The sequence below is a fragment of the Pristiophorus japonicus genome, chromosome 9, assembly GCF_044704955.1.
Source record: "Pristiophorus japonicus isolate sPriJap1 chromosome 9, sPriJap1.hap1, whole genome shotgun sequence".
Lineage (NCBI taxonomy): Eukaryota > Metazoa > Chordata > Chondrichthyes > Pristiophoridae > Pristiophorus > Pristiophorus japonicus.
The window spans coordinates 193,498,935-193,568,946 of NC_091985.1; the positions used below are offsets into that span (position 1 = coordinate 193,498,935).

At 52.8% G+C, this 70,012-nt stretch overlaps 2 protein-coding genes across 7 annotated transcripts in view; one reads left to right on the plus strand and one right to left on the minus strand.

Moving 5' to 3' along the window:
• Window positions 1-8,009: 8,009 nt before the first annotated feature.
• LOC139273390 (ribonuclease inhibitor-like) lies at window positions 8,010-55,878 on the plus strand. 6 transcript variants are annotated; one of them, XM_070890240.1, is made up of 11 exons: window positions 8,010-8,193; window positions 14,757-14,980; window positions 25,524-25,690; window positions 29,956-30,127; window positions 38,343-38,715; window positions 40,340-40,426; window positions 41,822-41,992; window positions 45,082-45,270; window positions 47,753-47,923; window positions 53,078-53,245; window positions 54,543-55,878. In XM_070890240.1, the coding sequence occupies exons 2-11, from the start codon at window positions 14,794-14,796 to the stop codon at window positions 54,628-54,630; spliced, it is 1,773 nt and encodes a 590-aa protein (XP_070746341.1). In that variant the 5' UTR covers window positions 8,010-8,193; window positions 14,757-14,793; the 3' UTR covers window positions 54,631-55,878. The 6 variants fall into 6 exon arrangements, with proteins under 6 accessions (XP_070746341.1, XP_070746340.1, XP_070746343.1 ...); XM_070890239.1 differs by having other exon boundaries at window positions 14,781-14,980; XM_070890242.1 differs by having other exon boundaries at window positions 14,781-14,980; window positions 45,100-45,270.
• Window positions 55,879-66,854: 10,976 nt separating this feature from the next.
• Window positions 66,855-70,012, minus strand: part of LOC139274030 (transmembrane protein 132B-like) — a 61,305-nt gene continuing 58,147 nt past the window's right edge. The window contains exons 8-9 of the mRNA XM_070891082.1: window positions 69,229-69,868; window positions 66,855-68,715 (exon numbers count right to left, since the gene is read on the minus strand). Coding sequence (XP_070747183.1) covers window positions 67,574-68,715; window positions 69,229-69,868 — 1,782 coding nt within the window. The 3' untranslated portion in view covers window positions 66,855-67,573. The remainder of the gene's footprint in view (window positions 68,716-69,228; window positions 69,869-70,012) is intronic.

Genomic DNA, 70,012 nt, shown 5'->3' on the forward strand with positions numbered 1-70,012 from the left:
GAACTTTTTGCCGTGGATGCAAGTCATCCTCGAATCGAGGGACTGTCTATGATGATCCTTCCTTAAATATGGAGACCAAAACTGTACGCAGTACTCCAGATGTTTACCGCCTCTAACCAGGATATTAATATTTAATGCCCCAAGGTGGGAGTGGAGAGCTAAGGGAAGTGTTTCACACTCGTCTTGGGGTGCTAACCCAAATTCCTGGGGTGCTATCGCGGGAGAGCTGTGAAGTTCTGGTGCTAGGAAACCGGCGTCCGAGCGCCTAAAATTTCAAGAAAAGCCAAGGCAGCTAAGTAACGTTGCACAGGATCTGGGAGAGATGCATTCATGAGAAACAAATTCATATTTACTGCCCGCCTGCTCCCCCTCGGACATATCCTCCCTGCAGCTTCTCCGTGACGCCTGATTTCCCTGTCGGCAGCGGCGCCAGGCGCGACGGCAGGCAGAAGCCGTCAAGTTTGTGATGGCGGTTCCAACAGAGAGCGTTGCACATTCATTGACGTCACCGAGTGGGTGGCGCGCGAGTGCACCGCGCTGAATGTCAGTGGTGTCGCTAAACCGCCACTGAGCTTTGCGACAGGCACCAACCGCGGGCGGGCAGTGAGCGCTTAGCGGCCCGCTGGTGCCCCTGTCTGGCGCTAACAGTGGGCACAAGGCAAAATGAATTTCTAACCCCATAAACTTTTATTGTGTGCGAGATGGGGAACAGGACAAGCAAGACAACACGAGTTGTGGTTCAATAAATAACTCGAGTATTGTCCTTTGGTTGGGGACAAGTTGGCAATAGATGATGCAGCGAGGAGGTTGACTACAACATGCATTCATACAGCGCCTTTAGCTTGTAAAATCCGCTTCACAGGAGCGTAAAGCAAATAAGATATGACACCGAGCCACATAATGAGCTATTAGGACAGGCGACCAACAACTTCAAGGAGGAGAGAGAGGTGGAGAAGTTTAGGGAGGGAGTTCCAGAGCTTGGGGCCCAAGCAGCTGAAGGCATGGCCACCGATGGTGGAGTGATCATAATCAGGGATGGTCAGGAGGGCAGAATTAGAGGAGCGCAGACATCTCGGGGGGTTGAGGGGCTGGAGGAGGTTACAGAGATAGGGAGGGTTGTAGGGGCTGAAGGAAGTTACAGAGATAGGGCGGGTTGTAAGAGCTGGAGGAGGTTACAGAGATAGGGAGGATTGTAGGACTGGAGGGGGTTAAAGAAATAGGGACAGTTGTAGGGATTGGAGGAGGTTACATAGATAGGGAGGGTTGTAGGGCTGGAGGAGGTTACAGAGATAGGGAGGGTTGTAGGGATGGAGGGGGTTACAGATATAGGGAGGGTTGTAGGGCTGGAGGAGGTTACAGAGATAGGGAGGGTTGTAGGGTCTGGAGGAGGTTACAGAGATAGGGAGGGTTGTAGGGTCTGGAGGTGGTTACAAAGATAGGGAGGGTTGTAGGGCTGGAGGAGGTTACAGAGATAGGAAAGGTTATAGGGTTGTGGAGGAGGTTACAGAGATAGGGAGGGGTGTAGGGCTGGAGGAGGTTAGAGAGATAGGGAGGGTTGTAGGGTTGGAGGAGGTTACAGAGATAGGGAGTGTTGAAGGGGCTGGAGGAGGTTACAGAGCTAGGGAGGGTTGTAGGGGCTGGAGGGGGTTACAGAGATAGGGAGGGTTGTAGGGGCTGGAGGAGGTTACAGAGATAGGGAGGGTTGTAGGGGCTGGAGGGGGGTTACAGAGATAGGGAGGGGTGTAGGGGCTGGAGGAGATTACAGAGATAGGGAGGGGTGAAGGGGCTGGAGGGGGTTACAGAGATAGGGAGGGGTGTAGGGGCTGGGGGAGGTTACAGAGATAGGGAGGGGTGAGGGGCTGGAGGAGGATACAGAGATAGGGAGGGTGTAGGGCTGGAGGAGGTTACAGAGATAGGGAGGGTGTAGGGCTGGAGGAGGTTACAGAGATAGGGAGGGGTGTAGGGGCTGGAGGAGGTTACAGAGATAGGGAGGGGTGAAGGGGCTGTAGGAGGTTACAGAGATAGGGAGGGGTGTAGGGGCTGGAGGAGGTTACAGAGATAGGGAGGGGTGAAGGGGCTGTTGGAGGTTACAGAGATAGGGAGGGATGAGATGAATGAGGGATTTGAAAACAAGTGGTTTTCGAGGTGTTGCCGGACCAGGACCCAATGTAGGTCAGCGAGCAGAGGGGTGATGGGTGAGCGGGACTTCGGTACGAGTTAGGACCTGCAGGAGTTATGCATGGAGATAGTGGGCATGGCTGAGACACTAATTGGGTGCTTTGCCTCTGTCTTTACCCAGGATGAAGATGCTGCAAAGTCCCAGTGAAAGGGGAGGTCGTTGAGATACTGAGTGGGATAAAAATTGATAAGGAGGAGGTACTGAAACGCTGGCTGTACTTAAAGTAGATACGTCACCAGAACTGGACGGGATGTTTCCGAGGATGCTGAGGGAAGTAATGGCGGAAATTGCAGAGGTACTGTCCATAAATAATCATCCAATGCTTCTTGGATACGGGGATGGTACCAGAGGACTGGAGAACTGTAAATGTGACACCCCTGTTCAAAAATGGTATAAGGGGAAGCTCAACAGCGACAGGCCAGTCAGTTTAATCTTCGGAATTCTCATCCTTGTTTACAAATCCCTCCATGGCCTCGTCCCTCCCTATCTTTGCAATCTTTGTAATCTCCTCCAAGGTCCTCAGATTTGGCTGCTCTCAAAGGTTTGTCAATTATCCTCCTCCTGCTCCACGACGACATGCAGGCCGTCATCCTGGCCAACGGATCCACCACAGACCCACTCATCGTCCGGACCGGGGTCAAGCAGGGCTGCGTCATCGTCCCAACCCTCTTCGCGATCGTCCTCGCTGCAATGCTCCACCTCACACTCAACAAGTTCCCCCCACCGCTAGAGTGGAGTTAATCTACAGAGAAAATGGGCAATTGTTCAACCTCCATCGCCTCCAGGCCAGATCCATGGCCATTCCATCGTCTGTCATCGAACTACAGTACGTGGACGACGCCTGCGTCTGCGCACACTCAGAGGCCGTGCTCCAAACCATCGTCAGCACCTTCACCGAGGTGTACGAAAGCATGGGCCTTACACTAAACATCCGTAAGACAAAGATCTCCCACTAGCCTGCCCCCGCCACACAGTACTGCCCCCCCCCCCCGATTATCAAAATCCACAATGAGGCCTTGGACAACGTGGACCATTTTCCATACCTCGGACGTTGACCACAAAGTCCCACACCGGCCTTCAGTGTGGCAGTGCTGCCTTCGGTCGCCTGAGGAAGAGAGTGTTTGAAGACCAGGACCTCCAACCCAGCACCAAGCTCATGGCTGACAGAGCAATGGCGATACTCACCCTCCTGTATGGCTCAGAGACAAGGACTATGTGCAGCAGGCACCTCAAAGCACTGAAGAAGTATCACCAACGCTACCTCCCCAAGATGCTGCAAATCCATGAGCCCGATAGTGTTCTCGCTCAGGCCAACATCCCCAGCATCGAAGCACTGTCCACGCTTGACCAGCTCCACTGGGCGGGCCACATCGCCCGCATGCCCGACACGAGACTCCCAAGACAAGCGCTCTACTCTGAACTCCGACACGGCAAGCGAGCCCCAGGTGGGCAGAGGAAACGTTACAAGGACACCCTCAGGGCCTCTCTGATAAAGTGCGGCATCCCCGCTGACACCTGGGGGTCCCTGGCCCAAGACCGCCCTAAGTGGAGGAAGTGCATCCGGGAGGGCGCCGAGCACCTCGAGTCTCCTCGCCGAGAGCACGCGGAAGCCAAGCGCAAACAGCGGCAGGAGCACACGGCAAACCAACCGCTCCACCCCACCCATCATTCCGACCACCGTCTGCCCCGCCTGTGACAGACTGTAGGTCCCGCATTGGACTCATCAGTCCCCTGAGAACTCGCGTTAGTGTGGAAGCAAGTCATCCTCGGACTCCGAGGGACTGGCTCAGAAGAATCTCCTCTAGTCCCACAACTCCCCGAGATGTCTGCGCCCCTCTAATTCTGCCCTACCTTCAGCTGCTCTGGAACTCCCTCCCTAAACCTCTCCGCCTCTCCACCTCTCTTTCCTCCTTCAAGACGCTCCTGAACACCTCATCTTTGGCCAAGCTTTTGGTCATTTCGACTTATGCGGCTGCTTGTCATATTTTTGAAATCTCATCATACGCCTGTGAAGCCCCCTGGGCTGTTTCACTATGTTAACGGGGCCATAAAAATACGTTATTGCTGCTGTTGAAATTGGCTTAATGACAGGATACAGAGAGCAGCGGAGACTGGTTGTTTTTTGGGCTGGAGGAAGGTATGCAGTGGTGTTTCCCAGGGGTCCGGTTCTCGGACCACGGCTTCTCCTGTATATATATTAACGACTTGGACTTGGGTGCGCAGGGCACAATTGCAAAATTTGCAGATGACACAAAATTTGGAAAATATAGTAAACAGTGAGGAGGATAGTGAACGACTCCAGGGAAGGCAGAGGCAGGCTCTTGAAATGGGCGGGCACGTGACAGACAAAGTTTAACGCAGACAAGTGCAAAGTGATACATTTTGGTGGGAAGAATGAGGAGAGGCAATATGCACTACAGGGTACAATTCTGAAGGGGTTACATGAACAGAGAGAGACCCTGGGGGTACATGTGCACAAACCGTTCCCATTGGCGGAAGGGTCGAGAACCAGAGGACACAGATTGAAGCCGATTGGCAGAAGGACCGAAGGCGAGATGAGGGAAAACTATTTTACGCAGCGAGTGGTTGGGATCTGGAATTCACGGCCTGAGAGGGCGGTGAAGGTAGTCTCAATCGTTTCTTTCAAAAGGGGAACTGGATCAGTACCGGAAGGAAAAAAAAATGTGCAGGGCTCCGGGGGAAAGGGCGGGGGAGTGGGACTGGCTGAAGTGCTCTTGCAGAGAGCCGGCAATGGGCTCGACAGGCCCGATGGCCTCCCTCTGTGCTGTGACCATTCTATGATTCCATGATTGTATGAAGACTGAGGGGTAATCTGATAGAGGTCCTCAAGGTTATGAAAAGATATAGAGACGATATTTCCACTTGCAGGCAAGACCAGAACTAGGGGCCATCAATATACGATAGTCACGAATAAATCCAGTTGGGAATTCAGGAGAAACTTCTTTATCCTGACCGTGGTGAGAATGGGGAACTTGCGACAGGGAGTAGTTTAGGTCAATAGTATAGATGAATGTACGGGGAAGTTAAGGAAAGGAAGACTTGCATTTAGATAGCTCCTTTCACGACCACCGGACATCTCAAAGTGCTTTACAGACAATGAATACTTTTGGAGTGTAGTCACTGGTGTAATGTGGGAAACGTAGGATCCAATTTGAGCACAGCAAGCTCCCACACAGTGCAATGTGATAATGACCGGATCATCTGTTTTTGTTATGTTGATTGAGGGATAAATATTGGCCCCAGCACCCAGGATAACTCCCCTGCTCTTCTTCGAAATAGTGCCGTGGGATCTTTTAAATCCACCTGTGAACAGACGGGGCCTCATCTGAAAGACGGCACCTCTGACAGTGCAGCGCTCCCTCAGTACTGCCCCTCCGACAGTGCAGCACTCCCTCAGTACTGCCCTTCCGACAGTGCGGCGCTCCCTCAATACTGACCCTCCGACAGTGCAGCACTCCCTCAGTACTGCCTCGCCGATAGTGCGGCGCTCCCTCAATACTGCCCCTCCGACAGTGCAGCACTCCCTCAGTACTGCCCCTTCGACAGTGCAGCACTCCCTCAGTACTGCCCCTCCGACAGTGCAGCTCTCCCTCAGTACTACCCCTCCGACAGTGCAGCTCTCCCTCAATACTGCCCCTCCGACAGTGCGGCACTCCCTCAGTACTGCCCCTCCGACAGTGCTGCGCTCCCTCAGCACCGTCCCTTCGACAGTGCGGCGCTCCCTCAATACTGCTCCTCTGACAGTGCGGCACTCCCTCAGTACTGCCCTTCCGACAGTGCGGCACTTCCTCAGTACTGCCCCTCCGACAGTGCAGCACTCCCTCAGTACTGCCCCTCCGACAGTACGGCACTCCCTCAGTACTGCCCTTCCGACAGTGCAGCACTCCCTCAGTACTGCCCCTCCGACAGTGCGGCGCTCCCTCAATACTGCCCCTCCGACAGTGCAGCACTCCCTCAGTACTGCCCCTCCGACAGTGCTGCGCTCCCTCAGTACTGCCCCTCCGACAGTGCTGCGCTCCCTCAGTGCTGCCCCTCCGACAGTGCGGGGCTCCCTCAGTACTGCCCCTCCGACAGTGCGTCACTCCCTCAGTACTGCCCTTCCGACAGTGCAGCACTCCCTCAGTACTGCCCCTCCGACAGTGTTGCGCTCCCTCAGTACTGCCCCTCCGACAGCGTGGCTCTCCCTCAGTACCGCTCCTCCGAGAGTGCGGCACTCCCTCAGTACTGCCCCTCCGACAGTGCTGCGCTCCCTCAGCACCGTCCCTCCGACAGTGCGGCGCTCCCTCAATACTGCTCCTCTGACAGTGCGGCATTCCCTCAGTACTGCCCTTCCGACAGTGCGGCACTCCCTCAGTACTGCCCCTCCGACAGTGCAGCACTCCCTCAGTACTGCCCCTCCGACAGTACGGCACTCCCTCAGTACTGCCCTTCCGACAGTGCAGCACTCCCTCAGTACTGCCCCTCCGACAGTGCGGCGCTCCCTCAATACTGCCCCTCCAACAGTGCAGCACTCCCTCAGTACTGCCCCTCCGACAGTGCTGCGCTCCCTCAGTACTGCCCCTCCGACAGTGCTGCGCTCCCTCAGTGCTGCCCCTCCGACAGTGCGGGGCTCCCTCAGTACTGCCCCTCCGACAGTGCGTCACTCCCTCAGTACTGCCCTTCCGACAGTGCAGCACTCCCTCAGTACTGCCCCTCCGACAGTGTTGCGCTCCCTCAGTACTGCCCCTCCGACAGCGTGGCTCTCCCTCAGTACCGCTCCTCCGAGAGTGCGGCACTCCCTCAGTACTGCCCCTCCGACAGTGCGGCACTCCCTCAGTACTGCCCCTCCAACAGTGCGGCACTGCCTCAGTACTGCACCTCCGACAGTGCAGCGCTCCCTCAGTACTGCCCTCCGACAGTGCGGCGCTCCCTCAGTACCGCTCCTCCGAGAGTGCGGCACTCCCTCAGTACTGCCCCTCCGACAGTGCGGCACTGCCTCAGTACTGCACCTCCGACAGTGCAGCGCTCCCTCAGTACTGCCCCTCCGACAGTGCGGCGCTCCCTCAGTACTGCCCCTCTGACAGTGCGGCACTGCCTCAGTACTGCCCCTCCGACAGTGCGGCACTGCCTCAGTACTGCCCCTCCGACAGTGCAGCGCTCCCTCAGTACTGCCCCTCCGACAGTGCGGCGCTCCCTCAGTACTGCCCCTCCGACAGTGCGGCACTGCCTCAGTACTGCACCTCCGACAGTGCAGCGCTCCCTCAGTACTACCCCTCCGACAGTGCGGCACTCCCTCAGTACTGCCCCTCCGACAGTGCGGCACTGCGTCAGTACTGCCCCTCCGACAGTGCGGCACTGCCTCAGTACTGCCCCTCCGACAGTGCGGCACTGCCTCAGTACTGCACCTCTGACAGTGCGGCGCTCCCTCAGTACTGCCCCTCCGACAGTGCGGCGCTCCCTCAGTACTGCACTGGAGTGTCAGCCTCGATCTTTTGGTGCTCCATACCCTGAAGTGGGACTTGAACCCACAATCCTTATGACCCAGTGGCGTGTGTGTCATGTGCAGCCCACTGAGCGAGGGAATAGAAGGCTATGTTGATGGGGTGAGATGGAGAGGATGGGACCCTTTGGGCCAAATGGCCTGTTTCTGGGCTGTGAACACTAAGCGACCATGAGATGGTCGGTTTCTCATGTTCTTATCGGAAATATTGGCCAGGGAGAGACTGCGAGTGTTTATCTCAGCTGCGAAGGGCCCAGTTCAGAGGGTTGTGGCTCGTGACGTCGTCAATCCTCCCTCAAGGCTCCACCCTCGAGAGGGGACTGATAGGAATGGCCATCCACACACACTTCCTGTTCCAAGGGCGACCCAACCCAGGCGACACATAAGTCAGGAGACGACAGGAATAATATCAGAATTGGTCTCGCTATATTGGGAGCTGTGCTTCAATTAACCCCCATTAGAGTGACTTAGAACAAGGCAGGGTGGCTAAGAGGTTGACTGCAGCAAGAACCAGGTATGGAGGTATACATTCCCCATGTTCTATCTGAGTGGATCAGGGCTATACTAACGTTGTTGAGGTTCTGTGGTTGTGTGTCAGCCATGACTCAGTGGGCAGCACAGTCGCCATTGAGTCAGACGTTCATGGGTTCGAGTCTCATTCCAGGGACTTGAGCACGTAAATATACGCCGACTTTCCCTGGTGCCAGTACTGTCGGAGGGGCTGTACTGAGGGAGTGCTGCACTGTCGGAGGGGCAGTACTGAGGGAGTGCTGCACTGTCGGAGGGGGGCAGTACTGAGGGAGTGCTGCACTGTCGGAGGGGCAGTACTGAGGGAGTGCTGCACTGTCGGAGGGGCAGTACTGAGGGAGTGCTGCACTGTCGGAGGGGCAGTACTGAGGGAGTGCTGCACTGTCGGAGGGGCAGTACTGAGGGAGTGCTGCACTGTCGGAGGGGCAGTACTGAGGGAATGCCGCACTGTCGGAGGGGCAGTACTGAGGCAGTGCCGCACTGTCGGAGGGGCAGTACTGAGGGAGTGCTGCACTGTCGGAGGGGCAGTACTGAGGGAGTGCTGCACTGTCGGAGGGGCAGTACTGAGGGAATGCTGCACTGTCGGAGGGTCAGTACTGAGGGAGTGCTGCACTGTCGGAGGGTCAGTACTGAGGGAGTGCTGCACTGTCGGAGGGTAAGTACTGAGGGAGCGCTGCACTGTCGGAGGGTCAGTACTGAGGGAGTGCTGCACTGTCGGAGGGGCAGTACTGAGGGAGTGCTGCACTGTCGGAGGGGCAGTACTGAGGGAATGCTGCACTGTCGGAGGGTCAGTACTGAGGGAGTGCTGCACTGTCGGAGGGTCAGTACTGAGGGAGCGCTGCACTGTCGGAGGGTCAGTACTGAGGGAGTGCTGCACTGTCGGAGGGGTAGTACTGTGGGAGCGCTGCACTGTCGGAGGGTCAGTACCGAGGGAGTGCTGCACTGTCGGAGGGTCAGTGCCGAGGGAGTGCTGCACTGTCGGAGGGTCAGTGCTGAGCGAGCGCTGCACGGCTGGAGGGGTAGTATTGAGGGAGCACTGCGCTGACGGAGGTGCAGTACTGAGGGAGCGCTGCACGGCCGGAGGGGTAGTACTGAGGGAACACTGCGCTGTCGGAGGTGCAGTACTGAGGGAGCACTGCACTATCGGGGAGGGCAGTACTGAGGGAGCGCTGCACTGTCGGAGGGGCAGTACTGAGGGAGCGCTCTGTACTGTTGGAGGGGCAGTACTGAGGGAGTGCTGCACTGTCGGAGGGGCAGTACTGAGGGAGTGCTGCACTGTCGGAGGGGCAGTACTGAGGGAGTGCTGCACTGTCGGAGGGGCAGTACTGAGGGAGAGCTGTACTGTTGGAGGGGCAGTACTGAGGGAGTGCTGCACTGTTGGAGGGGCAGTACTGAGGGAGTGCTGCACTGTCGGAGGGGCAGTACTGAGGGAGAGCTGTACTGTTGGAGGGGCAGTACTGAGGGAGTGCTGCACTGTCGGAGGGGCAGTACTGAGGAAGTGCTGCACTATCGGAGGGGCAGTACTGAGGGAGAGCTGTACTGTTGGAGGGGCAGTACTGAGGGAGTGCTGCACTGTTGGAGGGGCAGTACTGAGGGAGTGCTGCACTGTCGGAAGGGCAGTACTGAGGGAGAGCTGTACTGTTGGAGGGGCAGTACTGAGGGAGTGCTGCACTGTCGGAGGGGCAGTACTGAGGGAGTGCTGCACTGTCGGAGGGGCAGTACTGAGGGAGTGCTGCACTGTCGGAGGGGCAGTACTGAAGGGACGCTGCAGTGTCCGAGATGCCACCTTTTGTGCGGTGCGTCAAACCTAACGGCCTGTCTGCCCTCTCAGGTGGCCGTAAAAGAACCCACGGCAACTAATTTTTCAGAAGAGCGAGGGGTGTTAGCCCCTGGTTTCCCAGACCCCAGTATATATCCCTCGGCCTACATCAGTAAATAAAAAGCAGGTCATTTAACTGATTTATGTTTGTGGCATCCTGCTGTGCATTAACGGAGCGAGCGGAATGGACTGGTTTTGGGGCTCAGGGATTTACTGAACAAGCCAGCCAAAGTGAAGTGTCTGGGAGGTGTTTTATCGTGTGAGTCAGCAAGGTGGAATGACAAGGCCGAAAGCCTTACTCCGAGGGGTCGAGGAGGCGTCCCAGGAACATATGGAACATGAAGATAAGGCTGAGAGGGCGGAGATTTGTCTCCGATCATATACTGCTCTTGTCTATCGCCCGCCGGATATTTACCCAGGGCAAGAAACCTGACTGTGACCATTAATGATTCAAGTAGTGGTCTAGAATGCTGGATAAATGGAGAAATGTCATGGCCGAGGTGCGACTACACAGTAAAAACAACTCGCTCCCTCAGTACTGCCACTCCGACAGTGCAACACTCCCTCAGTACTGCCCCTCTGACAGTGCGGTGCTCCCTCAGTACTGCCCCTCCGACAGTGCAGCGCTCCCTCAGTACTGCCCCTCTGACAGTGCAGCACTCCCTCAGTACTCCCTCTCCGACAGTGCAGCACTCCCTCAGTACTGCCCCTCCGACAGTGCAACACTCCCTCAGTACTGCCCCTCTGACAGTGCGGTGCTCCCTCAGTACTGCCCCTCCGACAGTGCAGCGCTCCCTCAGTACTGCCCCTCCGACAGTGCAGCACTCCCTCAGTACTGCCCCTCCGACAGTGCAGCGCTCCCTCAGTACTGCCCTTCCGACAGTGCAGCGCTCCCTCAGTACTGCCCCTCCGACAGTGCAGCGCTCCCTCAGTAATGCCTCTCTGACAGTGCAGCTCTCCCTCAGTACTGCCTCTCTGACAGTGCAGCACTCCCTCAGTACTGCCCCTCCGACAGTGCAGCACTCCCTCAGTACTGCCTCTCCGACAGTGCAGCACTCCCTCAGTACTGCCTCTCTGACAGTGCAGCACTCCCTCAGTACTGCCCACTCCGACAGTGCGGCGCTCCCTCAGTACTGCCCCTCTGACAGTGCAGCACTCCCTCAGTACTGCCCCTCCGACAGTGCAACGCTCCCTCGGTACTGCCCCTCCGGCAGTGCGGCGCTCCCTCAGTACTGCCCTTCCGACATGCGGCACTCCCTCAGTAGAGCAGAGAGTGGGGATAAACGGGTCCTTTTCAGAATGGCAGGCAGTGACTAGTGGGGTGCCGCAGGGCTCAGTGCTGTGACCCCAGCTCTTTACAAAGTACATTAATGATTTAGATGAAGGAATAGAATGTAATATCTCCAAGTTTACGGATGACACTAAACTGGGTGGCAGTGTGAGCTGTGAGGAGGATGCTAAGAGACTGCAGGGTGACTTGGACAGGTTAGGTGAGTGGGCAAATGCATGGCAGATGCAGTATAATGTGGATAAATGTGAGGTTATCCACTTTGGTGGCAAAAACAGTAAGGCAGAATATTATCTGAATGGCGGCAGACTAGGAAAAGGGGAGGTGCAATGAGACCTGGGTGTCATGGTTCATCAGTCACTGAAAGTGAGCATGCAGGTACAGCAGGCGGTGAAGAAGGCAAATGGTATGTTGGGCTTCATAGCCAGGGGATTTGAGTACAGGGGCAGGGAAGACTTACTACAGTTGTACAGGGCCTTGGTGAGGCCTCACCTGGAATATTGTGTTCAGTTTTGGTCTCCTAATCTGAGGAAGGACATTCTTGCTATTGAGGGATTGCAGCGAAGGTTCACCGGACTGGTTCCCAGGATGGCGGGACTGACATATGAGGAGAGACTGGATCAACTGGGCCTGTATTCACTGGAGTTTAGAAGTATGAGCGGGGATCTCACAGAAACGTATAAGATTCTGACGGGACTGGACAGGTTCGATGCGGGAAGAATGTTCCCGATGTTGGTGAAGTCCAGAACCAGGGGACACAGTCTTAGGATAAGGGGTCGGCCAGTTAGGACTGAGATGAGAAGAAACTTCTTCACTCAGAGAGTTGTGAACCTGTGGAATTCCCTACCGCAGAGAGTTGTTGATGCCAGTTCACTGGATATATTCAAGAGGGAGTTAGATATGGCCCTTACGGCTAAAGGGATCAAGGGGTATGGACAGAAAGCAGGAAAGGGTTATTGAGGGAATGATCAGACATGATCTTATTGAATAGTGGTGCAGGCTCGAAGGGCCGAATGGCCTACTCCTGCACCTAGTTTCTATGTTCCTATGTACTGCCCCTCCGACAGTGCAGCGCTCCCTCAGTACTGCCCCTCCGACAGTGCGGCGCTCCCTCAGTACTGCCCCTCCGACAGTGCAGCACTCCCTCAGTACTGCCCCTCCGAAAGTGCAGCACTCCCTCAGTACTGCCCCTCCGACAGTCCGGCGCTCCCTCAGTCCTGCCCCTCCGACAGTGCAGCACTCCCTCAGTACTGTCCCTCTGACAGTGCAGCACTCCCTCAGTACTGCCCCTCCGACAGTGCAGCACTCCCTCAGTACTGCCTCTCTGACAGTGTAGCACTCCCTCAGTTCTGCCTCTCTGACAGTGCAGCACTCCCTCTGTACTGCCCCTCCGACAGTGCAGCACTCCCTCAGTACTGTCCCTCTGACAGTGCAGCACTCCCTCAGTACTGCCCCTCCGACAGTGCAGCACTCCCTCAGTACTGCCTCTCTGACAGTGCAGCACTCCCTCAGTTCTGCCTCTCTGACAGTGCAGCACTCCCTCAGTTCTGCCTCTCTGACAGTGCAGCACTCCCTCAGTTCTGCCTCTCTGACAGTGCAGCACTCCCTCAGTACTGTCCCTCTGACAGTGCAGCACTCCCTCAGTACTGCCTCTCTGACAGTGCAGCACTCCCTCAGTTCTGCCTCTCTGACAGTGCAGCACTCCCTCAGTTCTGCCTCTCTGACAGTGCAGCACTCCCTCAGTACTGCCCCTTCGACAGTGCAGCACTCCCTCAGTACTGCCCCTCCGACAGTGCAGCACTCCCTCAGTACTGGCGCCGGGAATGTTGGCCTGGAATATGGGGCTCGAGTGTATGGAGTGGTGTCTCTGAACACATGATCTTCTGGCTCAGAGGCGCGTGTGCTACCCACCGAGCCAAGCTGACACATTGTCGGCAACTCTACACGTGCAAGCAGGATCGGTGTGTGTGCCAAGCCTGAATCTGGGCTTAACCAGGGGGTTCAGCGCTCGGAACGTTCAGTGTTTAACCAGAGTCTCCATCAGGAACTGAATGTCGGGTGGAACACAAAGATTGGGAGGGCAGAATATGATAGAGAATCTCATTAAGTTCTTCACAAATACCGAAGATTTGTACCTCACAGTCTAGCTCAGGCTGTGAGGGCTCGGGGATTAACATCTATTTCCCCAGAACATATCTTACACCATCTGTTACAATAGGCTCGGTAAGACACCATGGTATTCAAATTCTATACCTCCCTCTCTCTCTCTCTCTCTGTCTCTCTCTCTCCCTCTCTGTTTCTCTCACTCTCTCCGTCTCTTTCTCTCACTTTCTCTTTCTCTCACTCTCTTGTTCTCTCTCTATTTCTGACAACAAAAATGATCAACAATGCTCATCTGACCATCCACAATTGGAACTTTGCCTGAGGAGAGGGCGGAATAGGAGATGAAACCTTTCATTGGATATTTTTATTGGAACATTTCTGGCATGAATGACTGTAGGAGGTTGCAAATAGACAGGCTAAGTGAGTGGGCAAACATTTGGCAGATGGAGTACAATGTGGGAAAATGTGAGGTTATCCAGTTTGGCAGAAAAAATAAAAAGGCAAATTATAATTGAAATAGAGAAAAATTGCAAAGTGCTGCAGTACAGAGGGACCTGGGGCTCCTTGTACATGAAACACAAAAAGTTAGTATGCAGGTACAGCAAGTGATCAGGAAGGTAAATGAAATGTTGGCCTTTATTGCAAGGGGGATGGAGCATAAAAGCAGAGAAGTCCTGCTACACCTGTACAGGGTATTGGTGAGGCCACACCTGGAGTACTGCGTACAGTTTTGGTCGCCGTATTTAAGGAGGGATATACTTGCATTGGAGGCTGTTCAGAGAAAGTTCACCAGGTTGATTCCTGAGATGAAGGGGTTGTCTTATGAAGAGAGGTTGAGCAGGTTGGGCCTCTACTCATTGGAGTTTAGAAGAATGAGAGGTGATCTTATTGAAACGTATAAGATTACGAGGGGGCTGGACAGGGTAGATGCAGAGAGGATGTTTCCCCTCGTGGGGGAATCTAGAACTAGGGGCATAGTTTCAGAATAAGGGGTCGCCCATTTAAAACTGAGATGAGGAGGAATTTCTTCTCTCAGAGGGTTGTAAATCTGTGGAATTCTCTGCCCCAGAGAGCTGTGGAGGCTGGGTCATTGAATATATTTAAGGTGTTGATAGACAGATTTTTGAGCGATAAGGGAGTGAAGGGTTATGGGGAGGGGGCGGGGAAGTGGAGCTGAGTCCATGATCAGATCAGCCGTAATCTTATTGAATGGTGGAGCAGGCTCGAGGGGCCAAATGGCCTACTCCTGCTCCTATTTCTTATGTAGTTATAAACACCTGGTTGATGTGTCCAACCCCTTTCTACTGAAAGATGTTATTTAGCTGGCATCCTTGGACAGTTGTTACAGCTGTCAATATTTCAGGTGGTGAGGCGAGATGGAACGTGGACCCAGTACACCCGAGCAAGCGGCCACAAGTCAGAGAGGACCATCGGGTGCTCTCGGGAACGATGGAGCTGGAGGGGTGATTGTCGATGGGGGAAGCCTACTGATACAGCGTGAGGTCGAGGAGGAAGACCCTCTCGTGGAGGACGTTGCCACGGAGACCCGTCCATTGCCGGAAGGTCAGACAACAACAACCTGCACTTATGTAGCGCCTTTAACGTGGTGCAACGTCGCGAGGCGCAACTCAGGAGCGCTTATCAAACACAACCTGACACCGCGCCACATAAGGAGATATTAGCACAGGTGACCAAAAGCTAGGTCAAACAGGTCGGTTTTAAGGAGTGTCTTTAAAGGAGAGAGAGGGGGGAAGCAGTTCAGGCAGCGAGTTCCAGAGGTTGGGGTCTGGGTAGCAGAAGGCACGGCCCACCGATGGCAGAGCGATGGAAATTGGGGGGTGCGCAAGAGGCCAAAATTGGAGGTGTGCAGACATCTCGGGGGGGTTGTAGGGGCTGGAGGAGGTTACAGAGATAGGGAGGGTTGTAGGGGCTGGAGGAGGTTGCAGAGATAGGGAGGGTTGTAGGGGCTGGAGGAGGTTACAGAGATAGGGAGGGTTGTAGGGGCTGGAGGAGGTTGCAGAGATAGGGAGGGTTGTAGGGGCTGGAGGAGGTTGCAGAGATAGGGAGGGTTGTAGGGGCTGGAGGAAGTTACAGAGATAGGGAGGGTTGTAGGGGCTGGAGGAGGTTGCAGAGATAGGGAGGGTTGTAGGGGCTGGAGGAGGTTACAGAGATAGGGAGGGTTGTAGGGGCTGGAGGAGGTTACAGAGATAGGGAGGGTTGTAGGAGTTGGAGGAGGTTACAGAGATAGGGAGGGTTGTAGGGGCTGTAGGAGGTTACAGAGATAGGGAGGATTGCAGGGATGGAGGAAGTTACAGATATAGCGAGGGGAGTAGGGCTGGAGGAGGTTACAGAGATAGGGAGGGTTGTAGGCACTGGAGGTAGTTACAGATATAGGGAGGGTTGTAGGGGCTGAAGGTTGCAGAGATAGGGAGGGTTGTAGGGGCTGGAGAAGGTTATAGAGATAGGGAGGGTTGGAGGGATGGAGGAGGTTACAGAGATAGGGAGGTTTGTAGGGGCTGGAGGAGGTTACAGAGATAGGGAGGGTTGTAGGGGCTAGAGGAGGTTACCGAGATAGTGAATGTTATAGGGCTGGAGGAGGTTACAGAGATAGTGAAGGTTGTAGGCGCTGGAGGTAGTTACAGAGATAGGGAGGGTTGTAGGGGCTGGGGAGGTTACAGAGATAGGGAAGGTTGTAGGGCAGAAGGAGGTTACTGAATAATGGAGGGTTGTAGAGCTAGAGGAGGTTCCAGAGATAGGGAGGGTTTGTAGGGGCTGGAGGAGGTTACAGAGATAGGGAGGGCTTGTAGGGGCTGGAGGAGGTTACAGAGATAGGGAGGGTTGTAGGGGCTGGAGGAGGTTACAGAGATAGGGAGGGTTGTAGGGCTGGCGGAGGTTACAGAGATAGGGAGGGTTGTAGGGGCTGGAGGATTACAGAGATAGGGAGGGTTGTAGGGGCTGGAGAAGGTTATAGAGATAGGGGGGGTTGTAGGGGCTGGAGGAGGTTACAGAGATAGGGAGGGTTGTAGTGGCTGGAGGTTGCAGAGATAGGGAGGGTTGTAGGGGCTGGAGGAGGTTACAGAGATAGGGAGGGTTGTAGGGGCTGGAGGAGGTTACAGAGATAGGGAGGGTTGTAGGGGTTGTAGGAGGTTACAGAGATAGGGAGGGTTGCAGGGATGGAGGAAGTTGCAGATATAGAGAGGGGTGTATGGCTGGAGGAGGACACAGAGATAGGGAAGGTTGTAGGCACTGGAGGTAGTTACAGATATAGGGAGGGTTGTAGGGGCTGAAGGTTGCAGAGATAGGGAGGGTTGTAGGGGTTGGAGGAGGTTATAGAGATAGGGAGGGTTGGAGGGATGGAGGAGGTTACAGAGATAGGGAGGTTTGTAGGGGCTGGAGGAGGTTACAGAGATAGGGAGGGTTGTAGGGGCTAGAGGAGGTTACCGAGATAGTGAATGTTATAGGGCTGGAGGAGGTTACAGAGATAGTGAAGGTTGTAGGCGCTGGAGGTAGTTACAGAGATAGGGAGGGTTGTAGGGGCTGGGGAGGTTACAGAGATAGGGAAGGTTGTAGGGCAGAAGGAGGTTACTGAATAATGGAGGGTTGTAGAGCTAGAGGAGGTTACAGATATAGGGAGGGTTTGTCGGGGCTGGAGGAGGTTACAGAGATAGGGAGGGCTTGTAGGGGCTGGAGGAGGTTACAGAGATAGGGAGGGTTGTAGGGGCTGGAGGAGGTTACAGAGATAGGGAGGGTTGTAGGGCTGGCGGAGGTTACAGAGATAGGGAGGGTTGTAGGGGCTGGAGGATTACAGAGATAGGGAGGGTGGTAGGGGCTGGAGAAGGTTACAGAGATAGGGAGGGTTGTAGGGCTGGAGGAGGTTACAGAGATAGGGAGGGTTGTAGGGGCTGGAGGAGGTTACAGAGATACGGAGGGTTGTAGGGGCTGGAGGAGGTTACAGAGCTAGGGAGGGTGGTAGGGCTGGAGGAGGTTACAGAGATAGGGAGGGTTGTAGGGGCTGGAGGAGGTTACAGAGCTAGGGAGGATTGTTGGGCTGGAGGAGGTTACAGAGATAGGGAGGGTTGTAGGAGCTGGAGGAGGTTACAGAGATTGGGAGGGTTATAGGGGCTGGACATTGCAGAGATAGGGAGGGTTGTAGGGGCTGGAGGAGGTTACAGAGATAGGGAGAGTTGTAGGGATGGAGGAGGTTACAGAGATAGGGAGGGTTGTAGGGACTGGAGGAGGTTACAGAGATAGGGAGGGTTGTAGGGATGGAGGAGGTTACAGAGATAGGGAGGGTTGTAGGGGCTGGAGGAGGTTACAGAGATAGGGAGGGTTGTAGGAGCTGGAGGAGGTTACAGATATAGGGAGGGTTGTAGGGATGGAGGAGGTTACAGAGATAGGGAGGGTTGTAGGGATGGAGGAGGTTACAGAGATAGGGAGGGTTGTAGGAGCTGGAGGAGGTTACAGAGATAGGGAGGGTTGTAGGGATGGAGGAGGTTACAGAGATAGGGAGGGTTGTAGGAGCTGGAGGAGGTTACAGAGATAGGGAGGGTTGTAGGGATGGAGGAGGTTACAGAGATAGGGAGGGTTGTAGGGGCTGGAGGAGGTTACAGAGATAGGGAGGGTTGTAGGGCTGGAGGAGGTTACAGAGATAGGGAGGGTTGTAGGGGCTGGAGGAGGTTACAGAGATAGAGAGGGTTGTAGGGGTGGAGGAGGTTACAGAGATTGGGAGGGTTATAGGGGCTGGACATTGCAGAGATAGGGAGGGTTGTAGGGGCTGGAGGAGGTTACAGAGATAGGGAGAGTTGTAGGGATGGAGGAGGTTACAGAGATAGGGAGGGTTGTAGGGGCTGGAGGAGGTTACAGAGATAGGGAGAGTTGTAGGGGCTGGAGGAGGTTACAGAGATAGGGAGGGTTGTAGGGATGGAGGAGGTTACAGAGATAGGGAGGGTTGTAGGAGCTGGAGGAGGTTACAGAGATAGGGAGGGTTGTAGGGATGGAGGAGGTTACAGAGATAGGGAGGGTTGTAGGGATGGAGGAGGTTACAGAGATAGGGAGGGTTGTAGGAGCTGGAGGAGGTTACAGAGATAGGGAGGGTTGTAGGGATGGAGGAGGTTACAGAGATAGGGAGGGTTGTAGGAGCTGGAGGAGGTTACAGAGATAGGGAGGGTTGTAGGGATGGAGGAGGTTACAGAGATAGGGAGGGTTGTAGGGGCTGGAGGAGGTTACAGAGATAGGGAGGGTTGTAGGGCTGGAGGAGGTTACAGAGATAGGGAGGGTTGTAGGGGCTGGAGGAGGTTACAGAGATAGAGAGGGTTGTAGGGGTGGAGGAGGTTACAGAGATTGGGAGGGTTATAGGGGCTGGACATTGCAGAGATAGGGAGGGTTGTAGGGGCTGGAGGAGGTTACAGAGATAGGGAGGGTTGTAGGGATGGAGGAGGTTACAGAGATAGGGAGGGTTGTAGGGGCTGGAGGAGGTTACAGAGATAGGGAGAATTGTAGGTGTTATACTCATAATAAATGGTCAGACCGAGTACTGTGTGTAATGAGCAAGTGTGACCTTAGCTGCTTTATTGTAGTTACAGAGTGCAGGTATCTCGTGGATGACCTGCTTATATACTGTGCTCCCAAGGGATGCTGGGATCCCTTGGGACTCCAACAGGTAGGCCCTCTGGTGGTCAGGTGTGATGCAGATTAAAAGAGGTTAAATACATAACATCACTCCCCCGTGAAGTCAACAATACACTTATTTACAAGGTGAGACGATCTGGGGCTTTGCGTTCCCTTGTCGATCGTCTCGGTGCAAATGCTGGTGTGGTTGGGTTGGTCAGTTCTTCACTGGGCTGTTGGGCAGCCGGCCTTGCTGGGCTGCTGGGGATGATGAGTTCTGTTTCGTGGTTAACTGTGATGTCAGTTGCCACTCGTGTGTGTGTTGGAAGTTGAAAGTTGGTGGTGTCCTCTTCAGGTTGTACGTAGCTGCTGGTGAACCTCTGTTTAATTTGGTCCAAGTGTTTTCTGTGCATTTGTCCATTGGTCAGTTTGACCTGAAATACACTACTTCCCTCTTTGGCCATGACCATGCCAGCGAGCCATTTGGGACCATGTCCATAATTGAGTAAAAACACAGGATCATTGATCTCAATATTGCGTGACAAGTTTGCGCGGTCATGGTACACACTCTGTTGAGGCCGCTTGTTCTCCATGTGATCATGGAGATCAGGGTGGACCAGAGAGAGCCTTGTTTTAAGCCCTCTTTTCATGAGCAGCTCAGCTGGGGGAACCCCGGTGAGTGAGTGGGATCTGGTACGGTAACTGAGCAGTACTCGGGACAACCGGGTCTGCAGGGAGCCTTCCGACATGCGCTTCAAGACTTGCTTGATGGTCTGAACTGCCCGTTCTGCTTGGCCGTTGGATGCGGGCTTGAACGGCGCAGATGTGACATGTTTGATCCCGTTGCAGGTCATGAATTCTTTGAATTCTGCACTGGTGAAGCACGGCCCATTGTCGCTGACTAGGACATCAGGCAGGCCGTGCGTGGCAAACATGGCTCGTAGACTTTCAATGGTGGCCGTGGACGTATTTACAGACATTATTGCACATTCAATCCACTTTGAGTAAGCATCCACGATAAACAAAAACATTTTACCTAGAAATGGGCCCGCATAGTCTACATGGATCCTCGACCACGGTTTGGGTGGCCAGGGCCATAAACTTAGCGGTGCCTCTCTGGGTGCATTGCCCAACTGAGAGAAAGTGTTGCACTGGCGCACGCATGACTCTAAATCCGAGTCGATGCCAGGCCACCACACGTGGGATCTGGCTATGGCTTTCATCATCACGATGCCTGGGTGCAGTTCGCAAATGAATGTGTCTCTGCCTTTCTTGGGCAAGACCACACAATTGCCCCATAAAAGAAAGTCCGTCTGCAGGGACAGTTCATCTTTGCGTCTGTGGAATGGCTTAATCGCTTCATGCATCTCCACTGGGACACTGGACCAGCTCCCATGGAGGACACAGTTTTTTTTACCAGGGACAGTAAAGGATCCTGGCTGGTCCAGGTCTTAATCTGGAGGGCCATAACGGGAGATTTCTCATTCTTAAATGCATCCATCACCAAGAGCAAGTCCGCTGGCTGTGCCATTTCCACCCCGGTGGTGGGCACTGGTAGCTGACTGAGAGCATCTGCACAGTTCTCTGTGCCCGGTCTGTGGCGGATTACATAGTTGTGTGCCGACAGCGTGAGCACCTATCTTTGGATGCGGGCAGAGGCTTTGGTATTAATCCTTTTGCTCACCGAGAATAGCGATATGAGCAGCTTGTGGTCAGTTTTAAGCTCGAACTTGAGACCAAACAGATACTGGTGCATTTTCTTTCCCCCGTAAACGCACACCAGAGCCTCTTTTTCAACCATGCTGTAGGCCCTTTCGGCCTTGGACAAACTCCTGGATGCATACGCAACTGGTTGCAATATTCCCGATTCATTAGCCTGTTGTAACACACACCCGACCCCGTATGACGACGCATTACATGCTAACACTAATCGTTTACAAGGGTTAGACAGGACAAGCAGTTTGTTAGAACACAGTAAATTGATGGCTTTCTTAAAGGCAGCCTCTTGTGAATTCCCCCATACCCAGTCGACTCCCTTGCGCAGTAGCACATGTAGGGGTTCCAGCAGGGTGCTTAACCCAGATAGGAAATTACTGAAGTAGTTAAGGAGTCCCAGGAACGACCACAGCTCCATCATGTTCCATGGTCGCGGCACGTTCTTGATGGCCTCCGTCGGTGGGTCTGATGCTGTCTACTGCCATTCTCCTTCCTCAGAATTCGACGTCCTGTGTCAGGAAAACACACTTCGAGCGTTTCAACCTGAGCCCCACTCGATCCAACCGACTAAGAACTTCCTCCAGATTCTTCAAGCGCTCCATGGTGTCCTGACCTGTAACCAATATGTCGTCCTGGAAGACCACTGTACAAGGAACTGACTTTAGCAGGCTGTCCATGTTCCGCTGAAGATCGCTGCAGCCGACCGAATCCGAACGGGCAGCGGTTGTAAATAAACAGACCTTTGTGCGTGTTGATGCAGGTGAGGCCTTTCGAAGACTCCTCCAGCTCCTGCGTCATGTAGGCCGAGGTCAGGTCCAGCTTGGTGAACGTCTTCACTTCAGGCAGGGTCACAAATAGGTCGTCTGCCTTGGGTAGCGGGTACTGGTCCTGCAGCGAAAACTGGTTAATCGTTACTTTATATTCCCCGCAAATTCTAACTGTACCGTCTTCCTTGAGTACCGGGACAATCGGACTGGCCCAGTCGTTGAATTCCACCAGCGCGATGATACCTTCACGTTGCAGCCTGTCCAGCTCAATTTCCACTTTTTCACGCATCATGTACGGTACCGCCTGAGCCTTGTGGTGGATGGGTCGCGTACCAGGAACCAAATGGATCTGCACTTTCACCCCTGAGAAACTTCCAATGCCTGACTCAAATAACAAAGGGAATTTGCTTAGAACCTGGGTACATGAGGCATCATCGACGGACGAGAGCACTTGGATGTCGTCCCAGTTCCAGCGGATTTTTCCCAGCCAGCTTCTGCCAAACAGTGTGGGGCCATCCCCTGGCACAATCCACAGCGGGAGTTCGTGTACTGCTGCATTGTAGGAGACTTTGACTTCTGCACTGCCAATTACAGGAATTAGTTCCTTGGTGTAAGTCCTTAGTTTGGTGTGAATGGGGCTGAGCTTGGGCCTGTGTGCCTTCTTCCCCCACAGCCTGTCGAAGGCCTTTTTACTCATTGTGGACTGACTTGGCCCCGTGTCTAGCTCCATAGATACTGGAATACCATTCAGTTCAACTTTCAACATTACTGGTGGACCTTTCGTATGAAGGTGTGTACCCCATACACCTCTGCCTCCTCCGTACGAGTCTCCAATTCAGCCTGATCCACAGTGGACCGATCTTCCTCTGTAACGTGGTGGTTTGCAGGGTTTGTAGCTCACCTGCACATTCGTTGGAGGTGTCCCATTGTTCTAGAGCCATTGCACGCATAGTGCTTAAAGCGGCATTGATGGGGTCAATGATCACCCCCGCAGCGCCAACAGGGTGTTAACTGCCTCACATTAACAGATGATGGCAGACTCTGGGTCAATTGAGGTCGGGCCCCAGCAGCCGGCGTGTATATTCTGCCCTGTATATTTCTGCTTAAAACCGACGTTACTTTATGTACAGTACTGCTCGAAACTTCTTTGTTCTGCGAAATCTGTTTGGTGTTGTTGCTGGTGGACATAAATGCCTGGGCTATCGTTATGGCTTTACTCAGATTCGGAGTTTCTACAGTCAACAGTTTGCGAAGGATTGTCTCATGTCCGATGCCCAGTACAAAAAAGTCTCTGAGCATTTGTTCCAGGAATCCCTCAATCTCACAATGTCCTGCAAAGCGCCTTAGTTCGGCGACGTAGCTCGCTACTTCCTGGCCCTCCGATCGTTGACACGTGTAGAACCGATATCTCGCCATCAAAACACTTTCCTTAGGACTTAGGTGCTCCCGGACCAGCGTACACAGTTCTTCGTAGGATTTCTCTGTTGGTTTAGCCGGGGCCAGGAGATTCTTCATGAGGCCACAGGTTGTTGCCCCACAGACAGTTAGGAGGATCGCCCTTCTTTTGGTCGGTTCTCGTCCCCTTCCAGCTCGTTGGCCACAAAGTATTGGTCGAGTCTCTCCACGAAGGCCTCCCAATTGTCCTCCTCTGAGAACTTCTCCAGGATACCGACTGTACTTTGCATTTTCGCGCAGTTGTTCGTTACCTCGTCGCCAATTGTTATACTCATAATAAATGGTCAGACTGTGTGTAATGAGCAAGTGTGACCTTAGCTCCTTTATTGTAGTTCCAGAGTGCAGGTACCTCGTAGGTGGCCTGCTTATATACTGTGCTCCCAAGGGATGCTGGGATCCCTTGGGACTCCAACAGGTAGGTCCTCTGGTGGACAGGTGTGATGCAGATTACAAGCGGTTAAATACGTAACAGTAGGGCTGGAGGAGGTTACAGGGAGAGGGAGGGTTGTAGGGCTGGAGGAGGTTACAGAAATAGGGAGGGTTGTAGGGCTGGAGGAGGTTACAGAGATAGGGAGGGTTGAAGGGCTGGAGGAGGTTACAGAGATAGGGAGGGCTGTAGGACTGGAGGAGGTTACAGAGATAGGGAGGGTTGTAGGGCTGGAGGAGGTTACAGAGATAGGGAGGGTTCTAGGGCTGGAGGAGGTTACAAAGCTAGGGAGGGTTGTAGGGGCTGGAGATGGATACAGATATAGGGAGAGTTGTAGGGGCTGGAGGAGGTTACAGATATAGGGAGGGTTGTAGGGCTGGAGGAGGTTACAGATATATGGAGGGTTGTAGGGACTGGAGGAGGTTACAGATATAGGGAGGGTTGTAGGGCTGGAGGAGGTTACAGAGATAGGGAGGGTTGTAGGGCTGGAGGAGATTATCGAGATAGGGAGGGTTGTAGGGCTGGAGGAGGTTACAGAGATAGGGAGGGTTGTAGGGCTGGAGGAGGTTACAGAGAAAGGGAGAGCTGTCGGGGCTGGAGGAGGTTACAGAGACAGGGAGGGTTCTACACACAGAGGGCGGTAGGAGTTTGGAAATCTCTTCCGCAAACGGTGATTGATTCTGGGTAGGTTGTTAATTTTAAATCGGAGATTGATAGTTTGTGAACCAAAGGTATTAATAGAGGGCAAAGGCGGGTATGTAGAGTTAGGTCACAGGTCAGCCATTGAATGTCAGGGCAGGCTGAACGGCCTCCTCCTGTTGCCCGAAGCAACTTAACCATCAGGAAAGTCTCCCATCTCCCAGTCGAGCGGCCTCCTGCTTTACACTCCAGTGCTGCAGTCACCCTTTCCCCCGTCACTTTACGCACATACGGACAACGGGGACGGGTAAAGACCACCTGGTCCACCCAGCCTGTCCCACACAATCCCGATAACCCCCCCGTGTATCACAACATGTCCACTGCCCCCCCACCCCAAAACCATGTGATCTCCTGGGAGAGGCAAAATAACAGATAAACAACCCAGACCCACTTGGGGGAAAAAATCTGGGGAATTCCTCTCCGACCCATCGAGGCAATCGAAACTAGTCCAGGGGTCAGTCTGGCCATTAAATTCCCTGCAGTACCTACCCTTCTGTAAGTGTTAATCTCCGCCGCAGACAGAAACAAATCCAGCTTTCGCCTGAAGGAATTCAGTGGGTCTGCATCCACCACATGAAACGGTGGCTTGTTCCAGAGGTTTACTATTCTCTGGGGAAAGACCCAGCTCCTGACATCTAACCTAGATCTGGTCTTATACAACTTACATTTGTGCCCCTGGCCCTGCCTAACCTGTTTAATTGAAATAAACGGTCAACTGGGACACTGTCTATTCCCTTCATTATCTTCTAAACCTTAATCATATCCCCCATAGGTCTACGCCACTGAAGGTGAAGAGTCCAACTCTTTTAGCCTCTCTTGATAATTAAGATGCTGTAGACTTGGAATTAGTCTCGTGACCCTCTTCTGCACCCTTTCCAGAGCCTCAATATCATCCACCGTGTGAGGAGACCAAAACTGGACACTGTATTCCAAGTGCGGCCTGACTAAGGTCTTGTACAAGGACAAAACAGTACGCCTTGTCTTATACTCAAGTGTCCCATGGATACATCCCAACGCTCTATTTGCTCTAGCTATCGTGGCACGGCGCTGCTCATGTATGCATGTATGTTAAGGATGTATGCACTAGAATGTCCAAATCTCTTTCTATCTCCACCATCTTTAATGCCTTTCCCTGCAGGGTGTATGAACGTTGAGCATTTGCCCTGCCCACATACATAACACTGTACTTATCTAAGTTATGCATCATTTCCCAGTCTTGAGCCTAGTCTCCCAACAAATTAAGATCTGCCTGAATCGGATGAGCCTCTTCTACAGTTCTAGCACTCGCTCAGATCTTGGTATCATCTGCAAATTTGCAAATTGTGCTGCCAAACCCTGACACAGGGGTCGGTATTTGTTTCTGGACTAAGTCACGATTGGAACAGTGCGCGCCAGCTCTCAGTCACTGAGTGGGTTTGTATGGTGGCCTCTCTAGGTTTGAACACTGAGGTTGACAGCTCTGCCGATGGTTCCTCACACACACATCTGTACCGAGTGAGCAGGTACTACTGCCAGCGTCTTCACCGGGCGATGGAGGAGTTTGTGGAGAAATTCAACTGTGCACCGTTGGACGAAGTCTTATTTTACAGACAGGAGCGGGAGGTAAGGTCACCAGTGTGGGAAAAATCCAATGGCCCTAACGTGGGAATGTGGTGATTAGCATAATGTGCAATGCAAATGTATACAATGCTGGATTGGGCTAATTAGCATAAGATGTCATGCAAATGTATACAATGCTGGATTAAGGTAATTAGCATAATATGCAATGCAAATTTATACAATACTGGATTGAGATAATTAGCATAAAATGCCATGCAAATGTATACAATGCTGGATTAAGGTAATTAGCATAATATGCAATGCAAATTTATACAATACTGGATTGAGATAATTAGCATAAAATGCCATGCAAATTTATACAACACTGGATTGCGCTAATTTGTATAATATGCAATGCAAATGTATACAATGCTGGATTAAGGTAATTAGCATAATATGTAATGCAAATGTATACAATGCAGGATTGAGAGCATATGCATAATTTGCCTTGTAAATTAATACAATGACGGATTGAGCTAATTAGCATAAGATGCAATGTAATTTTATACAATGGCTGGATTGAGATAATTCGCATAATAGTCAATGCAAATTATGAAAGGATTTGATAGTGTGAACATAGAGGATTTTTCCACTTGTGGGCGAGACCAAAACTCGGGGCCGTCAATATAAGATAGTCACCAATAAATCCAATCAGGAATTCAGGAGAAACTTCTTTAGGCAGAGAGTGAAGAGGACGTGGAACTCGCTGCCACAGGGAATGGCTGAGACGAATTTGCGAGGTACGGTAACAGAGTGGTTATGTTACTGGTGTAGTACTCCAGGGGCCTGGACTAATGATCCAGAGACATGAGTTCAAATCCCACCACGGCAGCTGGGGAATTTAAATTCAGTTAATCAAATAAATCTGGAATTTAAAAGCGAGTGCCAGTAATGGTGACCAAAAACGACCGGATTGTGGCAAATCTGGTTCTCTAATGTCCTTCGGGGAAGGAAATCTGCCACCCTCACCCGGTCTGGCCGATATGTGATCCAGACCCACAGCAATGTGGTTGGCTCTTAACTGCCCTCCCAAATCACAGCTCACACCCAACTTCTCAAGGGCAATTAGGGATGGGCAATAAATGCAGGCCTTGCCAGCGACGACTACATCCCGTGAAGGAATTTAGAAAAAAAAAGAATAGCAGAGATGCATTTCAGGGAAAGATGGATCAACACGTTGCTGGTTAAAGAGGAAATTAACGCAATAGTAAGGAAGGACATTAGCTTGGATGATGTGGAATCTGTATGGGTAGAGCTGCGGAATACCAAAGGGCAGAAAACGCTAGTGGGAGTTGTGTACAGACCTCCAAACGGTAGTAGGGAGGTTGGGGATGGCATCAAACAGGAAATTAGGGATGCAATAAAGGTACAGCAGTTATCATGGGTGACTTTAATCTACATATCGATTGGGCTAACCAAACTGGTAGCAATACTGTGGAAGAGGATTTCCTGGAGTTTATAAGGGATGGTTTTCTAGACTAATATGTCGAGGAACCAACTAGAGAGCAGGCCATCCCAGACTGGGCGTTGTGTAATGAGAGAGGATTAATTAGCAATCTTGCTGTGCGAGGCCCCTTGGGGTAGAGTGATCATAATATGGTAGAATTCTTCATTAAGATGGAGAGTGACACAGTTAATTCAGAGACTAGGGTCCTGAAGTTAAAGAAAAGTAACTTCGATGGTATGAGACGTGAATTGGCTAGGATAGACTGGCGAATAATACTAAAAGGGTTGATGCTGGATAGGCAATGGCAGACATTTAAAGATCACATGGATGAACTTCAATGATTGTACATCCCTGTCTGGCATAAAAATAAAATGGGGAAGGTGGCTCAACCATCGGGCTAACAAGGGAAATTAGGGATAGTATTAAATCCAAGGAAAAGACATATAAATTGGCCAAAAAAAGCAGCAAACCTGAGGACTGGGAGAAATTTAGAATTCAGCAGAGGAGGACAAAGGGTTTAATTAGGAGGGGGAAAATAGAGTATGAGAGTAAGCTTGCAGTGAACATAAATACTGACTGCAAAAGCTTCTATAGATATGTGAAGAGAAAACGATTAGTGAAGACAAACGTAGGTCCCTTGCAGTCAGATTCAGGTGAATTTATAATGTGGAACAACGAAATGGCAGACCAATTGAACAAATACTTTGGTTCTGTCTTCACTAAGGAAGATACATATAACCTTCCGGAAATACTAGGGGACCGAGGGTCTAGTGAGAAGGAGAAATTGAAGGAAATCCTTATTAGTCAGGAAATTGTGTAGGAGAAATTGATGGGATTGAAGGCCAATAAATTGCCGGTGTTTGATAGTCTGCATCCCGGAGTACTTAAGGAAGTGGCCTTAGAAATAGTGGATGCATTGGTGGTCATTTTCCAACATTCTATCGACTCTGGATCAGTTCCTATGGACTGGAGGGTAGCTAATGTAAAACCACTTTTTAAAAAAGGAGGGAGAGAGAAACAGGGAATTATCGACCAGTTAGCCTGACATCAGTAGTGGGGAAAATGCTGGAATCAATTATTAAAGATGAAATAGCAGCGCATTTGGAAAGCAGTGACAGTATCGGTCCAAGTCAGCATGGATTTCTGAAAGGAAATCATGCTTGACAAATCTTCTAGAATTTTTTGAGGATGTAACCAGTAGAGTGGACAAGGGAGCACAAGTGGATGTGGTGTATTTGGACTTTCAAAACGCTTTTGACAAAGGTCCCACACAAGAGATTAGTGTGCAAAATTAAAGCACATGGTATTGGGGGTAATGTATTGATGTGGATAGAGAACTGGTTGGCAGATAGGAAGCAAAGAGTGGGAATAAACGGGTCCTTTTCAGAATAGCAGGCAGTGACTAGTGGGGTACCGCAAGGTTCAGTGCTGGGACCCCAGCTATTTACAATATACATTAATGATTTAGACGAAGGAATTGAATGTAATATCTCCAAGTTTGCAGATGACACTAAGCTGGGTGGCAGTGTGAGCTGTGAGGAGGATGCTAAGAGGCTGCAGGTGACTTGGATAGGTTAGGTGAGTGGGCAAATGCATGGCAGATGCAGTATAATGTAGATAAATGTGAGGTTATCCACTTTGGTGGCAAAAACAGGAAGGCAGAATATTATCTGAATGGTGACAAATTAGGAAAAGGGGAGGTGCAACGAGACCTGGGTGTCATGGTACATCAGTCATTGAAAGTTGGCATGCAGGTACAGCAGGCGGTGAAGAAGGCAAATGGCATGTTAGCCTTCATAGCTAGGGAATTTGAGTATAGGAGCAGGGAGGCCTTACTGCAGTTGTACAGAGCCTTGGTGAGGCCTCAACTGGAATATTGTGTACAGTTTCGGTCTCCTAATCTGAGGAAGGACATTCTTGCTATTGAGGGAGTGCAGCGAAGGTTCACCAGTCTGATTCCCGGGATGGCAGGACTGACATATGAGGAAAGACTGGATCGACTAGGCTTATATTCACTGGAACTTAGAAGAATGAGAGGGTATCTCATAGAAACATGTAAAATTCTGACGGGATTGGACAGGTTAGATGCAGGAAGAATGTTCCCAATGTTGGGGAACTCCAGAATCAGGGGTCACAGTCTAAGGATAAGGGGTAAGCCATTTAGGACCGAGATGAGGAGAAACTTCTTCACCCAGAGAGTGGTGAACCTGTGGAATTCTCTACCACAGAAAGTTGTTGAGGCCAGTTCGTTAGATATATTCAAAAGAGAGTTAGATGTGGCCCTTATGGCTAAAGGGATCGAGGGGTATGGAGAGAAAGCAGGAATGGGGTACTGAAGTTGTATGATCAGCCGCGATCATATTGAATGGTGGTGCAGGCTCGAAGGGCCGAATGGCCTACTCCTGGCTGATCTGATCATGGACTCAACTCCACGTCTTTGCCCGCTCCCCATTACCCTTCACTCCCTTATCGTTGAAAAATCTGTCTATCTCCACCTTAAACGACCCGGCCTCCACAGCTCTCTGCGGCAGAGAATTCCAAAGATTCACGATCCTCTGAGAGAAGAAATTCCTCCCCATTTCTGTTTTAAATGGGTGGCCCCTTATTCTGAGACTATGTCCCCTAATTCTAGATTTCCCCCACGAGGGGAAACATCCTCTCTGCATCCACCCTGTCCAGCCCCCTCAGAATCTTATAGGTTTCAACGAGATCACCTCTCATTCTTCTGAACTCCGAGGCGAGGAGACGTGTGTGGAGCATAACCAGCGGCACAGACCTGTTTCTGTGCTGCAGACTCGATGTCAATTCTGTATGTTTCCAGGGCGTTAAGCCAGCAGCAGAGAACACAGAGAGGAAGACGCCATCAAACCATTTCCTCAAGATGTTGAAGGAGAGGGATGAGCCAGTCGGTGAAGCCATGGTGGGCTTCTTGGCGAGATTGCACGACAGCAAGCAGGAACTGCACCAGATCCTGCAGGACATGAAGATCAAGGGTATCAAAATATTCCATACGGTCCCAGAGTTCTCCAAAGCATCGCCGCCTCTTTTCCCTCAAGTAGTTTTCAACTCCCTTTTCAAAGTCCCTGGGCTTAATAAATAGAGGCAAGGACTGGATTTTCGGCGATGTTTGTCGGGGCGGTAATGGCAGCAGGATGGTAAAGTTAGCGCCCCGGAACAAGTTTGCGCCTCAGTAGGTACGTTTAGGCAGCTGGGCCTGGAGTCAGGGGACGCAGCGTTAAGGGAGGCGTTGTACATCTCTCTTGCGGGGGTTGGAATGGGAATCTCCCGAGCTAAAGAACCGGGCCGGGAGCATCCGAGCGACGCCTAGGGCGGCGGAAAAATAACTAGAGCAGAGAAGGTTAAGGGGAGATTGACCAGAATGGTACCCGGGATGTGGGATCTCAGTTACATGGGGAGACTGGAGAAGCTGGGGTTGTTCTCCTTAGAGCAGAGAAGGTTAAGGGGAGATTGGCCAGAATGGTACCAGGGATGTGGGATCTCAGTTACATGGGGAGACTGGAGAAGCTGGGGTTGTTCTCCTTAGAGCAGAGAAGGTTAAGGGGAGATTGCCCAGAATGGTACCAGGGATGTGGGATCTCAGTTACATGGAGAGACTGGAGAAGCTGGGGTTGTTCTCCTTAGAGCAGAGAAGGTTAAGGGGAGATTGCCCAGAATGGTACCGGGGATGTGGGACTTCAGTTACATGGGGAGACTGGAGAAGCTGGGATTGTTCTCCTTAGAGCAGAGAAGGTTAAGGGGAGATTGACCAGAATGGTACCGGGGATGTGGGACTTCAGTTACATGGAGAGACTGGAGAAGCTGGGATTGTTCTCCTTAGAGCAGAGAAGGTTAAGGGGAGATTGCCCAGAATGGTATCAGGGATGTGGGACTTCAGTTACATGGAGAGACTGGAGAAGCTGGGGTTGTTCTCCTTAGAGCAGAGAAGGTTAAGGGGAGATTGACCAGAATGGTACCGGGGATGTGGGACTTCAGTTACATGGAGAGACTGGAGAAGCTGGGATTGTTCTCCTTAGAGCAGAGAAGGTTAAGGGGAGATTGACCAGAATGGTACCAGGGATGTGGGATCTCAGTTACATGGGGAGACTGGAGAAGCTGGGGTTGTTCTCCTTAGAGCAGAGAAGGTTAAGGGGAGATTGACCAGAATGGTACCGGGGATGTGGGACTTCAGTTACATGGGGAGACTGGAGAAGCTGGGATTGTTCTCCTTAGAGCAGAGAAGGTTAAGGGGAGATTGACCAGAATGGTACCAGGGATGTGAGACTTCAGTTACATGGAGAGACTGGAGAAGCTGGGATTGTTCTCCTTAGAGCAGAGAAGGTTAAGGGAAAATTGATCAAGGTGTTCAAAATGATGAATGGTTTTGAGAGAGGTTCCTGTGCCAGGAGGGTCAGTAACCAGAGGACACAGATTGAAGGTAACTGGGAAAAGACCCTGAGGGGGAGATGAGGAGAGATGTGTTGACGCAGCGAGTTGTTGTGATCGGGAACGCGCTGCCTGAAAGGGCGATGGGAGCAGATTCAATAGTGACTTTCAAAAGGGGGTTTGGATAAATACTGGAAGGGGAAGTTTACAGGGCAACGGGGAAAGGGCGGGGGATTAGGATTAACCACATAGCTCTTTGAAAGAGCCGGCACAGGCAAGATAGGCCGAATGAGCAACTTTTTGCTTCAATGATTCTTTTCCAAACATTCTTGTTTTAGAAGTTAATCTGAATATGAAGTATAATTTTAGCCATTAATGCATATTCGAATAAGGCTGGAGGAGGTTACAGAGATAGGGAGGGGTTTAGGGGCTGGAGGAGGTTACAGAGATAGGGAGGGGTGTAGGGGCTGAAGGAGGTTACAGAGATAGGGAGGGTTGCAGAGGGTGGAGGATGTTACAGAGATAGGGAGGGTTGCAGAGGGTGGAGGAGGTTACAGAGATAGAGAGGGGTATGGCGCTGGAGGAGGTTACAGAGATAAGGAGGGTTTTGGGACAGAGGAGCTTACAGAGATAGGTGGATCGTAGGGCTGGAGGAGGTTACAGAGATAGGGTGGTGTGTAGGGCTGAAGGAGGTTACAGAGAGAGGGAGGGTTGTAGGGGCTGGAGGAGGTTACAGAGATAGGGAGGCTTGAAGGGTTGGAGGAGTTTACAGAGGTAGGGAAGGGTGTAGGGGCTGGAGGAAGATACAGCGATAGGCAGGGTTGTAGGGCTGGAGGAGGTTACAGAGATAGGGAGGGGCATATGGGTTGGAGGAGTTTACAGAGATAGGGAGGGATGTAAGGCTGGAGGAGATTACAGAGATAGGGAGGGGTGTAGGGTTTGAGGAGTTTACAGAGATAGTGAGGGTGTAGGGGCTGGAGAGGGTTATAGAGATAGGGAGTGATGTAGGGGATGTAGGAGATGGAGGAGGTTACAAAGATTGCGAGGGTTGTAGAGCTGGAGGAGATTACGGAAATAGGGAGGGGCTTATGGGCTGAAGGCGGTTACTGGGATAGGGAGGGGTATAGGCGCTGGAGGAGGTTACAGAGAGAGGGAGGGTTGTCGGGGCTGGAGGAGGTTACAGAGATAGGGAGGTTTGTAGAGGCTGGAGGAGGTTTGAGAGATAGGGAGTGTGTAGGAGCTGGAGGAGGTTACAGTGCTAGGTAGGGTTGTAGGGTTTGAGGAGTTTACAGAGATAGTGAGGGTGTAGGGGCTGGAGAGGGTTATAAAGATAGGGAGTGATGTAGGGGCTGGAGGCGGTTAAAGAGATAGGGAAGGTTGTAGGGCTCGAGGAGGTTACAGAGATAGGGAGGAGTATTGGGCTGGAGGAGGTTACAGAGATAGGGAGGTTTGTAGAGCCGGAGGAGATTACAGAGATAGAGAGGGTATATGGGCTGAAGGAGGTTACAGAGATAGGGAGGGGTGCAGGGGCTGGAGGAGGTTGCAGAGATAAGGAGGGGTGTAGAGGCTGGAGGAGATTACAGAGATAGGGAGGGGTGTAGGGACTTGAGGAGGTTACAGTGATAGGGAGGTGTGTAGGGGCTGGGGTAGGTTACAGAGATAGCGAGGTGTAGGGGCTGGAGGAGGTTAAAGAGATAGGGAGTTTTATAGGGGCAGAGGAGCTTACAGAGATAGGGACGGTTGTAGGGGCTGGAGGAGGTTGGAGATATAGGGGGGGTTGTAGGGCTGGAGAAGGTTACAAAGATAGGGAGGGTGTATGGGCTGGAGGAGGTTACAGAGATATGGAGGGTTGAAGGGGCTGGAGAAGGTTAACGAGTTTGGGAGGGTTGAAGGGGCTGGAGGATGTTACAGAGATAGGGAGAGGTGTAGGGGCTGGAGGAGGTTACAGGGATAGGGAGGGTGTAGGAGCTGGAGGAGGTTACAGAGATACGGAGGGGTGTAGGGCTGGAGAAGGTTACAGAGATAGGGAGGGGTGTTGCGGCTGGAGGAGGTTACAGAGATAGGGAGAGTGTAGGTTTGGAGGAGGTTACAGAGATAGGGAGGGGTGTATGGGCTGTAGGAGATTACAGAGATAGGGAGGGGTGTATGGGCTGTAGGAGATTACAGAGATAGGGAGAGGTGTATGGGCTGTAGGAGATTACAGAGATAGGGAGAGGTGTAGGGGCTGGAGGAGGTTACAGAGTTTGGGAGGATTGTAGGGCTGGAGGTGTTTACAGAGAAAGGGAAGGTTGTAGGGGCTGGAGGAGGTTACAGAGATAGGGAGAGTTGAAGGGGCAGGAGGCCGTTACAGAGATAGGGAGAGTGTAGGTTTGGAGGAGGTTACAGAGATAGGGAGGGGTGTATGAGATGGAGGAGTTTACAGAGATAGGGAGAGGTGTATGGGCTGGAGGAGGTTACAGAGATAGGGAGAGGTGTATGGGCTGGAGGAGGTTACAGAGAAAGGGAGGGTTGTAGGGGCTGGAGGAGGTTACAGAGATAGGGAGGTTTGTAGGGGCTGGAGGAGATTACAGAGATAGGGAGAGGTGTATGGGCTGGAGGAGGTTACAGAGAGAGGGAGTGTTGTAGGGGCTGGAGGTGGTTACAGAGAAAGGGAGGGTTGTAGGGGCTGGAGGAGGTTACAGAGATAGGGAGGTTTGTAGGGGCTGGAGGAGGTTACAGAGAGAGGGAGTGTTGTAGGGGCTGGAGGAGGTTACAGAGCTAGGGAGGGTTGAAGGGGCTGGAGGGCGTTACAGGGATAGGGAGGGTGTAGGGGCTGGAGGAGGTTATAGAGATACGGAGGGGTGTAAGGCTGGAGGACGTTACAGAGATAGGGAGGGGTGTAGGGCTGTAGGAGATTACAGAGATAGGGAGAGGTGTATGGGCTGGAGGAGGTTACAGAGATAGGGAGGTTTGTAGGGGCTGGAGGAGGTTACAGAGAGAGCGGGAGGGTTGTAGGGGCTGGAGGAGGTTACAGAGATAGGGAGGGGTGTAGGGCTGTAGGAGTTTACAGAGATAGGGAGGGGTGTATGGGCTGTAGGAGTTTACAGAGATAGGGAGGGGTGTATGGGCTGTAGGAGATTACAGAGATAGGGAGGGGTGTATGGGCTGTAGGAGATTACAGAGATAGGGAGTGGTGTATGGGCTGTAGGAGATTACAGAGATAGGGAGAGGTGTATGGGCTGTAGGAGTTTATAGAGATAGGGAGGGGTGTATGGGCTGTAGGAGTTTACAGAGATAGGGAGGGGTGTATGGGCTGTAGGAGATTACAGAGATAGGGAGTGGTGTATGGGCTGTAGGAGATTACAGAGATAGGGAGAGGTGTATGGGCTGTAGGAGTTTACAGAGATAGGGAGGGGTGTATGGGCTGTAGGAGATTACAGAGATAGGGAGAGGTGTATGGGCTGGAGAAGGTTACAGAGTTTGGGAGGATTGTAGGGCTGGAGGTGTTTACAGAGATAGGGAGGTTTGTAGGGGCTGGAGGAGGTTACAGAGAGAGGGAGGGTTGTAGGGGCTGGAGGAGGTTACAGAGATAGGGAGGGTTGAAGGGGCTGCAGGACGTTACAGAGATAGGGAGGGGTGTAGGGGCTGGAGGAGGTTACAGAGATAGGGAGAGTGTGGGGTTGGAGGAGGTTACAGAGATAGGGAGGGGTGTAGGGGCTGGAGGAGGTTACAGAGATAGGGAGAGGTGTAGGGCTGGAGGAGGTTACAGAGATAGGGAGGGGTGTAGGGCTGGAGGAGGTTACAGAGATAGGGAGAGGTGTAGGGCTGGAGGAGGTTACAGAGATAGGGAGGGGTGTATGGGCTGTAGGAGATTACAGAGATACGGAGGGGTGTATGGGCTGGAGGAGTTTACAGAGAAAGGGAGGGGTGTAGGGGCTGGAGGGGGTTACAGAGATAGGGAGGGGTGTAGGGGCTGGAGGAGGTTACAGAGATAGGGAGGGGTGTAGGGGCTGGAGGAGGTTACAGAGAAAGGGAGGGGTGTAGGGGCTGGAGGAGGTTACAGAGATAGGGAGGGGTGTAGGGGCTGGAGGAGGTTACAGAGATAGGGAGGGTTGTAGGGGCTGGAGGTGGTTACAGAGATAGGGAGTGGTGTATGGGCTGTAGGAGATTACAGAGATAGGGAGAGGTGTATGGGCTGTAGGAGTTTATAGAGATAGGGAGGGGTGTATGGGCTGTAGGAGTTTACAGAGATAGGGAGGGGTGTATGGGCTGTAGGAGATTACAGAGATAGGGAGTGGTGTATGGGCTGTAGGAGATTACAGAGATAGGGAGAGGTGTATGGGCTGTAGGAGTTTACAGAGATAGGGAGGGGTGTATGGGCTGTAGGAGATTACAGAGATAGGGAGAGGTGTATGGGCTGGAGAAGGTTACAGAGTTTGGGAGGATTGTAGGGCTGGAGGTGTTTACAGAGATAGGGAGGTTTGTAGGGGCTGGAGGAGGTTACAGAGAGAGGGAGGGTTGTAGGGGCTGGAGGAGGTTACAGAGATAGGGAGGGTTGAAGGGGCTGCAGGACGTTACAGAGATAGGGAGGGGTGTAGGGGCTGGAGGAGGTTACAGAGATAGGGAGAGTGTGGGGTTGGAGGAGGTTACAGAGATAGGGAGGGGTGTAGGGGCTGGAGGAGGTTACAGAGATAGGGAGAGGTGTAGGGCTGGAGGAGGTTACAGAGATAGGGAGGGGTGTAGGGCTGGAGGAGGTTACAGAGATAGGGAGAGGTGTAGGGCTGGAGGAGGTTACAGAGATAGGGAGGGGTGTATGGGCTGTAGGAGATTACAGAGATAGGGAGGGGTGTATGGGCTGGAGGAGTTTACAGAGAAAGGGAGGGGTGTAGGGGCTGGAGGGGGTTACAGAGATAGGGAGGGGTGTAGGGGCTGGAGGAGGTTACAGAGATAGGGAGCGGTGTAGGGGCTGTAGGAGTTTACAGAGATAGGGAGAGGTGTATGGGCTGGAGGAGGTTACAGAGATAGGGAGGGGTGTAGGGGCTGGAGGAGGTTACAGAGATAGGGAGGGGTGTAGGGGCTGGAGGAGTTTACAGAGAAAGGGAGGGGTGTAGGGGCTGGAGGAGTTTACAGAGATAGGGAGGGGTGTAGGGGCTGGAGGAGTTTACAGAGATAGGGAGGGGTGTAGGGGCTGGAGGAGGAAACAGAGAAAGGGAGGGGTGTAGGGGCTGGAGGAGGTTACAGAGATAGGGAGGGGTGTAGGGGCTGGAGGAGGTTACAGAGATAGGGAGGGGTGTAGGGGCTGGAGGAGGTTACAGAGAAAGGGAGGGGTGTAGGGGCTGGAGGAGGTTACAGAGATAGGGAGGGGTGTAGGGGCTGGAGGAGGTTACAGAGATAGGGAGGGGTGTAGGGGCTGGAGGAGGTTACAGAGAAAGGGAGGGGTGTAGGGGCTGGAGGAGGTTACAGAGAAAGGGAGGGGTGTAGGGGCTGGAGGAGGTTACAGAGATAGGGTGGGGTGTAGGGGCTGGAGGAGGTTACAGAGATAGGGAGGGGTGTAGGGGCTGGAGGAGGTTACAGAGAAAGGGAGGGGTGTAGGGGCTGGAGGAGGTTACAGAGAAAGGGAGGGGTGTAGGGGCTGGAGGAGGTTATAGAGATAGGGAGGGGTGTAGGGGCTGGAGGAGGTTACAGAGATAGGGAGGGGTGTAGGGGCTGGAGGAGGTTACAGAGATAGGGAGCGGTGTAGGGGCTGTAGGAGTTTACAGAGATAGGGAGAGGTGTATGGGCTGGAGGAGGTTACAGAGATAGGGAGGGGTGTAGGGGCTGGAGGAGGTTACAGAGATAGGGAGAGGTGTATGGGCTGTAGGAGTTTACAGAGATAGGGAAGGGTGTATGGGCTGTAGGAGATTACAGAGATAGGGAGAGGTGTATGGGCTGGAGAAGGTTACAGAGTTTGGGAGGATTGTAGGGCTGGAGGTGTTTACAGAGATAGGGAGGGGTGTAGGGGCTGGAGGAGGTTACAGAGATAGGGAGGGGTGTAGGGGCTGGAGGAGGTTACAGAGAAAGGGAGGGGTGTAGGGGCTGGAGGAGGTTACAGAGATAGGGAGGGTTGTAGGGGCTGGAGGTGGTTACAGAGATAGGGAGGGGTGTAGGGGCTGGAGGAGGTTACAGAGATAGGGAGGGTGTAGGGCTGGAGTAGGTTAGAGAGATAGGGAGTGTTGTAGGGTCTGGAGGTGGTTACAGAGATAGGGAGGGGTGTAGGGGCTGGAGGAGGTTACAGAGATAGGGAGGGGTGTAGGGGCTGGAGGAGTTTACAGAGAAAGGGAGGGTTGAAGGGGCTGGAGGAGGTTACAGAGATAGGGAGGGGTGTAGGGGCTGGAGGAGGTTACAGAGATAGGGAGGGGTGTAGGGGCTGGAGGAGGTAACAGAGATAGGGAGGGTTGTAGGGGCTGGAGGAGGTTACAGAGAAAGAGAGGGGTGTAGGGGCTGGAGGAGGTTACAGAGAAAGGGAGGGTTGAAGGGGCTGGAGGAGGTTACAGAGATAGGGAGGGGTGTAGGGGCTGGAGGAGGTTACAGAGATAGGGAGGGGTGTAGGGGCTGGAGGAGGTTACAGAGATAGGGAGGGGTGTGGGGGCTGGAGGAGGTTACAGAGATAGGGAGGGGTGTAGGGGCTGGAGGAGGTTACAGAGATAGGGAGGGGTGTGGGGGCTGGAGGAGGTTACAGAGATAGGGAGGGTGTAGGGCTGGAGGAGGTTACAGAGATAGGGAGGGGTGTGGGGGCTGGAGGAGGTTACAGAGGCATCTGATCAGAGACGTTCGAAACGTGATATCATTTGTTTTTCGCTTCTGCAGAAGATCCCGATGGAACACTACGAGGAGATGTCCATGGTTCCAGAGTCAGCCCGGAGGACGAGATCTCCCAGGGTGAGGAGGGGAGCCTGAGTGGAGGCACGGAGGCTCTCAGGAACAAGAGGAGGCTCTTGAACACCATGCACTTCATGTCTGAGACCGGCAACGCCGGTCTGCTGCGGATGGGCAAAGTTACCCTCGGCGACTGCAAGGACCCCGGCAAGGCGCTCAGGCTGTGCCCGTTGGATTGCTGCGTGCTGGCTTCTGCCATAAGACCCCTGGGCATTGTGGAGGAACTCAACGTCACCCACTGCTCCATCCAAGCTGAGGGCATCCGACAGCTCTCTTCCGTCTTACACCTGTGCAAAACCCTCAGGTACCTTCCCCTCCCCCCGATTAAATCGCTCAACAAAGGCCGTCAGAAAATTAAGCTTCATTCGTACAGGAATAGAGTACAAAGGCACTCTGTTAATGGCTCCACGAGGCAGGGGTATGGCACTTGAACTGTACAGACTGTAGTTCTTTATCACAGCTCCTTGAGTGAGGAAACCAAGAGGTGAGCTCCCTTTTATACTGAGTTACCTGCAGTGTACAGGTGATCCCTAGGTCTCCAGCAGCAGCACCCTCTGGTGTACAGGTAAGGAATATACAGGGTGAAAGTACATTCAAGTCTCGTGTTCAGTGCATCATTGCATCATTGGCATGCATAAATAACAGAGGTTATTGCTGAACCTTTACAAATCACTGAATTTAGGCCCCATTGGAGTATTGTGTCCAATTCTGGGCACCACACTTTAGGGAGGCTGTGAAGGCCTGAGAGAGGGTGCAGAGGGAGATTGCCCAGAATGGTACCCAGGATGAGGGACCTCAGTTACATGGGGAGACTGGAGAAGCTGGGATTGTTCTCCTTAGAGCAGAGAAGGTTAAGGGGAGATTGACCAGAATGGTACGCGGGATGTGGGACTTCAGTTACATGGGGAGACTGGAGAAGCTGGGGTTGTTCTCCTTAGAGCAGAGAAGGTTAAGGGGAGATTGCCCAGAATGGTACCCGGGATGTGGGACTTCAGTTACATGGGGAGACTGGAGAAGCTGGGGTTGTTCTCCTTAGAGCAGAGAAGGTTAAGGGGAGATTGACCCAGAATGGTACCAGGATGTGGGACTTCAGTTACATGGGGAGACTGGAGAAGCTGGGATTGTTCTCCTTGGAGCAGAGAAGGTTAAGGGGAGATTGACCAGAATGGTACCCGGGATGTGGGACTTCAGTTACATGGGGAGACTGGAGAAGCTGGGGTTGTTCTCCTTAGAGCAGAGAAGGTTAAGGGGAGATTGACCAGAATGGTACCAGGGATGTGGGACTTCAGTTACATGGGGAGACTGGAGAAGCTGGGGTTGTTCTCCTTAGAGCAGAGAAGGTTAAGGGGAGATTGCCCAGAATGGTACCGGGGATGTGGGACCTCAGTTACATGGAGAGACTGGAGAAGCTGGGATTGTTCTCCTTGGAGCAGAGAAGGTTAAGGGGAGATTGACCCAGAATGGTACCGGAGATGTGGGACATCAAAGTGCTGCACTGTCGGAGGTGCCGTCTTTCGGATGAGACGTTAAACCGAGGCCCCGTCTGCTCTCTGAGGTGGATGTAAAAGATCCCATGGCACTATTACGAAGAAGAGCAGGCGAGTTATCCCCTGGTGTCCTGGGCCAATATTTATCCCTCAATCAACTTCGCGAAAAACTGATGATCTGGTCATTATCACATTGCTGTTTGTGGGAGCTTACTGTGCACAAATTAGCTGCCGCATTTCCCACATTACAACAGTGACTGCCACTTCAAACGTCCTTCATTGGCTGTAAAGTGCTTTGAGATGTCCGGTGGTTATGAAAGGTGTGATATAAATGCAAGTCTTTCTATCTTTAAATCTCCACGCACCCTCCTCGAGTCACACATATCAAAGTGTCCACAGTTTGGGACTTTATCGCACTGACGTCAGTCTCTGCTCACACAGGCTCAGTTGGAACCAGCTGGGAGACTCGGGAGTGAAGCTTTTGTGTTCGTCTCTGCGGCAACCAGGCTGTGAAATCCAAGAGTTGTGGTAAGTGAGGAAAGTATTCCCTATGACTCTCGAACGTGCAATTTCAGAAAGTGACATACTGTACGTGCATGTTTGAGACGTGACACAGAAACAGGAGGAGGCCCATTCAGCCCCTTGAGTCTGTTACACAGGAACAGGAGGAGGCCCATTCAGCCCCTCGAGCCTGTTACACAGGAACAGGAGGAGGCCCATTCAGCCCCTCGAGCCTGTTACACAGGAACAGGAGGAGGCCCATTCAGCCCCTTGAGCCTGTTACACAGGAACAGGAGGAGGCCCATTCAGCCCCTCGAGCCTGTTACATGGGAACAGGAGGAGGCCATTCAGCCCCTCGAGCCTGTTACACATGAACAGGAGGAGGCCCATTCAGCCCCTCGAGCCTGTTACACAGGAACAGGAGGAGGCCCATTCAGCCCCTCGAGCCTGTTACACAGGAACAGGAGGAGGCCCATTCAGCCCCTTGAGCCTGTTACACAGGAACAGGAGGAGGCCCATTCAGCCCCTCGAGCCTGTTACATGGGAACAGGAGGAGGCCATTCAGCCCCTCGAGCCTGTTACACATGAACAGGAGGAGGCCCATTCAGCCCCTCGAGCCTCTTACACAGGAACAGGAGGAGGCCCATTCAGCCCCTCGAGCCTGTTACACAGAAACAGGAGGAGGCCCATTCAGCCCCTCGAGCCTGTTACACAGCAACAGGAGGAGGCCCATTCAGCCCCTCGAGCCTGTTACACAGGAACAGGAGGAGACCCATTCAGCCCCTCGAGCCAGTTACACATGAACAGGAGGAGGCCCATTCAGCCCCTCGAGCCTGTTACACAGGAACAGGAGGAGGCCCATTCAGCCCCTCGAGCCTGTTACACAGGAACAGGAGGAGGCCCATTCAGCCCCTTGAGCCTGTTACACAGGAACAGGAGTAGGCCCATTCAGCCCCTCGAGCCAGTTGCACGAGAACAGGTGGAGGCCGGTGCACTTTGTGTGAAGAAATTCTCCGTGACATCACCTCCGAACGGCCTGGCTCTAATTATAAAGGTGATGCCCCGCTAGTTCCGGTCTCCCCTCACCAGAAGAAATAGTTTATCTCTATCTTACCTGATCAACGTCTTGAACCATCTTTAACACCTCGATTGGATCACCCCTTCATCTTCGACACCCGAGGGAATACAAGCCCAGTCTGTGCAACCTGCCCTCGTCATTTCACCCTTTTAGTCCCCGTAAAATTACGGAGCATCTGCAATGCTCCCCATCCGAGGCCGATGTATCCTTTCTGAGGGGGGGGGGGGCGGCCTGGAAGGGAAGACAGTGACCGCGCCTCCCCCCACCACACCCCCGCCCGAATGATGTCCGCGCACAGTGGTTGCCGTGTAGGCCCGTCGCCGTGACGACCTCTTTCCGCCTAGGCTGGACTACAATGGGCTGACGGCGGCTGGAACCCGGGACCTGGCTTCGGCCGTGGGCGGGAACCGGTCGCTGGAACAGCTGAGCCTGAACCACAATGAGCTGGGAGCGGCCGCCGTCAAACAGCTGAGCGAGGCGCTGAGGAGACCCACCTGTAGGCTGCGCCACTTACGGTAAGTGCAGAGACGGGACGGCCGAGGACCCTGGGGCCTACCGTCTGGTCCCTCTGCTCTCTGACCCCAACCCACAACCGCCCATTCTCACCCGACGCCCTCCCACCCTCTCCCCACTAACCCTCCCTCTCTCCCCACTAACCCTCCCTCTCTCCCCACTAACCCTCACTCTCTCCCCACTAACCCTCCCTCTCTCCCCACTAACCCTCACTCTCTCCCCACTAACCCTCCCTCTCTCCCCACTAACCCTCCCACTCTCCCCACTAACCCTCCCTCTCTCCCCACTAACCCTCCCTCTCTCCCCACTAACCCTCCCTCTCTCCCCACTAACCCTCCCTCTCTCCCCACTAACCCTTCCTCTCTCCCCACTAACTCTCCCTCTCTCCCCACTAACTCTCCCTCTCTCCCTACTAACTCTCCTTCTCTCCCCACTAACCCTCCTTCTCTCCCCACTAACCCTCCCTCTCTCCCCACTAACCCTCCCTCTCTCCCCACTAACTTTCCCTCTCTCCCCACTAACTCTCCCTCTCTCCCCACTAACTCTCCTTCTCTCCCCACTAACCCTCCCTCTCTCCCCACTAACCCTCCCTCTCTCCCCACTAACTCTCCCTCTCTCCCCACTAACTCTCCCTCTCTCCCCACTAACTCTCCTTCTCTCCCCACTAACCCTCCCTCTCTCCCCACTAACCCTCCCTCTCTCCCCATTAACCCTCACACTCTCCCCACTAACCCTCCTACTCTCCCCACTAACCCTCCCACTCTCCCCACTAACCCACCCACTCTCCCCACTAACCCACCCACTCTCCCCACTAACCCTCCCTCTCTCCCCACTAACCCTCCCTCTCTCCCCACTAACCCTCCCTCTCTCCCCACGAACCCTCCCTCTCTCCCACTAACCCTCCCTCTCTCCCCACTAACCCTCACTCTCTCCCCACTAACCCTCACTCTCTCCCCACTAACCCTCCTACTCTCCCCACTAACCCTCCCACTCTCCCCACTAACCCACCCACTCTCCCCACTAACCCACCCACTCTCCCCACTAACCCACCCACTCTCCCCACTAACCCTCCCTCTCTCCCCACTAACCCTCACTCTCTCCCCACTAACCCTCCCTCTCTCCCCACTAACCCACCCTCTCTCCCCACTAACCCTCCCTCTCTCCCCACTAACCCTCACTCTCTCCCCACTAACCCTCACTCTCTCCCCACTAACCCTCCCTCTCTCCCCACTAACCCTCCCTCTCTCCCCACTAACCCTCACTCTCTCCCCACTAACCCTCCCTCTCTCCCCACTAACCCTCCCACTCTCCCCACTAACCCTCCCTCTCTCCCCACTAACCCTCCCTCTCTCCCCACTAACCCTCCCTCTCTCCCCACTAACCCTCCCTCTCTCCCCACTAACCCTCCCTCTCTCCCCACTAACCCTCCCTCTCTCCCCACTAACCCTCCCTCTCTCCCCACTAACCCTCCCACTCTCCCCACTAACCCTCCCTCTCTCCCCACTAACCCTCCCTCTCTCCCCACTAACCCTCCCACTCTCCCCACTAACCCTCCCACTCTCCCCACTAACCCTCACACTCTCCCCACTAACCCTCCCACTCTCCCCACTAACCCTCCCACTCTCCCCATTAACCCTCCCTCTCTCCCCACTAACCCTCACTCTCTCCCCACTAACTCTCCCTCTCTCCCCACTAACCCTCCCTCTCTCCCCACTAACCCTCCCTCTCTCCCCACTAACCCTCCCTCTCTCCCCACTAACCCTCACTCTCTCCCCACTAACCCTCCCTCTCTCCCCACTAACCCTCCCACTCTCCCCACTAACCCTCCCACTCTCCCCACTAACCCTCCCACTCTCCCCATTAACCCTCCCTCTCTCCCCACTAACCCTAACTCTCTCCCCACTAACTCTCCCTCTCTCCCCACTAACCCTCCCTCTCTCCCCACTTATCCTCCCTCTCTCCCCACTAACCCTCACTCTCTCCTCCAGCTCCAGCCCTACAACCCTCCCCATCTCTGTAACCTCCTCCAGCCCTACAAGCCTTCCTATCTCTATTCCCAGCTAACCAGCAGAAAACAGTGATTCGGGATAAATGGGTCATTTTCCGTTTGGCGAAGTAACTAATGGAGTGCCGCAGGGATCTGTGCTGGGTCCTCAAATATTTTCAATCTATTTTAATGACTTGAATAATGGGACCGTGTGTAATAGAGCCAAGTTTGCTGATGATACAAAAAGGATGTGAAAGCAAATTGTGAGTCAGCCAAAAAGAATCTGCAAAGGTATTTAGACAGGCTAAGTGAGTGGGCAAAAATTTGGCAGATGGAGTCTAATTTGGGAAAATGTGAGGTTATCCACTTTGGCAGAAATAATAGAAAAGGTAACTATAATTTAAATGGTGAAAAGTTGCAATGTGCTGCAGTACAGAGGGACCTGGGGGTCCTTGTGCATGAAACACAAAAAGTTAGTATGCAGGTACAGCAAGTGATCAGGAAGGTAAATGGAATGTTGGCTTTTGTTGCAAGGGGGATGGAGTATAAAAGCAAAGAAGTCTTGCTACACCTGTACAGGGTATTGGTGAGGCCACACCTGGAGTACTGCGTACAGTTTTGTCTCCGTATTTAAGGAGGGATATACTTGCATTGGAGGCTGTTCAGAGAAGGTTCACGAGGTTGTTTCTGGGGATGAACGGGTTGTCTTGTGAAGAAAGTTTTAGTAGGTTGGGCCTATACTCATTGGAGTTTAGAAGAATGAGAGGAGATCTTATTGAAACATATAAGATTCTGAGGGGGCTGGACAGGGTAGATGCAGAGAGGATGTTTCCCCTCGTGGGGGAATCTAGAACTAGGGGACACAGTCTTAGAATAAGGGGCCGCCCATTTAGAACTGAGATGAGGAGGAATTTCTTCTCTCAGAGGGTTGTAAATCTGTGGAATTCTCTGCCCCAGAGAGCTGTGGAGGCTGGGTCATTGAATATATTTAAGGCGGAGATAGACAGATTTTTGAGCGATAAGGGAGTGAAGGGTTATGGGGAACGGGGAGGGAAGTGGAGTTGAGACCAAAATCAGCTTGTTTCTTATGTTGTTATGAATCAGTGACATTATCTCACTCAGACTGTGCGGCACGGGTATCACCAATGCCTACTGCAGACAGCTAGCCTGGGCTCTCTGTACAAACCGGTCACTAACAGCGCTGGACCTGGACAACAATCAACTGGGAGATTCCGGAGTCATACAGCTGTGTGGGGCCTTGGTCAAACCAGACTGCAAGATACAGGCCCTCAGGTAAAGGAGCAGTGTGTCTATTGGCAGCATTGTGGCAGGCACTGAGTTAGAGGAGGAAAGTGTTTTTTTTAATCATTCACGGGATGTGGGCGTCGCTGGTAAGGCCAGCATTTATTGCCCATCCCTAATAGCTCTCGAGGAGATGGTGGTGAGCCGCCTACTTGAACCGCTGCAGTCCGTGTGGTGAAGGTGCTCCCACAGTGCTGTTAGGGAGGGAGCTCCAGGATGTTGACCCAGCGACGATGAAGGAACGGCCGATATATTTCCAAGTCAGGATGGTGTGTGTGACTCGGAGGGGAACGTGGAGGTGGTGGTGTTCCCATGCGCCTGCTGCCCTTGTCCTTCTAGCTGGTGGAGGTCGTGGGTTTGGGAGGTGCTGCCGAAGAAGCCTTGGCGAGTTGCTGCAGTGCATCTTGTAGATGGTACACACTGCAGCCACGGTGCGCCGGTGGTGGAGGGAGTGAGTGTTGAAGGTGGTGGATGGGGTGACAATCCAGCGGGCTGCTTTGTCCTGGATGGTGTTGAGCTTCTCGAGTGTTGTTGGAGCTGCAACTCATCCAGGCAAGTGGAGAGTATTCCATCACACTCCTGACTTGTGCCGTGTAGATGGTGGAAAGGCTTTGGGGAGTCAGGAGGTGAGACACTCACCACAGAATACCCAGCCTCTGACCCGCTCTTGTGGCCACAGTATTTATGTGGCTGGTCCAGTTAAGTTTCTGGTCAATGGTGAGCCCCAGGATGTTGACGGTGGGGGATTTGGCGAGGGTAATGCCTTTGAACATCAAGGGTTAGGTGGTTAGGATCCTGTTGGACATAGTCATTGCCTGGCACTTGTGTGGCGCGAACATTACTTGCTATTCGCCGAAGCCTGAACGTCGTCCAGGCCTTGCAGCACGTGGGCACGGACTGCTTCATGATCTGAGGAGTTAGGCCAGGATAAAGGTGAGGCCATTCAGCCCTTCCACCCTCTCCCGCCATTCCCTGAGATCATGGCTGATCTGTATCCTAACTCCATCCACCCGCCTTGGTCCATCTCCCTTCATACGCTTGGCTCACAGAAATGTATCGATCTCTGAGTTAAGATTATTCAGTAAACTGGCATCTAGAATCATAGAACCTTATAGCATAGACGGAGGCCATTCGGCCCAACTTGCCTGTGCTGGCTCTTTGAAAGAGCATTCCAGTTAGTCCCACTCTCCCCTGCCCTTTCCCCATAACCTTGTAAGTTACTCTTCAAATACAGCCCCGATAGCCTTGTTGACAGCACCTATGGAGTCTGCGTCCACTGGCCTTTTAGGTCGTGTGTTCCAATCTTAATAACCCGCTGTGTGAAGACACTTCTCCTCATCTGCCCGCTAGTTCTTTTACCAATGATTTAAATGTGTCCTCTGGTTACCGGCCTACTTGCCACAGGAAACAGTTTCTCCTTATTTACTCTACCAAAACCCCTCCTGATTTTGAACACCTCGATCAAATCTCCCCTTAACCTTCTCTGTTCTAAGGAGAACAATCCCAGCTTCTCCAGTCTCTCCATGTAACTGAAGTCCCTCATCCCCGGTACCATTCTGGGCAATCTCCCCTTAACCTTCTCTGCTCTAAGGACAACAACCCCAGCTTCTCCAGTCTCCCCATGTAACTGAAGTCCCACATCCCTGGTACCATTCTGGTCAATCTCCCCTTAACCTTCTCTGCTCTAAGGAGAACAATCCCAGCTTCTCCAGTCTCTCCATGTAACTGAAGTCCCACATCTCCGGTACCATTCTGGGCAATCTCCCCTTAACCTTCTCTGCTCTAAGGACAACAACCCCAGCTTCTCCAGTCTCCCCATGTAACTAAGGTCCCACATCCCTGGTACCATTCTGGTCAATCTCTCCTTAACCTTCTCTGCTCTAAGGAGAACAATCCCAGCTTCTCCAGTCTCTCCATGTAGCTGAGGTCCCACATCCCCGGTACCATTCTGGTCAATCTCCCCTTAACCTTCTCTGCTCTAAGGAGAACAATCCCAGCTTCTCCAGTCTCCCCATGTAACTGAAGTCCCACATCCCTGGTACCATTCTGGTCAATCTCCCCTTAACCTTCTCTGCTCTAAGGAGAACAATCCCAGCTTCTCCAGTCTCTCCATGTAACTGAGGTCCCACATCCCTGGTACCATTCTGGTCAATCTCCCCTTAACCTTCTCTGCTCTAAGGAGAACAACCCCAGCTTCTCCAGTCTCTCCATGTAACTGAGGTCCCTCATCCCCGGTACCATTCTGGGCAATCTCCCTCTGCACCCTCTCCCAGGCCTTCACATCCTGCCTAAAGTGCGGAGCCCAGAACTGGCCACAATACTCCAGCTGGGGCCTAACCCAGCGATGCGTAACGGTTCTGTGAAATTCTCTTGTGTTTGATGCCCCTGTTTACAAAGACTAGTACCTGATGTGCTTCAGTAACTACCTTATTATCTCTGCCTGACGCACAATGTGTCCTTCTGGTTCTCGCAGGCTGGGCAGTACCAGGCTCACGGGCCTGTGCACCCTGGAATTGATGAACGCACTCAACATCAACCGTTCCCTCCGACAGCTGAATCTGAGTTACAACCGTCTGGGACTCCCCGGAGTGCAAAGGCTGTCTGCTGCCCTGAAAAGGCCAGGCTGCCGCATACAGAAACTGGAGTAAGGACCGAGGAACAGAAGTACGGTATTGGAGCAGAAGCAGGCCCCAGGAGCACTCGGGCCTGCTCCGCCAGCCAATCGGATCATAGCTGATCTTCAGTGTCAGTGTCCAGTGTCAGCTATGGCTCAGTGGGAAGCACTCTCGCCCCGGAGTCAGAAAGTTGTGGGTTCAAGTCCCACTCCAGGGACCCGTGTACATAAATCTAGGCTGACACTCCCAGTGCAGCGCTTAGGGAGTGCTGGACTGTTGGAGGGGCAGTACTGAGGGAGCGCTGGACTGTCGGAGGGGCAGTACTGAGGGAGCGCTGGACTGTCGGAGGGGCAGTACTGAGGGAATGCTGCACTGTCGGAGGGGCAGTGCTGAGGGAGCATCGCACTGTCGGAGGGGCAGTACTGAGGGAATGCTGCACTGTCGGAGGGGCAGTACTGAGGGAGCGGCGCACTGTCGGAGGGGCAGTACTGAGGGAATGCTGCACTGTCGGAGAGGCAGTACTGAGGGAGCGGCGCACTGTCGGAGGGGCAGTACTGAGGGAGTGCTGCACTGTCGGAGGGGCAGTACTGAGGGAGTGCTGCACTGTCGGAGGGGCAGTACTGAGGGAGCGGCGCACTGTCAGAGGGGCAGTACTGAGGGAGTGCTGCACTGTCGGAGGGGCAGTACTGAGGGAGCGCTGCACTGTCGGAGGGTCAGTACTGAGGGAATGCTGCACTGTCGGAGGGGCAGTACTGAGGGAGCATCGCACTGTCGGAGGGGCAGTACTGAGGAAGCGCTGCACTGTCGGAGGGGCAGTACTGAGGGAGCGCCGCACTGTCGGAGGGGCAGTACTGAGGGAGCGCTGCACTGTCAGAGGGGCAGTACAGACGGAGTGCTGCACTGTCGGAGGGATAGTACTGACAGAGTGCTACACTGTCAGAGGTGCCATCTTTTGGATGAGACATTATACCGAGGCCACATCTGCTCTCTCAGGTGGACATAAATGATCCCATTGCTCTTTTTCAAGGAAGAGCAGGGGAATTATTCCCGGTGTCCTGGGGCCAATATTTATCCCTCAATCAACATAACAAAAACTGATTCTCTGGTCATTATCACATTGCTGTGTGTGGGATCTTGCTGTGCACAAATTAGCTGCTGCGTTTCCCACATTACAACAGTGACTACACTCCAAGAGTAGTTCAGAACATAAGAAATAGGAGCAGGAGTCGGCCATTTGGCCCCTAGAGTCTGCTCTGCCATTCAATGAGTTCCTGACTGATCTGATCATGGACTCAGCTCCACTTCCCCGCCCGCTCTCTGCTTCATTGGCTGTAAAGCATTTTGAGAGGTCCGGTGGTCATGAAAGGCGCTATTTCTTTATTTTTTTCCTATCTCAGCTCCCTTCCCCCCACCCCACCCCCAATTCACATTTACCTCAATTCCCCTATCAATCTCAGCCTTAAATATAGTCAACGACTGAGTCTCCACAGCCCTCTGAGGTAGAGAGTTCCAAACATTCACCACCCTCTGAGTGAAGAAATTCCTCCTCATCTCAGCCCTAAATGGCCGACCCCTTAATCTGAGACTGTGACCCCTGGTTCTAGACTCCCCAGCCCGGGGAAACACCCTCCCTGCATCTACCCTGTCAAGCACTCTTTGAATCTGATATGCTTCAGTGAGATCACCTCTCATTCTTCTAAACTCCAGAAGGTATTGGCTCAATTCACTCAATCTCTCCTCATTGGATAATCCCCCCACCCCCCGCCCCATCCCAGGAATCAATGGAGTGAACCACCTCTAAGGCAAGTATATCCTCCTGAGGTCTGGAGACCAACACTTTGTGCAAAGGGATTGTTTGCTGTCTTGTTGGAGACAGTTAAAGTGGACTTTCTCCCTGGTGGACTGAAGCCAACATATATCCCTCAGACCCATGCCTACAATGGAGGGCCTGGTCATTTATCTCACTGTGTGAGCTTGCTGTGTGCAAATTGGCTGATGCCTTTTTGGGAGGATATTTTGCACCCGAGGCCCCCGTCTGCCCTCTCGGGTGGGTGTTAAAAGACCCCATGGCCACTATCATGAAGAAGACCCAAGGGTCCAATATTGATCCCTCAACCAACATCTCTAAACGTGCCTCGGCTTGTCCCGTCATTATCACATTGCTGTTTGTGGGAGCTTGCTGTGCACAAGTTAGCTGGCCCATTTCATCACATTGCACTGCACTCCAAAAGTACTTCATTGGCGGTGAAGTGCTTTGAGATGTCCGGTGCAGGGAGGAAGAAAAGGAGGCAGAGACAGAGGCAGAAGGAAGGATCTAAGGAACGAGGTCAAGCTATTAAGTGACCAAGTTATCAAGTGGTCAAGCTTTTAAGTTACCATTATCAAGTGGTCAAGCTATTAAGTGACGCAGTTATCAAATGGTTAAGCTATTAAGTGACCAAGTTATCAAATGGTCAAGCTATTACGTGACCAAGTCAACAAGTGGTCAAACTATAGTTATAGTTATAACATAGTTATCAAATGGTCAAGCTATTAAGTGACCATTATCAAGTGGTCAAGTTGCTAAGTGACCTAGTCATCAAGTGGTCAAGCTATTAAGTGACCTAGTCATCAAGTGGTCAAGATATAAGTGACCTAGTTATCAAGTGGTCAAGCTATTAAGTGACCATTATCAAGTGGTCAAGATATTAAGTGACCATTATCAAGTGGTCAAGATGTTAAGTGACCTAGTTATCAAGTGGCCAAGCTATTAAGTGACCTAGTTATCAAGTGGTCAAGATATTAAGTGACCTAGTTATCAAGTGGTCAGCTATTAAGTGACCAATTATCAAGTGGTCAAGATATTAAGTGACTATTATCAAGTGGTCAAGCTAATAAGTGACCTAGTTATCAAGTGGTCAGCTATTAAGTGCCCTAGTTATCAAGTGGTCAAGATATTAAGTGACCATTATCAAGTGGTCAAGCTATTAAGTGACCTAGTTATCAAGTGGTCAAGATATTAAGTGACCTAGTTATCAAGTGGTCAGCTATTAAGTGCCCTCGTTATCAAGTGGTCAAGATATTAAGTGACATAGTTGATAACGTAGTTATCAAGTGGTCAAGCTATTAAGTGACCTAGTTATCAAGTGGTCAGCTATTAAGTGACCTAGTTATCTAGTGGTCAAGATATTAAGTGACCATTATCAAGTGGTCAAGATATTAAGTGACCATTATCAAGTGGTCAGCTATTAAGTGACATAGTTATCAAGTGGTCAAGCTATTAAGTGAGCTAGTTATCAAGTGATCGTGGCCAGGTTAACAAGTGTTCAAGTGAACAATTGGATGGAGAGACAGAGAGATAGGGAAAGGGAGACAAAGACAGAGCGAGAGAGAGAGAGAGAGACGGGGAAAGCGAGAGAGAGAGAGAGAGAGAGAGAGACGGGGAAAGGGAGACAGAGAGAGAGAGAGAGAGAGAGACAGGGAAAGGGAGACAGAGAGAGAGAGAGAGAGAGAGAGACAGGGAAAGGGAGACAGAGAGAGAGAGAGAGAGAGAGAGAGACAGGGAAAGGGAGACAGAGAGAGACAGAGAGAGAGAGAGAGAGAGAGAGAAAGGGAAAGGGAGACAGAGAGAGACAGAGAGAGAGAGAGACAGAGAGAGACAGGGAAAGTGAGACAGAGAGAGACAGAGAGAGAGAGAGACAGAGAGAGACAGGGAAAGGGAGACAGAGAGAGACAGAGAGAGACAGGGAAAGGGAGACAGAGAGAGACAGAGAGAGAGAGAGACAGAGAGACACACAGAGAGAGGCAGGGAAAGAGAGACACAGAGAAAGAGAGAAAGACGGGGAAAGGGAGACACAGAGAGAGAGAAAGAGAAAGACGGGGAAAGGGAGAGAGAGAGAGAGAGAGACGGGGAAAGGGAGACAGAGAGAAAGAGAGACAGAGAGAGACAGGGAAAGGGAGATAGAGAAAGAGAGAGACAGAGAGACATACAGAGAGGGGCAGGGAAAGAAAGAGAGAGAGAGAGACAGAGACAGAGAGACACACAGAGAGAGGCAGGGAAAGAGAGACACACAGAGAGAGAAAGAGACGGGGAAAGGGAGATAGAGAGAGAGAGAGCGAGAGAGACAGAAAGACACACAGAGAGAGGCAGGGAAAGAGAGATACAGAGAGAGACAGAGATGGGGAAAGGGTGACAGAGAGAAAGAGAGATAGAGAGAGACACAGAGAGAGGCAGGGAAAGAGAGAGAGAGAGAGACAGAGAGACACACAGAGAGAGGCAGGGAAAGAGAGACAGAGAGAGAGACAGAGACAGAGAGACGGAAAGAGAGATACAGAGAGAGAGAGAGAGATGGGGAAAGGGTGACAGAGAGACAGAGAGAGACACAGAGAGAGGCAGGGAAAGAGAGAGAGAGAGAGAGAGAGAGACACACATAGAGAGACAGGGAAAGAGAGAGAGAGAGAGAGAGACAGAGAGACACACAGAGAGAGGCAGGGAAAGAGAGAGAGAGAGAGAGAGACAGAGAGACACACATAGAGAGACAGGGAAAGAGAGAAAGAGAGAGAGAGACAGAGACAGAGAGACACACAGAGAGAGGCAGGGAAAGAGAGACAGAGAGAGAGACAGAGACAGAGAGACACACAGAGAGAGGCAGGGAAAGAGAGATACAGAGAGAGAGAGAGACAGAGAGAGGCAGGGAAAGAGAGACAGAGAGAGAGAGACACACAGAGAGAGGCAGGGAAAGAGAGAGAGAGAGAGAGACAGAGACAGAGAGACACACAGAGAGAGGCAGGGAAAGAGAGACAGAGAGAGAGAGAGAGACGGGAAAAGGAAGACAGAGAGAGACAGGGAAAAGGAGAGAGAGAGAGGGAAAGGGAGAGAGAGAGACAGAGACAGACAGGAAAGAGAGAGACAGGGATAAAGAGAGCGTTGTATGTGTGACTGGGAGGGGAACGTGGAGGTGGTGGTGTTCCCATGCGCCTGCTGCCCTTGTCCTTCGAGGTGGTGGAGGTCGTGGGTTTGGAAGTGCTGCCGAAGAAGCCTTGGCGAGTTGCTGCAGTGCATCTTGTAGATGGTACACACTGCAGCCACGGTGTGCCGGTGGTGGGGGGAGTGAATGTTGAAGAGTGGGGGGAATGGACTACCTGGGCTGTGCCACGATCTGGATTCGTGTGTCACCCGTGCTCTCGTTTTTCTGGGTCCGCAGGCTGGATGAGAACGGCCTCCGAGACGCTTGTGCTGAGGAACTGGCCTCGGCCCTCAGTACCAATCAGTCGCTGCGAGGACTGTACCTGAACAGGAACTCATTTACCGACCGATCTATCCCCGCCTTCCACCGTCTCGCACGGAGCTGTTCCAGTCTGAGGTTCATCTGGTGAGTGCTGCCTTCGTCATGTTGGTTATACAGAGCTCTGGGTACACAGGCTCGAGGGGCTGAATGGCTGCCTCCTGTTTCTGTGTAACAGGTTCGAGGGGCTGAATGGGCCTCCTCCTGTTCCCATAGTAACAGGCTCAAGGGACCGAATGGGCTCCTCCTGTTCCTATGTAACAGGCTCGAGGGGCTGAATGGGCCTCCTCCTGTTTCTGTGTAACAGGTTCGAGGGGCTGAATGGGCCTCCTTCTGTTCCTGTGTAACAGGCTCGAGGGGCTGAATGGGCCTCCTCCTGTTCCTGTGCAACAGGCTCGAGGGGCTGAATGGGCCTCATTCTGTTCCTGTGTAACATGCTCGAGGGAGTGAATGGGCCTCCTCCTGTTCCTGTGTAACAGGTTCGAGGGGCTGAATGGGCCTCATTCTGTTCCTGTGTAACATGCTCGAGGGAGTGAATAGGCCTCCTCCTGTTCCCATAGTAACAGGCTCAAGGGACCGAATGGCTCCTCCTGTTCCTATGTAACAGGCTCGAGGGAGTGAATGGGCCTCATTCTGTTCCTGTGTAACAGGCTCGAGGGGCTGAATGGGCCTCATTCTGTTTCTGTGTAACATGTTCGAGGGAGTGAATGGGCCTCCTCCTGTTCCTGTGTAACAGGCTCGAGGGGCTGAATGGGCCTCATTCTGTTCCTGTGTAACATGCTCGAGGGAGTGAATGGGCCTCCTCCTGTTCCTGTGTAACAGGCTCGAGGGGCTGAATGGGCCTCATTCTGTTCCTGTGTAACATGCTCGAGAGGCTGAATGGGTCTCCTCCTGTTCCTGTGTAAGAGGCTCGAGGGGCTGAATGGGCCTCCTCCTGTTCCTATGTAACAGGCTTGAGGGGCTGAATGGGCCTCCTCCTGTTCCTATGTAACAGACTCGAGGGGCTGAATGGGCCTCCTCCTGTTCCTGTGTAAGAGGCTCGAGGGGCTGAATGGGCCTCCTCCTGTTCCTATGTAACAGGCTTGAGGGGCTGAATGGGCCTCCTCCTGTTCCTGTGCAACAGGCTTGAGGGGCTGAATGGTCCTCCTCCTGTTCCTGTGTAACAGGCTCGAGGGGCTGAATGGGCCTCCTCCTGTTCCTGTGTAACAGGCTCGAGGGGCTGAATGGGCCTCCTCCTGTTCCTGTGTAACAGGCTTGAGGGGCTGAATGGGCCTCCTCCTGTTCCTGTGTAAGAGGCTCGAGGGGCTGAATGGGACACCCGCTGTTCCTTTGCTCCCGTTAATGAACAGCACTTTTTGAGTTTGTTTATTTTACCCACTGGCAGGTTATGGAGAAACCAGTTCAGTCCCGAGGGGAGGGAGAATCTCCAATCGATGAAGGAATCGGCACATCGAGTGACTGTTTTTGTATAAGTATAAAAAGTCGTCTCCTTTTCGAATGGGCCGGAGTTTGGTGTTGCAATGACGGTGAAACTCTCGACACGCGCCAGCGTTACTCCGTGAAACTGACAGCTACATCTGGTGTCCGCACGCACGCAGTTAGACGGGGAAATCCGATTGTCGCTCCGCGCGAAAACCTGCTCCTCCACTGGATTTGATGTTGATGTCCTTATGCAATGGAAATCGATTCGACGTTACTGAATTGGCGTGAATTCCACTTTTTATTCAATACTTTTCCCCTTCTTTCCCGCTCACCCATCACCCCCTGCGCTCGCTGACCTACATTGTATCACGGTTAAGCAAGGCCTCGATTTCAAAGTTCTCATCCTTGTTTTCAAATCGCTCCTTAAAGCCTACCTCGTTGACCAAACTTCTGGTCACCTGTCCTAATTTTATCTTCTGTCAATTTGTTTGTCTTATAAAACTCCTGTGAAACGCCTAAACCTGGGGTGATCCAAAACCCGGCAGCCCTGTGTCCTAACTCGCACCAAGTCCCGCTCAGTCATCACCCCCTGTGCTCGCTGACCTATGTTGGCTCCTGGTTAAGGGACGCCTCGATTTCAAAATTCTCAGCCTTGTTTTCAAATCCCTCCGTGCCCCTCGCCCCCTCCCTATCTCTGTAATCTCCTCCAGCCCCACAACCCTCCCGAGATGTCAGCGCTCCTCTAATTCTGCACTCCTGAGCATCCCTGACTAATCGCTCCACCATCGGTGGCTGTGCCTTCTGTTGTTAAGGCCCTAAGCTCTGGAACTCCCTCCCTAAACCTCTCCGCCTCTCTACCTCTCTTTCCTCCTTCAAGACGCCCCTTAAAACCGACCTCTTTGACCCAGCTTTTGGACACCTATAATAATTTCTACTTATGTGTCAAATTTTTATTGCATAATACTCCTGTGAAGCGCCTTGGGACATTTCACTATGTTAAAGGTGCTATTTAAATACAATTTGTTATTATTATACTCTATTCTCACTGTAAAAACCCTTGCAAAAGTTACACCTTGTCGAATGTGACGTAACTATGTTTTTAACAAAGTACTCAGTCATAATTACTGCTGAACAACCTCTCTAGCCCTGAAAAACTAATTTTAAAAGTGTGGAGTGTCATTCATTCCATTAGGTAATGAAAATTCCAGAGATTTATAAAATACTAACAAAATTACACATTTTGTTAAAGTTTATTACTGATGTATCAGCTTTAACATTAATCCCAAACTGTACTTTGCATTCTGTAAAAATATTAAAAAGTGAATGACTAATCCTGCTTTTTACTTCCTGGTTTGCTGCCTGTGAGAATTATTCAATGTTGATTGGCTGCTCAGCATTCTTGTTGACATCACTGCAGCTGGACACCGCAGAACCCCTGTAGATAGCGCCTGAATAAAATTAATGTTGGAAAGCGATGACTCAGAGGCTGTTAAAGGTTTGTGGGCAGCTTAATTCGAGGTCAGCGAAAGGTGCCGTCACTTCAACACTGACTGAAAAATCCGGCCCAATCGATTCATGTTCAGTGTTCAGGGGAAATACTGAGGGAGCGCTGCACTGTCCGAGGGGCAGTACTGAGGGAACGCCGCACTGTCCAAGGGGCAGCACTGAGGGAGTGCAGCACTGTCGGAGTGGCAGTACTGAGAGAGCACTGCACTGTCGGAGGGGCAGTACTGAGGGAACGCCGCACTGTCAGAGCGGCAGTACTGAGGGAGCGCTGCACTGTCGGAACGCGCAGCAGGACTGAGGGAGTGCTGCAGTGTCGGAGTGGCAGTACTGAGAGAGCACTGCACTGTCGGAGGGGCAGTACTGAGGGAGTGCTGCATTGTCGGAGGGGCAGTACTGAGGGAGCGCCGCACTGTCGGAGGGGCACTAATGAGGGAGTGCTGCATTGTCGGAGGGGCAGTACTGACGGAGCGCTGCACTGTCGGTGGGGCAGTACTGAGGGAGCACTGCGCTGTCGGAGGGGCAGTACTGGGAGCGCTGCACTGTCGGAGGGGCAGTACTGAGGGAGCGCCGCACTGTCGGAGGGGCAGTACTGAAAGATCGTTGCATGTTAGAGGTGTTGTCTTTCGCATAAAAGGTTAAACCGAGGACCCATTTGCTCACTCTGGTGGATGTAAACGATCCCTTGGCACTATTTCGAAGAAGAACAGGGGCGTTCTGCCCAGTGTCCTGGCCAATATTCATCGCTCAACTAACATCACTAAATAGATGATCAGAGACAGCCGGTGATCGTAAAAGGCGCTGTATAAATGCAAATCTTTCATCTTTTAAATCCCGTTTGCAAATCCCCTAAAAAAAGTCAATTGCCGCCAAGTCACTCGTCGGGTGTGAAACAGTGTCCGTGTATGGATTGTTCGACTGTAAAGGGCCTCAGAGCTGAGAGATATCCTGCCCTCATCCGAACTCCCTATGCAAAGGCGCTCCTGTATGCTCAAAGACAGATGATCGACCAGCTGTCCGACTATGGGCAGCACCACAACCCAGCCAAACCATGCCCTCATCGGATCGCTCACAACCTGGCTATTCGACTAAGCGGGGCATCACACCTAGAAACATGGAAAGTAGGTGCATGAACAGGCCATTCGGCCCTTTGAACCTGCACTACCATTCAATATGATCATGGCTGATCATGCAACTTCAGTACCCCATTCCTGCTTTCTCTCCATACCCCTTGGTCCCATTAGCATAAGGGCCACATCTAACTCCCTTTTGAATATATTTAGTGAATTTGCCTCAACAACTTTCTGTGGTAGAGAATTCCACAGGTTCACCACTCTCTGGGTGAAGAAGTTTCTCCTCATCTCGGTCCTAAATGGTTTACCCCTTATCCTTAGACTGTGACCCCTGGTTCTGGACTTCCCCAACATCGGGAACATTCTTCCTGCATCTAACCTGTCCAATCCCATCAGAATTTTATATATTTCTATGAGATCCCCTCTCATTCTTCTAAATTTCAGTGAATACAAGCCTAGTCGATCCAGTCTTTCTTCAGATGTCAGTCCTGCCATCCCGGAAATCAGTCTGGTGAACCTTCGCTGCACTCCCTCAATAGCAAGAACGTCCTTCCTCAGATAAGGAGACCAAAACTGTACACAATATTCAAGGTGTGGCCTCACCAAGGTCCTGCACAACTGCAGTAAGACCTCCCTGCTCCTATACTCAAATCCCCTCGCTATGAAGGCCAACATACCATTTGCCTTCTTCACCGCCTGCTGTACCTGCATGCCAATCTTCAATGACTGATGTACCATGACACCCAGGTCTCGTTGCACCTCCCCTTTTCCTAATCTGTCACCATTCAGATAATATTCTGCCTTCCTGTTTTGCCTTAAAGTAGATAACCTCACATGAGCCAAAACCAGATATTCCATGACAAGCAGCACTACAACCCAGCCAAAAAATGCCTCACCAGATCCATCTCTCTACGCACAGATGCGTGTGTGCACCCAGCTATTCAGCTATAAGCGGCATCGCACCCAAGACAAATCCTGTCCTTACTGGACCTCCCTATGCACAGTCGCATGTATGTGTACACTTGCGGAAATATCTTCACCCCAGCTTTTACAATAGGGGTGATTGGATCGTGATGGAGTGGGAACCCCAATTTAATCCCTCTCGATAGCCCAGGAGGCACTCAGGGAAAGTGTAGCCTCAACAAGCAAGTCATCCTCGATATGAGGGACCGCCCATGATGATGATGCTGACGACGACCTGGGAACAGCAGTGCGTCACAATGATCTGCCGTCTTCACTTGCAAATTGACTCAAAAACAAATGATCCACACCTTTAATCTACATATAGACTGGGCCAAACAAATTTGCAGTAAAAGGATAGGGGACGAATTCATGGAATGTATGCAAGATAGTTTTCGGGATCAAAAAGTTGAGGCACCAACTGGGGAACAGGCTGTTATAGATCCTCGAGCCTGTTACACAGGAACAGGAGGAGGCCCATTAATCCCCTTGTGCATATTACACCGAAACAAGAGGAGGACCATTCAGCCCCTCGAGCCTGTTACATAGGAACAGGAGGATGCCCATTCAGCCCCTCGAGCCTGTTACACAGGAACAGGAGGAGGCCCATTCAGCCCCTCGAGCCTGTTACACAGGAACAGGAGGAGGCCCATTCAGCCCCTCGAGTCTGTTACACAGGAACAGGAGGAGGCACATTAATCCCCTTGTGCATATTACACCGAAACAGGAGGAGGACCATTCAGCCCCTCGGGCCTGTTACACTGGAACAGGAGGAGGCCCATTCAGCCCCACGAGCCTGTTACATAGGAACAGGAGGCCCATTCAGCCCCTCGAGCTTGTTACATAGGAACAGGAGGAGGCCCATTCAGCCCCTCGAGCCTGTTACATAGGAACAGGAAGAGGCCCATTCAGCCCCTCGAGCCTGTTACATAGGAACAGGAGGAGGCCCATTCAGCCCCTCGAGCCTGTTACATAGGAACAGGAGGAGGCCCATTCAGCCCCTCGAGCCTGTTACACAGAAACAGGAGGAGGCCCATTCAGCCCCACGAGCCTGTTACACAGCAACAGGAGGAGGCCCATTCAGCCCCTCGAACCTATTACACATGAACAGGATGAGACCCATTCAGCATGTTACATATCCAACCTTCTCAATCACTAGAGACAACATTTAGAATAAATGACACCCTTAGTTCAGTTTCTATTTTATTTACCTATTGAAATTGTATAAAACACTGTGGGAGGTGAAACAAAGATTTCAATTTGTGCTCACAATGCCACATTTGTGGACAGAATCTGGCAGTGCATTCTGGGCATGACAGAAACTCCGGAGGGAGGAACTACAAATCCCAAGCTACATCTCTGCCTCAGACACCTCCACCGAACATGTCCTCTAATCCTTTCTCAATCTTACTGCGAGGGAAAGTGGGGCTGATCGAGGTGTGGCTAAAGGCCTCAATTTTGTAATTCTACATCTTCGTAGCCAAATCCGTCCAGGGCCTCCCGAAAACCCTTCCTATCTCTGTAACCTCCTCCAGCCCTTACACCCCTCCCTATCTCTGTAACCTCCTCCAGCCCCTACACCCCTCCCTATCTCTGTAACCTCCTCCAGCCCCTACACCCCTCACTATCTCTGTAACCTCCTCCAGCCCTTACACCCCTCCCTATCTCTGTAACCTCCTCCAGCCCCTACACCCCTCCCTATCTCTGTAACCTCCTCCAGCCCCTACACCCCTCACTATCTCTGTAACCTCCTCCAGCCCCTACACCCCTCACTATCTCTGTAACCCCCTCTGGCCCTACACACCTCCATATCTCTGTAACCACCTCCAGCCCCTACACCCCTCCCTATCTCTGTAATCTCCTCCAGCCCCTACACACTTCCCTATCTCTGTAATCTCCTCCAGCCCCTACACCCCTTCCTATCTCTGTAACCACCTCCAGCCCCTACACCCCTCCCTATCTCTGTAATCTCCTCCAGCCCCTACACCCCTCCCTATCTCTGTAACCACCTCCAGCCCCTACACCCCTCCCTATCTCTGTAACCTCCTCCAGCCCCTACACCCCTCCCTATCTCTGTAATCTCCTCCAGCCCCTACACCCCTTCCTATCTCTGTAACCACCTCCAGCCCCTACACCCCTCCCTATCTCTGTAACCACCTCCAGCCCCTACACCCCTCCCTATCTCTGTAACCTCCTCCAGTTCTACAACCCTCCCTATCTCTGTAACCTCCTCCAGCCCCTACACCCCTCCCTATCTCTGTAACCTCCTCCAGTTCTACAACCCTCCCTATCTCTGTAATCTCCTCCAGCCCTACAACCCTCCCTATCTCTGTAACCTCCTCCAGCCCTCCAAAGCTCCCTATTTTTGTAACCTCCTCCGGCCTCTACAACCCTCCCTATCTCTTTAACCTACTCCAGTCCCGTCAATCCTCCCGATGTCTGTAACCTCCTCCAGCCCCTACACCCCTCCCTATCTCTGTAACCTCCTGCAACCCCATACACCTCTCCCCATCTCTGTAACCTCCTCCAGTTCTACAACCCTCCCTATCTCTGTAACCTCCTCCAGTTCTACAACCCTTCCTATCTCTGTAATCTCCTCCAGCCCCTACACCCCTCCCTATCTCTGTAACCTCCTCCAGCCCCTACACCCCTCCCTATTTCTGTAACCTCCTCCAGCCCTACTGCCCTCCCTATCTCTGTAACCTCCTTCAGCCCTAAAACACTCCAAGATGTCTGCGCTCCTCCAATTCTGGACCCTTGAGCATCCCCGATGTTAATCGCACCACCATCGGCAGCCGTGCCTTCAGCTGCCTGGCGCACAAAGCTCTGGAATTCTCTCCCTAAACCTATTTGCTTTCGCTCTCCACCTTGGTGACGCTGCTTAAAACCGACCTCTTTGACCAACCTTTTGCTCGCCTGTCCTAATATCTCCTTATGTGGCTCGGTGTCAAATTCTGTTTAAAATCCCTCCTGTGAAGGCGCTGTGTAAATACAGTTGTTGTTATTGATTAGACTTCCCAAGGGTGTGAGTGTTTAAAGAGATTACGTGGAATTTTGAAAAAGCAGAGAATAAGAGTCATACAGCACAGAAGGAAGCCATTCAGCCCATCATAGAAACATAGAAAGTAGGTGCAGGAGTAGGCCATTCGAGCCTGCACCACCATTCAATAAGATCATGACTGATCATGCAACTTCAGTACCCCTTTCCTGCTTTCTCTCCATACCCCTTGATCCCTTTAGCCGTAAGGGTCACATCTAAGTCCCTTTTGAATATATCTAACGAACTGGCCTCAACAACTTTCTGCGGTAGAGAATTCCACAGGTTCACCACTCTCTGAGTGAAGAAGTTTCTCCTCATCTCGGTCCTAAATGGCTTACCTCTTATCCTTAGACTGTGACCCCTGGTTCTGGACTTCCCCAACATTGGGAACATTCTTCCTGCATCTGTACCAAGCCCCAAACCCCCGCTCTTTCTCCGGAACCCTCTAATTTTCTCATCCTCAAACCCCTGTCTAACTCCCTCATAAAATTAATGCTGGAATTGGCTTCCAAGTGGAGCATTCCTGATCCCGACAATACCCGAGTGAAGAAAATGTCTTCCCATCTCCCCTCTCGATCTTTGACCGATGACTTTCAACCTATGACCTCTGGTTCTTGACCTACTGGCCAGAGTGAATATTTTTGTCGCTATTTCCTCGATCATAACCTCTGCTCATCTCGAAAATCTCTTTGGGGTTGGACGCAGATTAGGAAAAAGGGAGGTGCAACGAGACCTGGGTGTCATGGTACATCAGTCATTGAAGGTCGGCATGCAGGTACAGCAGGCGGTGAAGGCGGCAAATGGTATGTTGGCCTTCATAGCTAGGGGATTTGAGTATAGGAGCAGGGAGGTCTTACTGCAGTTGTACAGGGCCTTAGTGAGGCCTTACCTGGAATATTGTGTTCAGTTCTGGTCTTCTAATCTGAGGAAGGACATTCTTGCTATTGAAGGAGTGCAGCAAAGACTGATTCCCGGGATAGCAGGACTGACATATGAAAAAAGACTGGATCGACTAGGCTTATATTCACTGAAATTTAGAAGAATGAGAGGGGATCTCATAGAAGCATATAAAATACTGACGGGATTGGACAGGTTAGATGCAGGAAGAATGTTCCCGATGTTGGAGAAGTCCAGAACCAGGGGTCACAGTCTAAGGATAAGGGGTAAGCCATTTCGGACCGAGATGAGGAGAAACTTCTTCACCCAGAGAATTGTGAACCTGTGGAATTCTCTACCACAGAAAGTTGTTGAGGCCAATTCGTTAGATATATTCAAGAGGGAGTTAGATGTGGCCCTCACGGCTAAAGGGATCAAGGGGTATGGAGAGAAAGCAGGAATGGGGTACTGAGGGAATGATCAGCCATGATCTTATTGAATGGCGGTGCAGACTCGAAGGGCCGAATGGCCTACTCCTGCACCTATTTTCTCTGTTTCTATGTTAACCTTCTCTTTTTTCACGGGATGTGGGCGTCGCTGGTAAGGCCGGCATTTATTGCCCATCCCTAATTGCCCTGGAGAAAGCGCTGGTGAGCCGCCTCCTTGAGCGGTTTGGTGCAACTGAGTGGCTTCCTGGGACATTTCACATGGCAGCCAAGTGTCAAGCACATTGCCTTGGATATCTCAGAGGGACATATCGGCCAGACCGGGTAAGGATGGCAGATTTCCTTCCCGAAAAGGACATTAGTGAACCAGGTGCGTTTCTAACGACAATCATGGTCACCATTACTGACACTAGCATTTTATTCCAGATTCTTTATTTAATTAACTTTAGAGGGGATTTGAGGGGAAATGGCTTCACCCAGAGGGTGGTGGGGGTCTGGGGCGGAACTCAGTGCCTGAAAGGGTGGTAGAGGCAGAAACCCTCACCACATTTAAACAGTACTTGGATGTACACTTGAAGTGCCGTAACCTACAGGGCTACGGACCCAGAGCTGGAAAGTGGGATTAGGCTGGGTAGCTCTTGGTCGGCCGGAGCGGACACGATGGGCCGAAATGCACTCCTTCCGTGCTGTAAATGTCTATGATTCTATGGTAATTGGATTTAAATTCCCCAGCTGCCGTGGTGGGATTTGAACTCATGCCTCTGGATCATTTGTCTGGACCTCTGGATTTGCCGCACTAGTATAACCACCGTGCTGCCGTCCCCATCCGAGGAAAAGAGTCCTACCTTTTCCAATTTTCCTTCGCAACTGAAGTCCCTCAGCCCTGGCAAACCTCCTCTGTAACCCTGCCGAGGGCCTATGAAATCCTTCCGGTAGCGTGGTGCCCAGAATTGTCCACAATATCCCAAGCTGAGGCCTAACCCATCATATTGGAACCTTGCTTCTATTAATAGAGGCATAGATTACAAAATAAAGACAATTATATTGAACCTTGATCAACCACCGGGTTAAGCCCACACAGCTGGAGTATTGTGTCCAATTCTGGGCATCACTCTGTAGGGAGGACGTGAAGGCCTGGGAGAGGGTGCCGAGGGAGATTGCCCAGAATGGTACCGGGGATGTGGGACTTCAGTTACATGGATAGACTGGAGAAGCTGGGATTGTTCTCCTCAGAGCAGGAAGGCAGAATATTATCTGAATGGTGACAGATTAGGAAAAGGGGAGGTGCAGCGAGACTAGGTGTCATGGTACATCAGTCATTGAAAGTTGGCATGCAGGTACAGCAGGCGGTGAAGGCGGCAAATGGTATGTTGGCCTACATAGCGAGAGGATTTGAGTATAGGAGCAGGGAGGTCTTACTGCAGTTGTACAGGGCCTTGGTGAGGCCACACCTGGAGTATTGTGTACAGTTTTGGTCTCCTAATCTGAGGAAGGACATTCTTGCTATTGAGGGAGTGCAGCGAAGGTTCACCAGACTGATTCCCGGGATGGCAGGATTGACATATGAAGAAAGACTGGATCGACTCGGCTTATATTCACTGGAATTTAGAAGAATGAGAGGGGATCTCATAGAAACATATAAAATTCTGACGGGATTGGACAGGTTAGATGCAGGAAGAATATTCCCAATGTTGGGGAAGTCCAGAACCAGGGCTCATAGTCTAAGGATAAGGGGTAAGCCATTTAGGACCGAGATGAGGAGAAACTTCTTCACTCAGAATTGTGAACCTGTGGAATTCTCTACCACAGAAAGTTGTTGATGCCAGTTCGTTAGATATATTCAAAAGGGAGTTAGATGTGACCCTTACGGCTAAAGGGATCAAGGGGTATGGAGAGAAAGCAGGAAAGGGGTACTGAGGTGAATGATCAGCCATGATCTTATTGAATGGTGGTGCAGGCTCAAAGGGTCGAATGGCCTACTCCTGCACCTATTTTCTATGTTTCTATGTTAGAGCAGTGAAGGTTAAGGGGAGATTGCCCAGAATGGTACCAGGGATGTGGGACTTCAGTTACATGAAGAGACTGGAGAAGCTGGGGCTGTTCGCAACCTAGGTGTCATATTTGACCCTGAAACGAGCTTCCAGCCACATAACATCGCCCGCCTCCGCCCTTGCCTCAGCTCATCCGCTGCTGACGCCCTCATCCATGCCTTTGTTACCTCTAGACTTGACCATTCCTGGCTGGCCTCCCACATTCTACCCTACGGTAAACGAGAGGTGATCCAAAACTTAGCTGCCCCGTGTCCTAACTCGCACCAAGTCCCGCTCACCCATCACCCCCTGTGCTCGCTGACCTACATTGGCTCCCGGTTAAGCAACGCCTCGATTTCAAAATTCTCATCCTTGATACAAATCCCTCCATGGCCCTCGCCCCTCCCTATCTCTGTAACCTCCTCCAGCCCCACAACCCCTGTGCACAACCCCCCCCCCCCGAGATGTCTGCGCTCCTCTAATTCTGCCCTCCTGACCATCCCCGATTATAATCGCTCCACCATCGGTGCCTGGGCCCCCAAGCTCTGGAATTCCTTCCCTAAACCTCTCCGCCTCTCTACCTCTCTTTCCTCCTTTGAGACGCTCCTTAAAACTGACCTCTTTGACCAAGCTTTTGGTCAGCAGCCCTAATTTCTCCTTATGTGGCTCGGTGTCTTATAACAATCCTGTCAAGCGCCTTGGCATGTTTTACTACATTCAAGGTACTACGTAAATACAAGTTGCGAGTGCAGAGGTCGAGAGGAGATTTGAAAGAGGTGTTCCAAATTCTTGAAGGGTTTTGATTGAGCAATTAAAGAGAAATTGCTTCCTGAGTCGGGAGGATCGGTAACCAGAGGACACAGATTGAAGGTAATTGGGAAAAGACCCAGAGGGCACACGAGGAAATATTTTTCACAAAACCTGCAAAGGCACGATGACAGAATGTCCCCTTTCGGTGCTGTATCGTTCTATCATCTTACAGCACAGCAACAGACCCTTTGGTCCAATTGGCCCAAGCCAATGTTTATGGCCCACGAGCCTCCACCCACCTAAAGTCATCTCACCCTATCCTCATATCCTTCTGTTCCTTTCTCCCTCACCCACTTAAGGTTCAGTTGGTCTCACTTTTGCCTCGGAATCAGGTGGTCGTGGGTTCGAGCCCCACTCCAGGGCCTTGAGCCCAAAATCTACACACACGGTGTCAGAATCGAGGGAGTGCTGCACTGTCGGAGGGGCGGTACTGAGGGAATGCTGCACTGTCGGAGGGGCGGTACTGAGGGAGTGTTGCACTGTCGGAGGGGAGGTACTGAGGGAGTGCTGCACTGTCGGAGGGGCGGTACTGAGGGAATGTTGCACTGTCGGAGGGACAGTACTGAGGGAGTGCTGCACTGTCGGAGGGGCGGTACTGAGGGAATGCTGCACTGTCGGAGGGGCGGTACTGAGGGAGTGTTGCACTGTCGGAGGGGAGGTACTGAGGGAGTGCTGCACTGTCGGAGGGGCGGTACTGAGGGAGTGTTGCACTGTCGGAGGGGAGGTACTGAGGGAGTGCTGCACTGTCGGAGGGGCGGTACTGAGGGAATGCTGCACTGTCGGAGGGGCAGTACTGAGGGAGTGCTGCACTGTCGGAGGGGCAGTACTGAGGGAGTGCCGCACTGTCGGAGGGGCAGTACTGAGGGAGTGCTGCACTGTCGGAGGGGCGGTACTGAGGGAGTGCTGCACTGTCGGAGGGGCTGTACTGAGGGAGTGCTGCACTGTCGGAGGGGAGGTACTGAGGGAGTGCTGCACTGTCGGAGGGGCGGTACTGAGGGAGGGCTGCACTGACGGAGGGGCGGTACTGAGGGAGCGCTGTACTGTCGGAGGGGCAGTACTGAGGGAGTACCACATTGTCAGAGGGGCAGTACTGAGGGAGTGCCGCACTGTCGGAGGGGCAGTATTGAGCGAGCACAACACTGTTGGGGGGCAGTACTGAGGAAGCGCTGCACTGTCGGAGGGGCAGTACTGAGGGAGTGCTGCACGGTCGGAGGGGCAGTACTGAGGGAGTGCTGCACTGTAGGAGGGGCAGTACTGAGGGAGTGCAGCACTGTAGGAGGGGCAGTACTGAGGGAGTGCTGCACTGTAGGAGGGGCAGTACTGAGGGAGTGCAGCACTGTAGGAGGGGCAGTACTGAGGGAGTGCTGCACTGTAGGAGGGGCAGTACTGAGGGAGTGCTGCACTGTCGGAGGGGCAGTACTGAGGGAGTGCTGCACTGTCGGAGGGGCAGTACTGAGGGTGCGCCGCACTGTCGGAGGGGCAGCACTGAGGGAGTGCTGCACTGTCGGAGGGGCAGTACTGGGGGAGCGCTGCACTGTCGGAGGGGCAGTACTGAGGGAGTGCTGCACTGTCGGAGGTGCAGTACTGGGGGAGCGCCGCACTGTCGGAGGGGCAGTACTGGGGGAGCGCCGCACTGTCGGAGGGGCCGTACTGAGGAGGTACCGCATTGCCGGAGCTGCCATCTTTGCGTCGCGACGTTAAAACGAGGACCCTGTCTGGCCCCTCGGATGGATGTCGAAGCTCCCACGGTCACTTCTGAAGGAAGAGCGTGGCCGAGGGGGGAGAGGTAGGGGGGAGCACGGGTGTAATTCTGCTCAGTGTGCTGGGTCCAATATTTTTCCCGTAAGCGACGCCGAAGGACCTGACGATCCGGTCGTTTATCGCGTTGCTCTTTGTGAGATCTTGCTGTTAGATATTCGTTGCCATGTTTCCTGCATCACCACAGGGTCTGCGCTTCACCAATACTTGTCCGTGAAGGGCCTGTGGGACCACCCGTGGTGGTCGACGTCGCTGTATCGAGGCAAGTCCTCCTTTTCTTTCGTTACTTCGTCGCACCCCATCAACATATCCCTCTCTTCCTTCCTGCTGCTGATCCCCATCTTAAAATGCCGCCGCCGTGACCTCGTGGGTTTACGTTTAGAATTCAAGTTTCCTTTCGGTATTTTTTGGGGGCAAAAGAAAAAAGTCTGGTCCTCTTAAAGCCGTGACGTGGCGGCGGTGGGCCCCACCGGCCAGTGGGCGAGGGCGTTGCCCCTTTAAGCGCTGCGCTCGCGGATCCGCTCCATGTAGCGCCTGAGCTGGTCGGGGTCCTGCAGCCCCATGTCCTGGCAGACCCAGCGGATGCCTTCCTCGTCGGCCACCACGATGGACTGGGTGGCGGGCGAATCAGCCCCGCCCTCGGCCCCCGTGTCCGGGGCGGCCGCGGCGACGGTGGAAAACTGCCTGCCCCGCCTCGGCCGCGGGTCCCCCGGGGTCCCCCCCGAGCGCAGGTCCGGCCCCGGCCCGCCAGGAGACCCCCCCTCGACGCGGCAGTAGCCCCCGATGGAGCCCCGGGGGTTGGGCCGAGAAACCCCGTCACTGAACCCCTGGGGGGTGGGCCGGGAAACCCCGTCACTGAACCCCTGCCAGGAAAGCCCGTAGGTGAACCCCTGAGGATCAAGTTGGGAAACCCAGTCGTCGCCTCCAATGCCTAACAACCTCATGGGGATGGCGGGGGAGGAGGTCCCGTTGGTACGGCCCGAGCTCCCCCCATTGGTACGGCCCAAGGTCCCTCCTTTGGTATGACCCAAGGTCCCCCCATTGGCGATGCCCAAGGTCCCCCCATTGGTATGGTCCAAGGTCCCTCCATTGGTATGGTCCAAGGTCCCCCCTTTGGCAATGGTCAAGGTTCCTCCATTGGTATGACCCAAGGTCCCCCCATTGGTATGGTCCAAGGTCCCTCCATTGGTATGGTCCAAGGTCCCCCCTTTGGCAATGGTCAAGGTTCCTCCATTGGTACAGCCCAAGGTCCCCCCATTGGTATGGTCCAAGGTCCCTCCATTGGTACGGTCCAAGGTCCCCCCTTTGGCAATGGTCAAGGTTCCTCCATTGGTACAGCCCAAGGTCCCCCCATTGGTATGGTCCAAGGTCCCTCCATTGGTACGGTCCAAGGTCCCCCCTTTGGCAATAGTCAAGGTTCCTCCATTGGTACAGCCCAAGGTCCCTCCATTGGTACGGTCCAAGGTCCCTCCATTGGTACGGTCCAAGGTCCCCCCTTTGGCAATGGTCAAGGTTCCTCCATTGGTACAGCCCAAGGTCCCCCCTTTGGCAATGGTCAAGGTTCCTCCATTGGTACAGCCCAAGGTCCCTCCATTGGTACGGTCCAAGGTCCCTCCATTGGTACGGTCCAAGGTCCCCCCTTTGGCAATGGTCAAGGTTCCTCCATTGGTACGACCCAAGGTCCCCCCATTGGTGCAGCCCAAGGTCCCCCCATTGGTACAGCCCAAGGTCCCCCCATTGGTACGGCCCAAGGTCCCCCCATTGGTACGGCCCAAGGTCCCCCCATTGGTACGGCCCAAGGTCCCCCCATTGGTACGGCCCAAGGTCCCCCCATTGGTACGGCCCAAGGTCCCCCCATTGGTACGGCCCAAGGTCCCCCCATTGGTACAGCCCAAGGTCCCCCCATTGGTACGGCCCAAGGTCCCCCCATTGGTACGGCCCAAGGTCCCCCCATTGGTACGGCCCAAGGTCCCCCCATTGGTACAGCCCAAGGTCCCCCCATTGGTACAGCCCAAGGTCCCCCCATTGGTACGGCCCAAGGTCCCCCCATTGGTACGGCCCAAGGTCCCCCCATTGGTACAGCCCAAGATCCCCCCATTGGTACAGCCCAAGCTCCCCCCATTGGTACGGCCCAAGGTCCCCCCATTGGTACGGCCCAAGCTGCCCCCGTTGGACGCCCGCTCCCCCCGCTGGGCTGAGGTTTGGGACTGGCGGCCTGGGGCCTCCCCCTCGGTGCCCGCCCACACCCAGCGGAGGGTCCGACCGGGCTGGGGGTCCGGCGGCTCCTTGCCCCGGTACCCGAGCACGAAGGTGAGGCAGTTGACGAAGAAGACGGCGATGGCCAGGCAGAAGACCACCAGCAGGGCGTACAGGCCCATCTCCAGCTCCGTCACCCGCCGGGTGGTCAGCGACAGCTCCTCCCCCCCGGCGCCCGGGGAGGGGCCCCGGGTCCCGGCAGCCTCCGCCTCCGCGTCGAAGAGCCGGCTGTCGGGGCGCTCCCGGTGCGGGAACGTCCGCTCCTCCCGGCCGAAGAGCACTTCCGCCCTGCCCTCCGCCGACGCCAACACCGGCCCGCTCTTGCGCCTGGGCTTGCGACATTGCCCGAGGATCGCCAACTCGGCCCGCAGCAGGTACCCGCTGCCTTCGCCCTCCGCCACCACCTCGCCGCCACGCACCGACACCACCCGCTCGTCCAGAGACACCACCGTCAGCGCAAAGTCCGCCGGCTGGTACAGCCAGAGCGGGGCCCAGGTCCCGTCACTGTACCGCAACCACAGGCTCAGGGCCGCTTCCTGTGGGGGCAAAGGCAGAGACAGACACACAGGAACATCAGTTAGATCCATCTCGGTCCTGGGCTGTCACCCCCAGGGGTACTGGAGAGGAGAAGGTCACTGCGGCCAAGGCATGCTCTCAGTCAACATCAGCCTATTCATTGT

What these genes read in the sequence shown, in the direction of transcription:
- LOC139273390 (XM_070890240.1), top strand. Translation starts at nt 14,794, where the DNA reads ATGGAACGTGGACCCAGTACACCCGAGCAAGCGGCCACAAGTCAGAGA. An exon ending in CACCTGTGCAAAACCCTCAG is followed by an intron (nt 38,716 to 40,339) that starts GTACCTTCCCCT and finishes CTGCTCACACAG; the next exon opens with GCTCAGTTGGAACCAGCTGG. An exon ending in TGCAAGATACAGGCCCTCAG is followed by an intron (nt 45,271 to 47,752) that starts GTAAAGGAGCAG and finishes TGGTTCTCGCAG; the next exon opens with GCTGGGCAGTACCAGGCTCA.